This window comes from Triticum aestivum, chromosome 2A (assembly GCF_018294505.1).
Source record: "Triticum aestivum cultivar Chinese Spring chromosome 2A, IWGSC CS RefSeq v2.1, whole genome shotgun sequence".
Classification (NCBI taxonomy): Eukaryota; Viridiplantae; Streptophyta; class Magnoliopsida; order Poales; family Poaceae; genus Triticum; species Triticum aestivum.
This window is the reverse complement of record NC_057797.1, coordinates 137,409,449-137,481,537: the sequence shown is the minus strand read 5'-3', so window position 1 is coordinate 137,481,537 and position 72,089 is coordinate 137,409,449. Positions and strand designations below refer to the sequence as shown.

The 72,089-nt window shown below is 42.4% G+C and overlaps 1 protein-coding gene across 2 annotated transcripts; it reads left to right on the top strand.

Moving 5' to 3' along the window:
- The first annotated feature begins 41,430 nt into the window (after positions 1-41,430).
- Positions 41,431-58,560, top strand: LOC123187999 (MADS-box transcription factor 18). Of its 2 annotated transcripts, none has more exons than XM_044600026.1 (8): positions 41,431-41,815; positions 56,027-56,108; positions 56,286-56,350; positions 56,436-56,535; positions 56,642-56,683; positions 56,947-56,985; positions 57,061-57,236; positions 58,033-58,560. In XM_044600026.1, the coding sequence occupies exons 1-8, from the start codon at positions 41,631-41,633 to the stop codon at positions 58,145-58,147; spliced, it is 804 nt and encodes a 267-aa protein (XP_044455961.1). In that variant the 5' UTR covers positions 41,431-41,630; the 3' UTR covers positions 58,148-58,560. The 2 variants fall into 2 exon arrangements, with proteins under 2 accessions (XP_044455961.1, XP_044455960.1); XM_044600025.1 differs by having other exon boundaries at positions 57,061-57,256.
- Positions 58,561-72,089: the final 13,529 nt, after the last annotated feature.

Sequence of the window (72,089 nt, the reverse complement as noted above, 5' to 3'; positions counted from 1 at the left end):
CTACCCTTTTTCCACACTTGTGCTTCAAAGTAGCACCATGATCTTCATGATAGAGAGTCTCTTATTTTGTCACTTTCATATACTAGTCAGAATTTTTCATTATAGAACTTGGCTTGATATTCCAATGATGGGCTTCCTCAAATTCCCTAGGTCTTCTTGAGCAAGCGAGTTGGATGCACACCCACTTAGTTTCATTGATGAGCTTTCATATATTTATAGCTCTAGTGCATCTGTTGCATGGCAATCCCCACTCCTTGCATTGACATCAATTGGTGGGCATCTCCATAGCCCATTGATTATCCGCGTTAATGTGAGACTTTCTCCCTTTTTTGTCTTCTCACACAACCTCAATCATCATATTCTATTCCACCCAGGGTGCTATGTCCATGGCTCGCGCTCATATATTGTGTGAAAGTTGAAAGAGTTTGAAAAGGCTAAGTACGAAACAATTGCTTGGCTTGTCATCGGGGTTGTGCATGATGAGAGCATTTTGTGTGACGAAAATGAAGCATGGCCAAACTATATGACTTTGTAGGGATAAGTTTTCTTTGGCTATGGTATTTTGATAAGACATAATTGCTTGATTAGCATACTTGGAGTATTACTATTTTTATGTCAACAATAAACTTTTATCTTGAATCTTTCGGATCTGAAAGTTCATGCCAGAATAGAGAAAAATACATTGAAGAATATTCTAGGAAGCATTCCACATCAAAAATTCTATTTTTATCATTTACCTACTCGAGGACGAGTAGGAATTAAGCTTGGGGATGCTGATACTCTCCACCGTATCTATAATTTTTGATTGTTCCATGCTATTATATTATCTGTTTTGGATGTTATTGGGCTTTATTTTACACTTTTATATTATTTTTGGGACTAACTTATTAACCGGAGGCCCATCCCACATTGCTATTTTTTGCCTATTTCAGTGTTTTGTAGAAAAGGAATATCAAACGGAGTCCAAACGGAATGAAACCTTCGGGAACATGATTTTTGGAACAAACGTGATCCAGGAGACTTGGAGTGGACGTCAAGCAGTCAACGAGGCGGCCACAAGACAAGGGGCGCGCCCTCCACCCTTGTGGGCCACTCGTTGCTCCACCGACCTACTTCTTCCTCCTATATATATATCCACATACCCCGCAAACATCCAGGAGCACCACGAAACCCTATTTCCACCGCCGCAACCTTCTGTACCCAAGAGATCCCATCTTGGGGCCTTTCTCGGAGCTCCACCGGAGGGGGCATTGATCACGGAGGGCCTCTACATCAACTCCATGGCCTCTCCGATGATGTGTGAGTAGTTTACCTCAGGCCTACGAGTCCATAGCTAGTAGCTAGATGGCTTCTTCTCTCTCTTTGGATCTCAATACAAAGTTCTCCTTGATTCTCTTGGAGATCTATTCGATGTAATCTTCTTTTGCGGTGTTTTTGTCGAGATTCGATGAATTGTGGGTTTATGATCAAGTCTATCTATGAACAATATTTGAATCTTCTCTGAATTCTTTTATGCATGATTGGTTTATCTTTGCAAGTCTCTTCGAATTATCAGTTTGGTTTGGCCTACTAGATTGATCTTTCTTGCAATGGGAGAAGTGCTTAGCTTTGGGTTCAATCTTGCGGTGCTCGATCCCAGTGACAGAAAGGGAAACAACACGTATTGTATTGTTTGCATCGAGGATAAAAAGATGGGGTTTATATCATATTGCATGAGTTTATCCATCTACATCATGTCATCTTGCTTAAGGTGTTACTCTGTTCTTATGAACTTAATACTCTAGATGCATGCTGGATAGCGTTTAATGTGTGGAGTAATAGTAGTAGATGCAGAATCGTTTCGGTCTACTTGTCTCGGACGTGATGCCTATATACATGATCATGCCTAGATATTCTCATAATTATTCGATTTTCTATCAATTGCTCGACAGTAATTTGTTCACCCACCGTAATACTTATGCTATCTTGAGAGAAGCCACTAGTGAAACCTATGGCCCCCGGGTCTATTTTCCATCATACAAGTTTCCAATCTATTTTATTTTGCAATCTTTACTTTCAATCTAATACCAAAAATATTTATCTTACTATTATCATCTCTATCAGATCTCACTCTTGCAAGTGGCCGCGAAGGGATTGACAACCCCTTTATCGCATTGGTTATGAGGTTCTTATTTGTTTGTGTAGGTACGAGGTGATTTGCGCGTGGTCTCCTACTGGATTGATACCTTGGTTCTCAAAACTGAGGGAAATACTTACGCTGCTTTACTGCATCACACTTTCCTCTTCAAGGGAAAACCAACGCAGTGCTCAAGAGGTAGCAGAGAGCCAGTCCTAGACTAGCTTCATAGTTTCCGGAGCACTCACACGACCATACTGTCCTTTGGTCAGATGACCACATATGATGTTCTTGGCAGTAGAATCCAGTTGAATGAACTTCTTGACATCAGCAGGGGTGACACCTTCACCGGCCTTGGGAACGCCATTCTTGACGACATACCAGAGGTCGACATCAATGGCTTCAAGATGCATGCACATCTTATTCTTCCAGTAGGGGTAATCAGTGCCATCGAAGATAGGGCACGCAACATAGACTTTGATTATCCCTGCAGTCGACATAGCTAAAACTCCAGGTGGTTAAACCGAATCACACAGAACAAGGGAGCTCCTTGCTCTGATACCAATTGAAAGTGCTGGTTATCTACTAGAGGGGGGTGAATAGGTGATTTTTACGAAAGTCTTCAAAACACAGGGGCTTTGAAGACAAATAGTATAAATGAACCTATTGATATGCAGTGGAAGGTAGACTACACTAGACAAGCCATAGTCAAGTAAGCAATGAAGTGAAAGCACGAAGACTATCAGCAGCTAGGTAGTATGGATCGGGATGGAAGATAGTATGAAGCCAAACAACAACAGTCTTCACACAATGAAGTCAATTAGATCATGCAAGCATGTAATGACTTCACGAAGATAAACTGTAAGTAAAGAGAAGTAGAGGATAGAACTAGTTTCTTGGTGAGGACAAGGATTTGTTTGACCAGTTCCAGTTGTTGTGACAACTGTACGTCTGGTTAGGGAGGCTGAGATTCAACTCAGAAGACCGCGTCTTCACCTTATTCCCCTTGAGCTAAGGACACACAGTCCTTGCCCAATCACTCTGGTAAGTCTTCAAGGGAGACTTCCAAACCTTCACAGACTTTGTTCACTGGCAATCCACAATGACTCTTGGATGCTCAGAACGCGGCGCCTAACCGGATGGAGGATTCACAGTCCTCAAGTGTAACAAGTCTTCAGGTCACATAGACAGAAAGACTTTAGTGATGCCTAACATTCTTTGGCTATGGGTGGTTACGGCTTTGTCCTCACAAGGATTTCTCTGTCAAATGCTTCGGAGGTGGGTTGCTCTCAAATGACAAAAGCCGTGCACTAACTCTAAGCAGCCACCAATTTATGGTGTAGGGGGTGGGCTATTTATAGCCAGGAGGCAACCTGACCTAATTTGTCCAAAATGACCTTGGGTCACTAAGGAACTGACAGGTATCCAACGGTCAGATTTCAAACACACGCGACAGCTTGACTTGGGCTACAAGTAAAGCTGACTCATCCAGCTCTGGATAAGATTTGCTCTCATTGTCTTCACTCGAAGACATAGGATTAGGTTGAGCATCACTTCAGTCACTCTGACTTTGTTCACTTGGACCCCACTTAACAGTATGATGGTTCCTATGACTCAACAAAGAAGAAAAGGAAACTACGAAACAGCTATGTCTTCGCACTCCATAGTCTTCATACGATGTCTTCTCATGTCATAGTCTTCAATGTGAATCTCTTCACAGACCACCATTGTCTTTAATGTCTTCACACATTTTTAGGGGTCATCTCTGGTACGTAAACCGAATCAATGAGGGACTACTACCTGTGTTATCCTGCAATTCTCACAAACACATTAGTCCCTCAACCAAGTTTGTCGTCAATACTCCAAAACCAACTAGGGGTGGCACTAGATGCACTTACACTTATGTATGTTATTGTTTGTTCACGATAGAGTTTCTGGAGTGCGAAGCATGCTACTACGAGTCACTAGGGTTTTCAGATCATCAGCAAGGCAAGTAACACTTTGATCATATCCCTTATTACCCAGTTTTTATACATTAGCCTCAGTCCTCAAACATTGCATGAGTAGGATCTGTTTAACATGTGGGTATTGGGAAGTAGTTGTTGAGGTAGTACATATTGCCCTTTTATTTAAACCCTGGGAGTTACTACGTTACACTTATTATACTTTGCTATGCTCGTAGACGTGGTTTGGTTCGAGTGATTCATGACAGTTGTGATTGTTATTATGAACTAAGGGTTTACGTAAGATGGCTACTTTAACACACATCTGGGTGGATTGGTTTGTGGGCACCTGGGGAAATCCAGTGTTGTCCAAAGGATAATCCCGAGGTATCCGCGTGATTTTTCCTATGGTTTGCCACCCAGGCTCAAAGGGATCATTATGTTATTCATGCTGGAAACTTCTGTGTGCAGCCACAAGCCACTATGGGCTTTGGCATAGTTGAGTAAGTTGTGGGAATCCTTTCCATGATGGGCTAGCATATGTAGGGGATTGTAGGTGTACCGGCCTATCTATCGGTTAAGGTGACCTCTTCGGAAAGACTGTGTCTCAGTCATCCGTTTCTGAAACATCATGCAGTGCGAGAAATTTAATGGAGGAGATTGAGTCTTGTGGGGGAAAAGTGCACAAACCTCTGCAGTGTGTATAAACTAATCATGGTTAGCCGTGTGCCCGGTTATGGACATCTTGAGTATCTGGTGCTTGAATTTATATGTTGATCTCATCACTTTACTTAATTAACTTGTTGGGTTAATGATTATTAATTTGGGATTGATATGGGGTTGCCATTCTCAATGTTTTCAACAAACTTTGTAGTTAAATAAAATATATTCCTTTGTTGTAGGGAAAAACTGGCTTTTCGCAAAAATGATAACCATAGAGCCTCCACCAGCCATATTTGCATATAGTTATAGTTGTTACTTGTTCATTGCTCTATAGGGTTATCTTTCCAGCATATTCCATGTGCTGACCTACACAGGTTGCAACGTATTATGTTGCAGAGTTTTCAGACGAAGAGTAAGGTGCGCTAGGTCGTTGTCATGCACTCAGCTATGTCGTTGGAGTTGATGGACTCATTTACCTTCGAAGCTTCCGATGTTATATTATTTAGATGGCCTTCGGCCATATTATTGTAATAAGTACTCTCTTTTGAGACATTCAATGTAATAAGTGTGTGATTGAACTCTGTTATAAATCCTCGAGTACTGTGTGTGTCAGCATTACCGATCCAGGGATGACACTTATACACAAAGATTTGACCGTTTGAGGTCAGATCGCTATAGGTTGAGAAGATGACTTCAATGCTCAAGTGCTTACAAGTTAAACTCCAAAATCCTTAGATACTTTCACCATACCCACTTTCAGAGTCATTGATCGAATAGATGATATAGCCGTTGTCCTAAACCCTAATCGAGTCAGTCTCACCGAGATGCTCATTTGGACTCACCGAAGCACCTGTGCCAACCTCCTGTTGCCTATTGTAATTTGTTCATAATTTCCAAAAGGTTTCAATTGGTGACATCGATGTGTTCAAAAGTGCTAGTGTCGTCATGTCTCACAGCCACCGATCAATTACAGCCAGTGTGACCAAACAATCCAAAACCCCCTTTTATACATATCGGTCTGACCGAGTAATTTAGTTGGTATCACCTATGTGTGCAACAATGTGTGTAACAACTAGATTTTTGGTCATCCTTATATATACCCGCACCCACTCCACTGATATCTATCAAAGCAAACATAACTCTCCTATCCATATTTCTGAGAGAGAGTCACACTCCCTTGTGCTGATTTCAAAGGGATTCCGCTTAAACCTTCAATACATTGAGATCCAATCACCTCACTGATTTCCACCCAAACCACTCCTACCAAAAGCCAAAATCTGTGAGAGTATGAGTGCTGAGGAGATTATTTTTTGAAGCATATGAGCAAGAAGCTCATCATCAGCAACACCATCTATTACATTTTGGAGGGTGGTGCCTCCTAGATTGGCTAGATGTGCTAGGAAGTATCCAACCATTGTGGAGAAGCCAAGAAGCTCGTGAGGGCTTGGAGATCTCCCACTTTGTGAAGATCTACCCAAGTGAGGCTAGTCCTTCATGGGTTTAAGCCATGGTGGAGTAGGTGAGGTTGCTTCTTCGGGGACCCTTCATGGGTCTGAGCCCTTAATGTACTCGCTCCTTTGTGGAATCTTGCAATCGAGATCTTTGTGATCTTAGATCATTTGTAGATCGAAGCTTTCATCAATGTGGATGTATGATAGCAACACCTATCAGAACCACGGTTAAGAAATCTTCACCGTGCCAACTTCTGTTTGCAAATCTCCTAAACTCTACTCCCTAATTTACTGGCACTTGCATGTCTCTACTTTCCGCTACCTATACTCTAGATATGCATCTTTAGGGTGTGCTTGTATTCCTCTGGATCTTGCGAAAACTGCCAAAATGTTAAACTTGCTAAAATTGTCCATTGGCCTTTGCTAGTAGTCTATTCACCCCCTCTCTAGACGTATTTTTGATCCTTAAAATTCACTCAGGACTAACATGTGCCATGAACAACAGTAACACACACATTTCTTCCTCGGCAAACATGTGCGACAAAGCACACATTGTGCATTTCCAAAACGTGTGTGATGTTTGACGTATCACAAACGGTACATGAAAGTTAAATGTTTGTGACAGGATCCTTATCGCACATGCTCTACAATCACAAATCGTTTCCAGTATCGTGTACACCATAAACAATGCGCCACCGAAGAGCATCGTGCGATAGGTATATCATCCCACATGTACAACTAATAAAGTGTTTGTGATATATATGATTTTTTGGAATATATATAATTTTTGGGAAGAAAAATCCACACGAGACGATGCCCGAGGGGGCCACGAGGCAGGGGCAGGCGCGCCCCTGACCCTCGTGGCCACCCCGTAAGGTGGTTGATGCCCTTCTTTCGCCATAAGAAAGCTAATATCCGGATAGAGATCGTGTTAAAATTTCAGCGCAATCGGAGTTACGGATCTCCGGGAATATAAGAAACGGTGAAAGGGTAGAATCTCATAACGCAGAAACAGAGAGAGATAAAGAGACAGATCCAATCTCGGAGGGGCTCTCGCCCCTCCCACGCCATGGAGGCCAAGGACCAGAGGGGAAACCCTTCTCCCATCTAGGGAGGAGGTCAAGGAAGAAGAAGACAAAGGGGGCCCCTCTCCCCTTCTCTTCCGGTGGCGCTGGAACGCTGCCCTGGCCATCATCATCGCAATATTCACCAACAACTTCACCGCCATCATCACCAACTCTTCCCCCTCTATGCAGCAATGTAACCTCTCTCTTACCTGCTGTAATCTCTACTTAAACATGGTGCTCAATGCTATATATTATTTCCCAATGATGTATGGCTATCCTATGATGTTTGAGTAGATCTGTTTTGTCCTAATGGTTATCTGATGATCGTGATTGGTTTGAGTTGCATGTTTTATTATTGGTGTTGTCCTATGGTGCTCTCCGTGTCGCGCAAGCGTGAGGGATCCCCACTGTAGGGTGTTGCAATACGTTCATGATTCGCTTATAGTGGGTTGCGTGAGTGACTGAAACACAAACCCGAGTAAGGGGGTTGTTGCGTATGGGATAAAGAGGACTTGATGCTTTAATGCTATGGTTGGGTTTTACCTTAATGATCTTTAGTAGTTGTGGATGCTTGCTAGAGTTCCAATCATAAGTGCATATGATCCAAGTAGAGAAAGTATGTTAGCTTATGCCTCTCCCTCATACAAAATTGCAATAATGATTACCGGTCTAGTTATCGATTGCCTAGGGACAAATAACTTTCTCGTAACAAAAAGCTCTTTACTAAAACTAACTTAGTTGTGTCCTTATCTAAACAGCCCCTACTTTTTATTTACGTAATCTTTATTATCTTGCAAACCTATCCAACAACACCTACAAAGTACTTCTAGTTTCATACTTGTTCTAGGTAAAGCGAACATCAAGCATGCGTAGAGTTGTATCGGTGGTCAATAGAACTTGAGGGAATATTTGTTCTGCCTTTAGCTCCTCGTTGGGTTCGACACTCTTACTTATCAAAAACTGGTGCGATCCCTTATACTTGTGGGTTATCAAGACCTTTTTCTGGCGCTGTTGCCGGGGAGCAATAGCGTGGGGTGAATATTCTCGTGTGTGCTTGTTTGCTTTATCACTAAGTAATTTTTATTTGATGTTCTTATTTGTTCTCTATCTTTAGTTCTGGATATGGAACACGAAATACCAAAAAAATTAGGTGTACCTGCTACTCATTGAGATGGGGAACCTCCTAAAACCCTCGATGCTCAATATGTGAAAAATATTAAGTACCACTTTGATAATCCTGAGAAAACCTCATTCAATCTGGTAATGGGAGTAACGTTGGATCAACGTGAATACTTTAGGGATTATCGCTTGACACAAAAAGGGAAACTATTATGGGATCAAATTTATATATTGTATTGGTATGCTAGACAACTATGCTTGAGATATGATTATACTTGTTGCTCTAGGATGAAGGCTCCACACCTTCCCTTTTCATGTGAATTTAATGATAATGAAACCTTAGCTTCTTATGCTAATGTTATATATGATTACTATGATGTGGAACAAATAGAAGAATTGTTGCTTTTAAGGGTGCTTATGAAATTGAATCTTTGTTTGAAAAGTATGAAGCTTTTGATGATGATGTTTATAGACCTGAAAATTTAGCTATTCTGAAATATTGCTATGATAATTATGAGTATAATTCCTATATTAATGCGCTTATTAAGAAAATCTCCGCTGTGCAAGAAGAGACTAATATTTTGCAGGAATCTATGGAAGAAGAAATTGATGAAACTGTGAGCCCATTGGATGAAAAAGATGAGGAGGAGAGCGAAGAACAAAAGGAGGAGGAGTGGATTGATCACTCATGCCCACCTTCTAACGATAGTAAGTCTTCAACTCATACATTGTTTAATTCCCCTTCATGCTTACCGAAGGATGAATACTATGATAATTGCTATGATCCCGTTGATTCTTTTGAAATATCCCTTTTTGATGATGCTTGCTATGCTTGTGGCCAAGATGCCAATACGAATTATGCTTATGGAGACGAACTTGCTATAGTTCCTTATGTTAAACATGAAATTGTTGCTATAGCACCCACGCATGATAGTCCTATTATCTTTTTGAATCATCCCGACTACACTATATCGGAGAAGTTTGCACTTATCAAGGATTATATTGATGGGTTACCTTTTACCGTTACACATGATGATTTTGATGAATATAATATGCATGTGCTTGCTGCTCCTACTTGCAATTATTATGAGAGAGGAACTATATCTCCACCTCTCTATGTTTCCAATATGATAGAATTGCAAGAAACTACTTATGCTATGCATTGGCCTTTACTATGTGTGCATGAATTGTTCTTTATGACATGCCGATGCATAGGAAGAGAGTTAGACTTCGTAGTTACATGATATATGTTGCTTTGTGCTCACTACTAAATTACAAATCATTGTTAATTAAAATTGGCTTTGATATACCTTGGGATCCGGGTGGATTCACTACTTGAGCACTATATGCCTAGCTTAATGGCTTTAAAGAAAGCGCTGCCAGGGAGACAACCCAGAAGTTTTAGAGAGTCATTTATTTCTGTTGAGTGCTTTCATATAGTTTAAAAACAACAAAAATAAAGAGGGGAACCCAAAACTTTTTCAAAAAGGAAAGTGAAAGTGAGAAAGACAAGCATTGTTGAAGTGGGAGAGCTCCTTGAACTTTGTTCATGCTCACTGAAACTTTGTGAATCTTGATTACAGAAACTTTTCAAGAAAAATAATTATCCCCTTGTACAATTCCATTGTATTATAAAAATAATGTGCCAAGGTTTGCCTTTAGGATGTTTACATTTGCTTGATGGTTTGTACGATGCAGGACAGAAACTTTGGCTGTAGTGCGTGATTTTACATTTTTAGCTGGAATGTCAAATGGTTCTGGTTATTTTTGCACTGTCTTTCTATACAAATTTTTTATTTTTCCTAATTTTGGTAGAATTTTTCAAGTATCAGAAGTATGGTAAATGTTCAGATTATTATAGACTGTTCTGTTTCAGACATATTCTGTTTTTGATGCATAGTTTGCTCGTTTTGATGAAACTATCAATTCATATCTGTGGATTAAGCCATGAAAAAGTTATATTACAGTAGACACAATGCAAAAAACAAAATATGAATTGGTTTGCAATACTCCCTCCATTCCTAAATATAGGGTGTATAGTTTTTGGCACGGAAATTAAAGAACGCACATGGAGGGAAAATTTTACAAGTTTTGGGCGAGATTTCACCTGACTAATTGATATGAGAAAATAGAGGATCTTGCTTGATATAAGGAAATGTAATCAAATCCCTAAAAAAATTATCCAAATGAGTGGTGCAATGCAATACACCTTATATTTTGGTTTTTTTATCAAAAAACTAAACACCTTATATCAAGGAACGGAGGGAGTAGTACTTAGAGTAGTGATTTGCTTTATTATACTAACAGATCTTACCGAGTTTTCTGTTGAAGTTTTGTGTGGATGAAGTGTTCGATGATCGAGACGGTCTCGATGTGAGAAGAAGGAAGAGAGGCAAGAGCTCAAGCTTGGGAATGCCCGAGGCACCCCAAGTAAATATTCAAGGAGACTCAAGTGTATAAGCTTGGGGATGCCCCGGAAGGCATCCCCTCTTTCTTCAACAAGTATCGGTATGTTTTCGGATTCGTTTCATTCGTGCGATATGTGCAATCTTGGAGCGTCTTTTGCATTTAGTTTTCATTTTCCTCTTATGCACCATGCTGGTATGAGATAGTCCTTGGTTGATTTATAAAATTCTCTTTGCACTTCACTTATATATTTTGATTATGGCTTTATAGAATGCGTCATGTGCTTCACTTATATCATTTGAAGTTTGGATTGCATGTTTCTCTTCACTTAGACAACCGCCATTTGTAGAATGCTCTTTTGCTTCACTTATATTTGTTAGAGCGTGGGCATATATTTTGTAGAAAGAATTAAACTCTCTTGCTTCACTTATATCTATTTAGAGAGATGACAGGAATTGGTCATTCACATGGTTAGTCATAAAATCCTACATAAACTTGTAGATCACTGAATATGATATGTTTGATTCGTTGCAATAGTTTTGCGATATAAAGATGGTGATATTAGAGTCATGCTAGTGGGTAGTTGTGGATTAGTAGGAATACTTGTGTTGAGGTTTGTGATTCCCGTAGCATGCACGTATGGTGAACTGTTATGTAACGAAGTTGGAGCATGAGGTATTTATTGATTGTCTTCCTTATGAGTGGCGGTCGGGGACGAGCGATGGTCTTTTCCTACCAATCTATCCCCCTAGGAGCATGCATGTAGTACTTTGTTTTGATGACTAATAGATTTTTGCAATAAGTATGTGAGTTCTTTATGACTAATGTTGAGTCCATGGATTATACGCACTCTTACCCTTCCATCATTGCTAGCCTCTTCGGTACCATGCATTGCCCTTTCTTACCTCGAGAGTTGGTGCAAACTTCGCCGGTGCATCCAAACCCCGTGAAATGATATGCTCTGTCACACATAAACCTCATTATATCCTCCTCAAAACAGCCACCATACCTACCTATCATGGTATTTCCATAGCCATTCCGAGATATATTGCCATGCAACTTCCATCATCATCATATACATGACTTTAGCATCATTGTCATATTGCTTTGCATGATCGTAAGATAGCTAGCATGATGTTTTCATGGCTTGTCTGTTTTTTGATGTCATTGCTACGCTAGATCGTTGCACATCTCGGTACACCGCCGAAGGCATTCATATAGAGTCATATCTTTGTTCTAGATATTGAGTTGCAATATTGAGTTGTAAGTAAATAGAAGTGTGATGATCATCATTATTAGAGCATTGCCCCAGTAAGGAAAGGATGATGGAGACTATGATTCCCCCACAATTTGGGATGAGACTCCGGACGAAAAAAAAGAAAAAAAAAGAAAAAGGCCAAAAAAAGAGAAGGACAAAAAAAAAGAAAAAAAAGAAAAAATGAGAGAAAAAGAGAGAAGGGGCAATGTTACTATCCTTTTACCACACTTGTGCTTCAGAGTAGCACCATGTTCTTCATATAGAGAGTCTCTTGAGTTATCACTTTCATATACTAGTGGGAATTTTAATTATAGAACTTGGCTTGTATATTCCAATGATGGGCTTCCTCAAATGCCCTAGGTCTTCATGAGCAAGCAAGTTGGATGCACACCCACTTAGTTTTAGTTTGAGCTTTCATATACTTATAGCTCTAGTGCATCCGTTGCATGGAAATCCCTACTCCTCACATTGACATCAATTGATGGGCATCTCCATAGCCCGTTGATTAGCCGTGTCGATGTGAGACTTTCTATTTTTTGTCTTCTTCTACACAACCTCCACCATCATATTCAATTCCACCTATAGTGATATGTCCATGGCTCACGCTCATGTATTGAGTGCCAGTTCCTGTTTGTTGCATGTTTTATGTTTCGCAGAAAATCCATATCAAACGGAGTCCAAACGGGATAAAAATTGACGGAGATTTTTTTGGAATATATATGATTTTTGGGAAGAAAAATCCACGCGAGACGATGCCCAAGGGGGCCACGAGGCAGGGACAGGCGCGCCCCTGACCCTCGTGGCCACCCCATAAGGCGGTTGATGCCCTTCTTTCGCCGCAAGAAAGCTAATATCTAGATAGAGATCGTGTTAAAATTTCAGCCCAATCAGAGTTATCGATCTCCGGGAATATAAGAAACGGTGAAAGGGTAGAATCTCAGAACGCAGAAACAGAGAGAGATAGAGAGACAGATCTAATCTCAGAGCGGCTCTCGCCCCTCCCATGCCATGGAGGCCAAGGACTAGAGGGGAAACCCTTCTCCCATCTAGGGACGAGGTCAAGGAAGAAGAAGACGAAGGGCCCCCCTCTCCCCTTCTCTTCCGGTGGCGCCAGAACGATGTCTTGGCCATCATCATCACCGCAATCTTCACTAACAACTTCACCGCCATCATCACCAACTCTTCCCCCCTCTATACAGTGGTGTAACCTCTCTCTTACCCTCTGTAATCTCTACTTAAACATGGTGCTCAACGCTATATATTATTTCCCAATGATGTATGGCTATCCTATGATGTTTGAGTAGATCTGTTTTGTCCTAATGGTTATTTGATGATCGTGATTGGTTTGAGTTGCATGTTTTATTATTGGTGCTGTCCTATGGTACTCTCCGTGTCGCGCAAGCGTGAGGGATCCCCGCTGTAGGGTGTTGCAATACGTTCATGATTCGCTTATAGTGGGTCGCGTGAGTGACTGAAACACAAACCCGAGTAAGGGGGTTGTGTATGGGATAAAGAGGACTTGATGCTTTAATGCTATGGTTGGGTTTTACCTTAATGATCTTTAGTAGTTGCGGATGCTTGCTAGAGTTCCAATCATAAGTGCATATGATCCAAGTAGAGAAAGTATGTTAGCTTATGCCTCTCCCTCATATAAAATTGCAATAATGATTACCGGTCTAGTTATCGATTGCCTAGGGACAAATAACTTTCTCGTAACAAAAGGCTCTTTACTAAAACTAACTTAGTTGTGTCCTTATCTAAACAGACCCTACTTTTTATTTATGTAATCTTTATTATCTTGGAAACCTATCCAACAACACCTACAAAGTACTTCTAGTTTCATACTTGTTCTAGGTAAAGCGAACATCAAGCGTGCGTAGAGTTGTATCGGTGGTCGATAGAACTTGAGGGAATATTTGTTCTGCCTTTAGCTCCTCGTTGGGTTCGACACTCTTACTTATTGAAAACTGTTGCGATCCCTTATACTTGTGGGTTATCACCCACCTCCGCAAGACGATGGGTCCAAACTGTATCAGCAAAAGGGGGTTTAAACCATTTGCATGGGGTTTGTGTGCACTGGTTACCCTAGCTCTTGCCCCCTATATAAGGCGGGGCTAGTGGTATCGATTCCCATCTATTCCATAGACCATACACTCAGGTAGTCATATCCATCATCATCTTGTACCCCCTACTCACACGAGGTGCTCCCACATACTTACAAAACAAAGAAGGATGTAGGGTGTTACCTTACCACGAGGGCTCAAACTTGGGTATCCCTCTTGTCTAAACTCTTTTCTAATACTTCCAGCCACGTTCACCACCCTATCGAGGGTATTGGTGGTTTCTCGTACCATCACTCGGCAATGACACATCCATCCAAATCCATCTCCGAAGAAGGCCACAACCTCCTCACCAAGATCAAAAGACACCGCGCCGTCGCAAGATGGATATGTTCCACCAAGAACCATAATGAATGCCACCAAAAGATGGCCACATAGAGATGATCAACGCACAATCGACGAGCCGCCGAAGACTCTCCTTGAGCAGAATGATGCCGCTGCTATGTCCAATAAACAGAGGAGAGGAAGCTTCAAGCTAGGACAAAGAAGGGCGCATCTGCCACCACCACCCGTAGCCCAATAGCGCCCACCGACAACAAAGCTCACAAGGAGGCGCCTTCAAGAAGGATACGACGATGGGAGCGCCGTCGTCGCCCAACAAAGTTAGGGATTTCACCCGGGAGAACTAGGGAAGGGGGAGTATGGGGATCAGACCTAACACACACCTCCAAGGAAGGAAATGGTCCCATCGGACATCGAAGCCGTCACGGCCAGCCATGGTCTAGGGATTTCACCTGGTCTGGACTCCCCACCACCCACAACCTGGGAGTCGGTGACCCATGGAAGCACGACCAAAATCAGACGAGAGCACGCATGCCGAACAGGGGACTGGAAGGAGACACCCAATCTGGCGTCGCCGCCCATCGGTGTAGCCACCACACGATACCCACGTCCTCCGAGATCCTGCCACCCACATGGCCATGGACGCTAGAACCAGATGCCCGCACCACTGCTCGCCGCAGAGGTGGTGGTGCCCAACGATAAGAGGCAGTCGCCCCAAATCCAAAGCCCCCCGCAGGAGAAGCAGGGCAGCAGATGCCCCCACCGCCACCTTCCTCGGTGGCACCCTGGGCTTGCGTGATGGCTACCTCATGCGATGGTGAGAGAAGGGAAAGGGGAGGAGGTATACGATGGGGCTAGTATTTCCGCCCCTCGAGTCGCTTGAGCAGTGCGGCACGCAGGGGAGGGGGCTATGGAGGGGCATAAGTACACTCCCAGCATGAAAATCCTTCTCATGGCCGTCTCTAGTGAGACGTGGCAAGGCCATTGATCCTTCTTAAAGGCATAGTTGCGAATGAAGTCAAGTTAGTAATAGGTGTTATATTCATACCCTATAATGGTTACGCGGGCTTGTCGATGTGGGTAGTTCAGGAGTAGTTGTGATACACTCTTAGGTGCCTGTGGATGGAGCATCCGACGTGTGGATGCACCACTATTGTAATTCCGTGGATTTAGGGAATTTTCCCCTCCCCTCTATTAATGAATGATACGAACACTTGTGCGTATTTTAGAAAAAAAATGGCTCTGCCATAGTTGCCTTTATTTTATATTCAACCTGCTGATGACTCTGGCCTCGTTACAGTTGTGTGCATCACAATGATGAAGAGGCTGTGGGTGTCTCACCTCATTTTCGACAAATATTGAACAATGCAATGCATGATTTTGTTTTCTTTTTATGCGGGGAAACATATGAACGGACAAAATTTATGTTCTAACCTTTTGTGCTAACAAAATCAAAAATTGACCTCGTTTGTAAAGAAATTTCAAATCTGACCTTTTTTGGTCACGCCAACATCCTTGGCATTTGGCTTGCATTGGAGACGCCAGACTTTGCGGCGTTTGGCCCTGGCCCACACTAACTTAGCTGGCGCTGAAGTGGCACGGCCAGACGCCATGTATCTTGGCATTTGGGCAAACCCCATAGAACCTGGCGTTTTGAGCCCATCCATTATGAGTAGACAAGAAAATCATGTCAAGCCCGTTTGATTATTCTCCTTTGATGTTGATTAGTGTAGTTGTTTAATCAGTGAGGAGGTAGTAAGACAAAGTATCACGTCAGCAGGCACTTTGCGTTTTCTTAGAAAGACGTGCGGTTTCGATGGATTAATCTCTTGTTAAGTGGCCATGTACATAAACTTATTTAGAGAATCTCCACCACTGATCCGAAAACCTCCTGCTACCGTCCAAACCGTGAAAGCTATCCAACGCCGATCTGTATCGGTCTGCGACATAGTCCAAACATGATTTCTCCCGCAAACCAGAGACAAAAGTGAGGTAGGTTTGCGGGAGTCCGGACTGATCTCAAGCCCGTTGCTGACCGCTCTTGCCCACCAGAAACCCCACCCGCCTCCCGCACGTTTTTGATCAACGCCGCTCCAGAGGGTCAGCGCCCGCATTCATGCCCGGCCAGAATGGACCCAACCGCTCACTCGCACCAGCATTGAAGCAACGCGCCGACCGAGAGAGCGCCGCCCATGCTGCATCTTGTTGCAGGCAATTGTCGCGTGTTCAAATGACACAACGGCCGCCCGTTCATCTGTCTGCCGCCCATTGATGACACGCGGTTGCCGAGGCATCAACTCCGGCGCCACCCGTCCGTCCCTCTAACGCCCACCGGTGCTATATAAATCGATGCCCCGATGCCCCGTGAAGGAAATATGCCCTAGAGGCAATAATAAAGTTGTTATTTATATTTCCTTATATCATGATAAATGTTTATTATTCATGCTAGAATTGTATTAACCGGAAACTTAGTACATGTGTGAATACATAGACAAACAGAGTGTCCCTAGTATGCCTCTACTAGACTAGCTCATTAATCAAAGATGGTTAAGTTTCCTCACCATAGAAATGTGCTATCATTTGATGAATGGGATCACATCATTAGAGAATGATGTGATGGCTAAGACCCATCCATTAGCTTAGCATAATGATCGTTTAGTTTTATTCCTATTGCTTTCTTCATGACTTATACATGTTCCTCTAACTATGAGGTTATGCAACTCCCGAATACCGAAGAAACACCTTGTGTGCTATCAAATGTCACAACGTAACTGGGTGATTATAAAGATGTTCTAGAGGTGTCTCCGATGGTGTTTGTTGAGTTGGCATAGATCGAGATTAGGATTTGTCACTCCATGTATCGAAGAGGTATCTCTGGGCCCTCTCCGTAATACACATCACTATGAGCCTTGCAAGCAATGTGTCTAATGAGTTAGCCATGGGATGATGCATTACAGAACGAGTAAAGTGACTTACCGGTAACGAGATTGAACTAGGTATGAAGATACCGACTATCGAATCTCGGGCAAGTAACATACCGATGACAAAGGGAACAACGTATGTTGTTATGCGGTTTGACCGATAAAGGTCTTCGTAGAATATGTAGGAGCCAATATGAGCATCCAGGTTCCGCTATTGGTTATTGACCGGAGATGTGTCTCGGTCATGTCTACATAGTTTTTGAACCCGTAGGGTTCGCACGCTTAACGTTTGATGACGATTTCTATTATGAGTTATGTGTTTTGATGAACCGAAGTTTGTTTGGAGTCCCGGATGTGATCACGGACATGACGAGAAGTCTCGAAATGGTCGAGACATAAAGATTGATATATTGGAAGGTTATGTTTGGACACTGGAATGGTTTCGGATAAGTTCAGGCATTTTCCGGAGTACCGGGGGGTTACCGGAACCCCCCAGGGGGTTAATGGGCCTTCATGGGCCCTAGTGGAGAGAGGAGGCGGCGGCCAGGTGGTGGCGTGTGCCCCCCCCCCCAAGCCAAATCCGAATTGGACTAGGGTTGGGGGGCCCGGGGGCCCTTTCCTTCTCTTCTCCTCCTCCTTCCCTCCTTCTCCTAGTGGGAATAGGAAAGGGGGGGGGGGCGAATCCTACTTGGACCGGGAGTCCAAGTAGGACCCTCCCATGGCACGCCCCCTTGAGCCGGCCATCTCCCCCCTTTATATACGTGGGAGGGGAGCACCCCAAAGGCACACCAAGTCTTCTCTTAGCTGTGTGCGGTGCCCCTCTCCACAGTTACACACCTCGGTCATATCGTCGTAGTGCTTAGGCGAAGCCCTGCGCCGGTAACCTCACATCATCACTGTCGCCACACCGTTGTGCTGACGGAACTCTCTCTCGTCCTCAACTAGATCAAGAGATCGAGGGACGTCATCGAGTTGAACGTGTGCTGAACGCGGAGGTGTCGTATGTTCGGTGCTTGGATCGGTTGGATAGCAAAGACGTTCGACTACATCAACCGCGTTACTAAATGCTTCTGCTTTCGGTCTACGAGGGTACATGGACACACTCTCCCCTCTCTTTGCTATGCATCTCCTAGATAGATCTAGATAGATCTTGCGTGATCGTAGGTAAATTTTTTAAAATACTGCGTTCCCCAACACCCGATCTTAGTCACAATCATCCCTCTCCGCACCACTCCCCGCCATGGACCCCCCCCCCCCTGTGCAGCCAAAGCTCTCTGGGACAGGCTGACGTCGGAGTAGAAGAAGGCCATGGCCGCCATTACTGCTGACTGGCTGGTCGGTAGGCAGCTGGAGGATGCCTCCTCCGACGAGCCAGCGCCACCCTCTTCTTCCTCCGCGGCACCCTCCTCCTCCACTCCACCCTCACCGGTGCATTGCACCATGACCATCGGCAAGGCCCATGCCCACTATATGGACATGGTGTAGGAGGAGCGGGAGGAGCAGTTTTGAAAGGCGTAGGCCGACGCTGACTACAACCACAACCTTCTCTAGAAGCATCTACGGGCGGAGGATTAGGTCACCGTCGGCAGGGCCACTAGGCCGGACAAAGACCTGGCGGAGCAGGAAGCGCTGCTCCACTAGTAGAAAAAGGGTCAAATGTGAGACACATTAGTCCCGGTTTGTAACAGAACCGGCACTAATGTGTCCATTAGTGCCGGTTCCAACGGCTAGGCGGGAGGAGATCTTTAGTACCGGTTCGTGGCGAACCTTTAGCACCGGTTTGTGCCACTAACCGGTACTAATGAGAGTGGTGGCAGGATGTTGTCAGAGTGGGGCCCCTCCAGCACCTTTAGTACTGGTTCGTGCCATGAACCGGTACTAAAGGTCGTCCTATATAAACCCTTCGTCCACCAACACTCTGTTCTTCCCCCTTTCCCATCTCCCTCTTCTCTGTTCTTCCCTTCTTCCTCTCGAGTTCATCACAAAATTTGCCCCAGATTTGTCAAGATTTGCAGGCCCCCATCCATTCAAATGATCACAAAGGTTAGCAACTTTGTCCTTTCATCTCTCATTGCTAGATTAGCTCTTGCATTAGTTTATATAGTGATTAATTGTGGGTTTTAGTAGTTTGGGAGGAATTATATGTGGTAGTATTAGATTTATATGCAAACTGAGGTCAAAATAACACTTAGTTTGCATATGTAGGTGTGGTTTACTTAGTGCCTTCTAAATCTCCGTCGTAACCACCGTCGATCGCCCGCACCGTCCCATCGCCGGATGATAACCCACAAGTATAGGGGATCGCAACAGCTTTCGAGGGTAGAGTATTCAACCCAAATTTATTGATTCGACACAAGGGGAGCCAAAGAATATTCTCAAGTGTTAGTAGCTGAGTTGTCAATTCAACCACACCTGGAAACTTAGTATCTGCAGCAAAGTGTTTAGTAGCAAAGTAATATGATAGTGGTGGTAGCGGCAACAAAAGTAAAGATAGCAAAAGTAATGTTTTTGGTATTTTGTAGTGATTGTAACAGTAGCAGCGGGAAAGTAAATAAGCGTAAACCAGTATATGGAAAACTTGTAGGCACCGGATCAGTGATGGATAATTATGCCGGATGCGGTTCATCATGTAACAGTCATAACATAGGGTGACACAGAACTAGCTCCAATTCATCAATGTAATGTAGGCATGTATTCCGTATATAGTCATACGTGCTTATGGAAAAGAACTTGCATGACATCTTTTGTCCTACCCTCCCGTGGAAGCGGGGTCCTATTGGAAACTAAGGGATATTAAGGCCTCCTTTTAATAGAGAACCGGAACAAACCATTAGCACATAGTGAATACATGAACTCCTCAAACTATGGTCATCACCGAGAGTGGTCCCGATTATTGTCACTTCGGGGTTGCCGGATCATAACACATAGTAGGTGACTATAGACTTGCAAGATAGGATCAAGAACTCACATATATTCATGAAAACATAATAGGTTCAGATCTGAAATCATGGCACTCGGGCCCTAGTGACAAGCATTAAGCATAGCAAAGTCATAGAAACATCAATCTCAGAACATAATGGATACTAGGGATCAAACCCTAACAAAACTAACTCGATTACATGATAAATCTCATCCAACCCATCACCGTCCAGCAAGCCTACGATGGAATTACTCACGCACGGCGGTGAGCATCATGAAATTGGTGATGGAGGATGGTTGATGATGACGACAGCGGCGAATCCCCCTCTCCGGAGCCCTGAACGAACTCCAGATCAGCCCTCCCGAGAGGTTTTAGGGCTTGGCGGCGGCTCCATATCGTAAAACGCGATGATTTCTTCTCTCTGATTTTTTTCTCATCGAAACTCAATATATGGAGGTGGAGTTGGAGTCGGAGACGCAACAGGGGGCCCATGAGGTAGGGGGCGCGCCCTAGGGGGGTGCGCCCCCCACCCTCGTGAGAAGGGTGTGGGCCCCCTGGTCTTCATATTTGGCGAGGATTTTTTATTGTTTTTTCTAAGGTGTTCCGTGGAGTTTCAGGTCATTCCGAGAATATTTGTTTTCTGCACATAAAACAACATCATGGTAATCTGCTGAAAACAGCGTCAGTCCGAGTTAGTTCCATTCAAATCATACAAATTAGAGTCCAAAACAAGGGCAAAAGTGTTTGGAGAAGTAGATACGACGGAGACGTATCAACTCCCCCAAGCTTAAACCCTTGCTTGTCCTCAAGCAATTCCATTGACAAACTGAAAGAAAGAAAAACTTTTACAAACTCCTTTGCTCTTGTTGTTGTAACTATGTCAAGCCAGCATTCAAGTTTTCAGCATAGATCATAACTAACCACATTTGCAATAATTCTCAGGTCTCATAATTACCCATATCAATAGCATAATCAACTAGCAAGCCATAATAATAAATCTCGGATGACAACACTTTCTCAAAACAATCATAATATGATATAACAAGATGGTATCTCGCTAGCCCTTTCTGAGACCGCAAAACATAAATGCAGAGCACCTTTAAAGATCAAGGACTGACTAGACATTGTAATTCATGGTAAAAGAGATCCAATCATAGTCATACCCAATATAAATTAACAGTGATGAATGCAAATGACGGCTGTGCTCTCCAGCTAGTGCTTTTTAATAAGAGGGTGATGACTCAACATAAAAGTAAATGGATAGGCCCTTCGCAGAGGGAAGTAGGGATTTGTAGAGGTGCCAGAGCTCGGTTTTGAAATAGAGATAAATTGTATTTGAGCGATATACTTTCATTGTCAACGTAACAACTAAGAGATGGCGATATCTTCCATGCTAAACTCATTATAGGCGGTTCCCAAACAGAATGGTAAAGTTTATACTCCCCCTCCACCAACAAGCATCAATCCATGGCTTGCTCGAAACAACGAGTGCCTCCAACATACATCAGGTCCCAGGGGGAGTTTTGTTTGCAATTAATTTTGATTTAGTATGCATAAAGCATGGGACTGGGCATCCCGGTGACCAGCCATTTTCTCGTGAGTGAGGAGCGGAGTCCACTCCTCTTGAGAATAACCCGCCTAACACGAAAGATAAGGACAGCCTTTGTTGATACATGAGCTATTCGATCATACAAAACAGAATGTTTATTTGAAGGTTTAGAGTTTGGCACATACAAATTTAGTTGGAACGGCAGGTAGATACCGCATATAGGAAGGTCTGGTGGACTCATCTGGAATAACTTTGGGGTTTAAGGGATTGGATGCACAAGCAGTATTCCCGCTTAGTACAAGTGAAGGCTAGCAAAAGACTGGGAAGCGACCAACTAGAGAGCGACAACAGCCATGTACATGCATTAAAATTAATAAACATTGGATGCAAGTATGAGTAGGATATAATCCACCATGAACATAAATATCATGAAGGCTATGTTGATTTGTTTCAACTACATGCGTGAACATGTGCCAAGTCAAGTTACTTAAATCATTCAAAAGAGGATACCACCCCATCATACCACATCATAACCATCTCAATAGCATGTTGGCACACAAGGTAAATCATTGTAACTCATAGCTAATCAAGCATGGCACAAGCAACTACGATCTCTAATTGTCATTGCAAACATGTTTATTCATAATAAGCTAAATCAAGAACGAGGGACTCATCATATTTACAAAAACAAAAGAGGTCGAGTTCATGCCAGCTTTTCTCATCTCAGTCAGTCCATCATATATCATCATAATTGCCTTTCACTTGCACGATCGAACGGTGTGGATAATAATAAGAGTGCATGTGCATTGGACTAAGCTGGAATCTGCGAGCATTCAATAAACAGGAGAAGACAAGGCAATATGGGCTCTTGGTTAAATCAACAATAATGCATATAAGAGCCACTTCAACAATTTAATTATGGTCTTCTCCTATTGACCCCCAAAGAAAAGAAATAAAGCTATTTACACGGGAAAGCTCCCAACAAGCAAAAGAAGAACGGGAAATATTTTTGGGTTTTCTTTTTAATTATTACTACTACAGCAGAAAAATAAACTACTACTAATTTTTTTGGTTTTTCTTAAGGTTTAACAAACACACAAGAAGAAAGCAGGAAAAAGAAAATAAACTAGCATGGATATTACAGTGAAAAAGTATGAGCACCGACATCTAGCAATGAGTGTGTGTGAACATAAATGTAATGTCGGTGAGAAATACGTACTCCCTCAAGCTTAGGCTTTTGGCCTAAGTTGGTATATGGCCACGGCTGGCCTGGCGGATATCCATAATAATAGTTGTTGGGGTCGTACTGTGATGAGGAGGAATAGTTGGGATCATACTGATGTGCAGCGGTTATCGCCTGCTGTGCTGCAGCATGGAGTCGAGCTGCCTCCGCTCTCCTCTCGTACTCTTCTGCCTCCTCTCTGGTAATAACATATCTTCCTTTTGCCTGTGAATCAAAGAAGGCAGGAGCAGGGAGAGTAATACGGAAAACACGTCGTTTATCAAAAATTAAACGATATAAGAGAGGTGATTCAGGCCTCTCGACAAACTGGTGCGAAGCCATAGAGTTATAATCTAAATATGCAGGAGGCAACTCCATATCACCCTCACGAATGTCTATTTCAAGAAAATGAGCTAAGCGGGTTGCATAAATTCCTCCAAAGAAATCTCCATTATGTCTATTATGATGCAACCTACGAGCTTAAATGGCTCCCATATGATAAGATTGGTCTACTAACACAGCACTCCTAAGAATGCTGAGATCAGGGACACACATGTGACATGCTTCATCCTTAGCATTTATGCATCTACCGATGAAAAGAGCAAAATAACGTATAGCAGGAAAGTGAATGCTCCCTATGGTAGCCTGCGTTATATCTCTAGATTCCCCCACAGTTATACTAGCAAGAAAGTTTCTAAATTCAGATTTAGGGGGATCCCTAACACTACCCCATGATGGAAGTTTGCATGCAGAAGTGAAATCCTTTAAGTCCATGGCATAAGATTTGTCATAGAGATCAAACATGACTGAAGGAGAATTACGTGAAGATGAATACTCAAACCTCCTCACAAATGAATTTGTGAGATCATGATACTGGGGGCATTTGTTAGCCTCAAAATCCTCAAGACCGGCATTGCGCAAATATGCTTTGAATTCTTCTTTAATTCCCGCATGGTACATAAAATTTTCCGACGACCATTCGCAAGGCCGTACTGGAGCGTCTCTTGGTAGATCCTCGTCAGCATCGTGCATAGCAATCATGGGTCCTTGCTTCTTAGAGGAACCACCTTGGAACATCTTCCTAAACATATTGTTTTTCTCTGAAAAATTCTGAAATTTTTAGTAACTTCAAACAAAAGTAAACCAACTTCAATAAAATTGATAGCAACTACTCCTACAAGTGCCTAGAGCCATATCAAGCATTAGAACTACTTAGAACCATATAAATTTGACATGCAAGCTCAAGAACATGGTCACCTATGCAGCACAAATTTGCAAAGAATAAAGCACTAGAACAAAAACCAATTGGACCAATGGAGGAGTCACATACCAAGGAACAATCTCCCCAAGCAGTTTTGCGAGAGGTGCTTTGAGCAAGGAGATCGAAAATCACACAAAAGTGGCTGGAACTCGTGCTTGAGTTGGGCTTTCGGGTTTGTGTGAGATAGAGGAAGAAGATGGGTGCTGGGATAAGTGGAGGAGGGCCACCGTGGGCCCACGAGGCAGGGGGCGCGCCCTATAGGGGGGCGCCCACCACCCTGGTGGCCAGGTGGCAGCTCCTCCCGCAGTAATTTTTGCACAGTAAATCCTCAAATATTCCCGAAAAAATCATATTAAATTGGCATGTCATTCTGAGGACTTTTATTTTCGGGAAATTTTTATATTGCACGAATAAGTCAGGAAACAGACAGAAAAATACTATTTTTACTTTATTTCTACTAATTAACAGAAAGTAAAAGTGGGGTACAGAAGTTTGTGCTTCTAGTTTCATCCATCTCATGCTCATCAAAAAGAATCCACTAACAAGGTTGATCAAGTCTTGTTAACAAACTCATTCCGATAATCATGAAACCGGAGAAATTTCAAATAACACTAGGTTACCTCAACGGGGATATGCACATCCCCAATAATAAGTATATCATATTTCTTTTTGATAGTAGGAAGAGGAAATTCAAAACCTCCAAATATAATCGATGGGATTTTCCCAATAGAGTTGATACTATGAACTTGAGGTTGTTTCCTCAAAAAGTGTATCGTATGCTCATTACCATTAACATGAAAAGTGATATTGCCTTTGTTGCAATCAATAACAGCCCCTGCAGTATTAAGAAAAGGTCTTCCAAGAATAATAGACATACTATCATCCTCGGGAATACCAAGAATAACAAAGTCCGTTAAAATAGTAACGTTTGCAACCACAACAGGCACATCCTCACAGATGCCGACAGGTATAGCAGTTGATTTATCAGCCATTTGCAAAGATATTTCAGTAGGTGTCAGCTTATTCAAGTCAAGCCTACGATATAAAGAGAGAGGCATAACACTAACACCGGCTCCAAGATCACATAAAGCAGTTTTAATATAATTTCTTTTAATGGAGCAAGGTATAGTAGGTACTCCGGGGTCTCCAAGTTTCTTTGGTATTCCACCCTTAAAAGTATAATTAGCAAGCATGGTGGAAATTTCAGCTTCCGGTATCTTTCTTTTATTAGTAATGATATCCTTCATATATTTAGCATAAGGATTTATTTTAAGCACATCAGTTAATCTCATACGCAAAAAGATAGGCCTAATCGTTCCAACAAAGCGCTCAAAATCCTCATCATCCTTTTTCTTGGATGGTTTCGGAGGAAAAGGCATGGGTTTCTGAACCCAAGGTTCCCTTTCTTTACCATGTTTCCTAGCAACAAAGTCTCTTTTATCATAACGTTGATTCTTTGATTGTGGGTTATCAAGATCAACATCAGGTTCAATTTCTACATCATTATCATTACTAGGTTGAGAATCATCACGAACATCATCATTAATATTTTTACTAGGTTCATGTTCATTACCAGATTGTGTTTCAGCATCAGACATAGAAATATCATTTGGATTATCAGGTGGTTCAGCAATAGGTTCACTAGAAGTTTGCATAGTTCTATCATTTTTCTTCTTCTTCTTTTTAGAAGAACTAGGAACATCAATATTACTTCTTTGAGAATCTTGCTCGATTCTCTTAGGGTGGCCTTCAGGATACAAACGTTCCTGAGTCATTCTACCAGTTCTAGTAGCCACTCTAACAGCATAATCATTTTTCTTACTATTCATTTCATTAAGCACTTCCTTTTGAGCCTTAAGTACTTGTTCTACTTGAGTGGTAACCATAGAAGCATGTTTGCTAACAAGTTTAAGTTCACCTTTAATATTAGCCATATAATCACCCAAGCGTCTAATCGTATAAGCATTTTCTTTTAATTGACTACCAAAATAAGCATTGAAGTCGTCTTGATTAAACATAAAGTTATCAAACTCATCCAAGCACTGACTAGCAATTTTAGTAGGAGGGACTTCAGCTTTATCATATATAGAGAGAGAATTTACCTTTACTACCTGTGTCGGGATATCGGGATCAGGAGGTTCTTCAGTAAATAAATAATTAAGATCATATGTTTCTTAAATAGGCGGTATATTAAGACCATGTATTTCTTCAATATGAGGTAAATTCTGAACATCTTCAGCTTTAATACCTTTTTCTTTCATAGATTTCTTTGCCTCTTGCATATCCTCGGGACTGAGAATTAAAACACCTCTCTTCTTCGGAGTTGGTTTAGGAATAGGCTCAGTAATTGGCTCAGGAGCTGGCTCAGGAGGTGCCCAATTATTTTCATTTGTTAACATATTATTCAATAGAATTTCAGCTTCATCCGGTGTTCTTTCCCTGAAAAGAGAACCAGCACAACTATCCAGGTAATCTTTGGAAGCATTGGTTAGTCCATTATAAAAGATATCAAGTATTCCAGGTTTCTTAAGAGGATGATCAGGCAAAGCATTAAGTAACTTGAGAAGCCCCCCCCCCAAGCTTGTGGGAGACTCTCTTCTTTAATTTGCACGAAGTTGTATATTTCCCTCAAAGCAGCTTGTTTCTTATGAGCGGGAAACTATTTAGCAGAGAAGTAATAAATCATATCCTGGGGACTACGCACACAACCGGGATCAAGAGAATTAAACCATATCTTAGCATCACCCTTTAATGAGAACGAAAATATTTTGAGTATATAAAAGTAACGCGATCTCTCATCATTAGTAAACAGGGCAGCTATATCATTTAACTTAGTAAGATGTGCCACAACAGTTTCAGATTCATAGCCATAAAATGGATCAGATTCAACCAAAGTAATTATATTAGGATCAACAGAGAATTCATAATCCTTATCAGGAACACATATAGGTGAAGTAGCAAAAGCAGGGTCGGGTCTCATTTTTCTCTAGGTGATTCTTTGTTCCATTTAATTAATAACCTCTTAAGCTCATATCTATCTTTGCAAGCAAAAATAGCGGCAGAAGATTCCGTATCAAAAAGATAGCCCTTAGGAATAACAGGCATATTTTCATCATCACTATCATCATCATATTCAGATTCAATAATTCCTTTTTCTCTAGCCCTAGCAATTTGTTCATCAAGAAATTCACTAAGGGGCACAGTAGTATCAGGCATAGAAGCAGTTTCATCATAAGTATCATGCATAGCAGAAGTGGCATCATCAATAACATGCGACATATTAGAACGAATAGCAGAAGCAGATGTAGGTGTCGCAAACTTACTCATAACAGAAGGCGAATCAAGTGCAGAGCTAGATGGCAGTTCCTTACCTCCCCTCGTAGTTGAGGGATAGATCTTGGTTTTTGGATCTCTCAAGTTCTTCATAGTGTCCAGCAGATATAAATCCCAAGTGACTCAAAGAATAGAGCTATGCTCCCCGGCAACGGCGCTAGAAATTGATCTTGATAACCCATAAGTATAGGCGATCGCAACAGCTTTCGAGGGTAGACTATTCAACCCAAATTTATTGATTCGACACAAGGGGAGCCAAAGAATATTCTCAAGTATTAGCAGCTGAGTTGTCAATTCAACCACACCTGGAAACTTATTATCTGCAGCAAAGTGTTTAGTAGCAAAGTAATATGATAGTGGTGGTAGTGGCAACAAAAGTAAAGACATCAAAAGTAATGTTTTTGGTATTTTGTAGTGATTGTAACAGTAGCAGCGGGAAAGTAAATAAGCGTAAACCAGTATATGGAAAACTCGTAGGCACCGGATCAGTGATGGATAATTATGCCGGATGCGGTTCATCATGTAATAGTCATAACATAGGGTGACACAGAACTAGCTCCAATTCATCAATGTAATGTAGGCATGTATTCCGTATATAGTCATACGTGCTTATGGAAAAGAACTTGCATGACATCTTTTGTCCTACCCTCCCGTGGCAGTGGGGTCCTATTGGAAACTAAGGGATATTAAGGCCTCCTTTTAATAGAGAACCGGAACAAACCATTAGCACATAGTGAATACATGAACTCCTCAAACTATGGTCATCACCGAGAGTGGTCCCGATTATTGTCACTTCGGGGTTGCTGGATCATAACACATAGTAGGTGACTATAGACTTGCAAGATAGGATCAAGAACTCACATATATTCATGAAAACATAATAGGTTCAGATCTAAAATCATGGCACTCGGGCCCTAGTGACAAGCATTAAGCATAGCAAAGTCATAGCAACATCAATCTCAGAACATAATGGATACTTGGGATCAAACCCTAACAAAACTAACTCGATTACATGATAAATCTCATCCAACCCATCACCGTCCAGCAAGCCTATGATGGAATTACTCACGCACGGCGGTGAGCATCATGAAATTGGTGATGGAGGATGGTTGATGATGATGACGGCGACGAATCCCCCTCTTTAGAGCCCCGAACGGACTCCAGATCAGCCCTCCCGAGAGGTTTTAGGGCTTGGCGGCGGCTCCGTATCGTAAAACGCAATGATTTCTTCTCTTTGATTTTTTTTCTCATCGAAACTCAATATATGGAGGTGGAGTTGGAGTCAGAGACGCAATAGGGGGCCCACAAGGTAGGGGGGCGCGCCCTAGGGGGGTGCCCCCCACCCTCGTGAGAAGGGTGTGGGCCCCTTGGTCTTCATCTTTGGCGAGGATTTTTTATTGTTTTTTCTAAGATGTTTCGTGGAGTTTCAGGCCATTCCGGGAATATTTGTTTTCTGCACATAAAACAACATCATGATAATTCTGCTGAAAACAGCGTCAGTCCGGGTTAGTTCCATTCAAATCATACAAGTTAGAGTCCAAAACAAGGGCAAAAGTGTTTGCAAAAGTAGATACGACGGAGACGTATCACCGGCACCACCTTGTGGTGAGCCTCTTGTTCATGAAATTTTACATAAAAAATTGATGTTTGTGTGATTTGGATATATAGTTACTCGTATAATTATCTTACCTGTACGTTGTTTGTTATACATAGTGCCATGGTTTTGATATCCGTCCCCGTCGGCCCTCGTCCTTGTTATGATCCAGATGTGGTATATTCTCTTTTAAAACTATTTGTTGCATTTTGTGTTTATGACAAATTATGTCCATCAAGCTGACATAGATATTTGTATGTAGGAGGTAGTTGAACCGGAAATTCCAACCGACCCTATTATAGAGGGGTTAAATTTAGTTGAAAGAGAAAACGAGGATTTGAAAGAAAAATTGAAAAGAATTGAGGGGGAGAAGATGGAATTGGAGTTGCATGTTGCCGATGTCGTTGATGATCACAAGGTTAAGATGGAGAAAATGCGCTTGAAGATTAGAAAGATTAGAAAATATGCCATTCGTAGTGAGGCTTGGTATCATTATGTTGTTGGATCAATTGTTACCTTAGTTGCAATCTTGATCGCATTTATTGTTGCATTTAAATTCTTTAGCTAGAGAGTTATTTGTTTGTTGCATTTAAGTGTTGTATGAACTTTATGTATTGTATTAATTTGGTGTTTTCGGTGCTGTGTATTAAAGATGAGCCGGCAATGGATGTACGATGACCGATGCTCTCCCGAGTTCATTAATGGCGTGCATACTTTTCTGCTTGCGGCTGAGGCAAACAAGTGGGCGGATGGTTTTATGCCTTGTCCATGTGCTGGCTGTAAGAATTGTCACAATTACTCTATGTCAAGAACCATTCACGTCCACCTATTTGAGTCCGGTTTCTTGCCCCACTATAATGTTTGGACCAAGCACGGAGAAAGAGGGGTTATGATGGAAGACAACGAAGAAGAAGAGGACGACGATAGATATCCTGGCCGTGGGTTCCCTGAATACGATGATACAACAATAAGGGAAGAAGCTGAGCCGGTAATGCGGGAAGAAGTTGAGCCGGCAATGCGGGAAGAAGCTGAAGAAGAGGCATCGGATGAGCCCTTTGATGATCTAGGTCGGGCCATTGCCGATGCAAAGAGAAACTGCGCAAGTGATTTGGAGAAGAAGAAGTTGCAGCGCATGTTAGAGGATCACAAAAAATTGTTGTACCCGAATTGCGTAGGTGTCAAGAAAAAGATGGGCACCACACTAGAATTGCTGCAATGGAAGGCAGAGAATGGTGTATCCGACAAGGGATTTGGAAAGTTGTTGGTAATGATAAAGAATATGCTTCCAAAGAACAACGAATTGCCTGAGAGTATGTACGAAGCAAAGAAGGATGTCTGCCCTCTAGGGTTAGAGGTGCAGAAGATACATGCATGCCCTAATGATTGCATCCTCTACCACGGTGAGTACGAGGATTTGAACGCTTGCCCAGTATGCGGTGCATTGCGCTTAAGATCAGCCACGATGACCCTGGTGATGTCGAGGGCGAGCGCCCCAGGAAGAAAATTCCTGCCAAGGTGATGTGGTATGCTCCTATAATACCACGGTTGAAACGTTTGTTCCAAAACAAAGAGCATGCCAAGGCGATGCGATGGCACAGAGAAGACCGTAAGAAAGATGGAAAGTTGAGAGTACCTGCTAACGGGTCGCAGTGGAGAAAAATCGAAAGAAAGTACGGGAAGGAGTTTGCAGACAACGCAAGGAACGTATGGTTTGGTCTAAGCACAGATGGCATTAATCCTTTTGGGAAGCAGAGCAGCAACCATAGCACCTGGCCTATGACTCTATGTTTGTATAACCTTCCTCCTTGGTTGTGCATGAAGCGGAAGTTCATTATGATGCCAGTGCTCATCCAAGGCCCCAAGCAACCCGGCAACGACATTGATGTGTACCTAAGGCCATTAGTTCAAGAACTCTTACAACTGTGGAATGGAATAGGTGTACATGCGTGGGATGAGCACATGGGGGAAGAATTTGACCTAAAGGCGTTGCTGTTCATGACCATCAATGATTGGCCTGCTCTCAGTAACCTTTCAGGACAGACAAACAAGGGATACCGCGCATGCATGCACTGTTTGGACGATACCGACAGTATATATTTGGCTAATTGTAAGAAGAATGTGTACCTGGGACATCGTCGATTTCTTCCGAGCAGGCATCCTGTAAGAAAGAAAGGCAAGCATTTCAAAGGTGAGGCGGATCACCGGACGAAGCCTCACCACCATACTGGTGCTGATGTACATGATATGGTCAAGGATTTGAAGGTGGTCTTTGGAAAGGGTCCTGGTGGACAACCTGTTCCGAATGACGCTGACGGACGCGCACCCATGTGGAAGAAGAAATCTATATTTTGGGGCCTGCCCTATTGGAAAGAACTAGAGGTCCGCTCCGCAATCGACGTGATGCACATGACGAAGAATCTTTATGTGACCCTGCTTGGCTTCTTGGGCGTGTATGGGAAGACAAAAGATACACCTGAGGCACGGGAGGACCAGCAACGTATGCACGGAAAAGACGGCATACATCGGGGTCATGCAAGCTACGCTCTTAGCAAAGAAGAGAAGGAAATCTTCTTTGAATGCGTGCTCAGTATTAAGGTACCGTCTGGCTTCTCGTCGAATATAAAGGGAATAATAAACATGGCAAAGAAAAAGTTCCAGAACCTAAAGTCTCATGACTGCCACGTGATTATGATGCAACTACTCCCAGTTGCATTGAGGGGGCTTCTACCGGAAAATGCTCGATTAGCCATTGTGAAGCTATGTGCATTCCTCAATGCAATCTCTCATAAGGTAATCGATCCAGAAATCATACCAAGGTTAGAGAATGATTTGGTGCAATGTCTTGTCAGTTTCGAGTTGGTGTTCCCACCATCCTTCTTCAACATCATGACGCACGTCCTAGTTCACCTATGCAAAGAGATTAACGTTTTGGGTCTTGTATTTCTGCACAATATGTTCCCCTTTGAGAGGTTCATGAGAGTCTTAAAGAAATATGTTCATAACCGTGCTAGGCCAGAAGGAAGCATCTCCAAGGGCCATGAAAATGAGGAGGTCATTGAGTTTTTTATTGACTTTATTCCTGACCTTAAGCCGATTGGTGTTCCTGAATCGCGACATAAGGGCAGACTGGATGGAAAAGGCATGCTAGGAGGGGATCAAATAATATGTATGGACGGACATTCTCTCACTGAAGCACACTACACAGTTCTACAGAATTCCGCCTTGGTGGCTCCGTATATGGAAGAACACAAGAATTTGCTACGCTCCAAACACCCGGAGCGGTCTGATGACTGGATTACACGTGAACAAACCAGGAGTTTCGTCAGCTGATTGCAGACATGTACCATCCATGACGCCTCTATTGAAGATGACCTGTACTTGTTGTCCCAGTTACCATCTTCGAATATAATGACTTTCAAAGGGTACGAGATAAATGGTAATACATTTTGCACGATCGCCCAAGATAAGAAGAGCACCAATCAAAACAGTGGTGTCCACTTTGATGCAGAAACCAAGACGGGAAAGGAAACATATTATGGTTATATACAGGACATATGGGAACTTGACTATAGACGTGGTTTGAAGGTCCCTTTGTTTTGGTGCAAATGGGTCAATATGACACGAGGCGGGGTAAAGGAAGACCCGCAGTACGGAATGACAACAGTGGATCTCAACAATCTTGCGTATGCAGACGAACCATTCGTCCTAGCCAATGATGTGGCACAGGTTTTCTATGTGAAGGACATGTCTACCAATCCGAGAAAAAGAAAAGATAAGGAAGCGAATGCATCATACGATGAGCCAAAGCGGCACATAGTTCTTTCTGGGAAGAGAAACATCGTGGGAGTGGATGACAAGACAGACATGTCAGGAGATTATGAAAAGTTTGATGAAATTGCTCCATTCACAGTGAATATTGACCCGAGCATCCCGTTTAAATGATGAAGATTTTCCATGGTTACGGCGCAAAGGGACACACGCGAAGAAAAAGTTTCACACCCAAAGATATGGGATGTGATCGGCTTCACTATATATCATCACTTTCTTCTGTGTTTCACACCCAGAAGGGAATCTCTGTAATAGTTAGGGGTAGTTATGTGTTTTGGCATTTGAAACACGAAGAAATTTTATGTGCAAACAAATCCTTTCATGCATTTACTGATTTTTTCAGCTAAATTGAAAAAACACTTCAAATGAACTCCAAAAAGGTTGAAAGTTGGCATGGTATCATAATTTCACCCACATAGCATGTGCAAAAAAGTAGAGAGGGTTACGGCAAAAACTGGATGCACTTTGTGTATAAAATGGACAATCTCTTTTGAACTATCAGGGTTTCGGACAAAAACTCATCTGTTACAAAGGCATTTCATTTTTTAAATAACCTAAGCATTACCAAATTGAATATAATGATAAAACACACTAATATTAAACATAATAAAAAAAGAATCACTGTAAAATGTATTTTAAAGTTAAGTTATTCACAAACTAGTGATTCTCACAAATTTCAAATAATTCAAAATTTAAACTATTCAAATTTGAAAACTACCGGCACTAATAGAAAGTTTCTAATTTTTTGTACCTAAAGCAAAAATATTCACAAAGAAACTCTAAATACAACAAAAAACAACTAAAAATAAATAAAACAAAATAAATAAAGCAGAAAAGAAAAACCTAAATAAAAAAAGCCCACCTACTGGGCCACAGCGGCCTGCATACGACTAGAAGGCCAAATTATAATTGGGCTAGGATGCAGGCCCGCTAGCCCAATAGGCCCATCAGGGCATAGCAGCAGACGTAGGCCCGGAAGGCCTGCTTATGAGAGGAGCTCAAGAGAGCTACCGCACTGGGGCTTATAAACCAGTGTGGGCGCCCCTCGGCTAGCGAGGTGGGACTAAACTTGCCGCACCGCACCTGCGCCAGCGCACCACCTTTAGTACCGGTTGGTGGCTCGAACCGGTACTAAAGGGTGGGTCTTTAGTACCGGTTCCAGCCACCACCCGGTACTAAAGGTGTGCTCTTCCCGCCGCTTGGCCTGGCCAAAACAAGCCTTTAGTACCAGCTGGTGCCACCAACCGGTACTAAAGGTGTCCCCTATATAACAAACACTTCGAAAAATTTCAGTTTCTCATCTCCCACTTCTCTCTGCCACCACGTCGTCCTGCGCCGTCGCCGCCCCTGTCACGCCGTCCCCGTTGACTCCGCGACGCCCCCGTCGCCGGCCCATCCTCGTCGCTGCACCGGCACGTCGCCTCGCCGTCGCCGTCGCCAATTGGATCGACCTCGCCTCGCCGTCACCGTCGCCTTGACCTCGCCCGCGCGTGCTGTGAGCCCCTCCCCCGGCCCCTCTCCTCCCTCCAATCGATCAAAGCCACCGCGCCGCCGGCGCCGGCCGTAGCTACTGCACATGCATGCGCACGCGCACACACACACTGCACGCGCGCGCACACACACACACAATTTTTCTGTTTTTAGTTTTTAATTTTTTCTGTTTTTCTGTTTTTCATACAAAGTTTTAGATGAATTAATTAATTAGATTAGATTAATGTCAAATAGTATATATAAATGTTATTTATAATATATATATATAATGTCAAAGGTTTTTTCTGTTTTTTATACAAATGTTATAGAAATGTTAGTTATATAGAAATGTTAGAAATTTTGGAAATGTTAGTTTTGGCTAGATGAATTAGATTAATTTCAAATTGTTACACGATGATCGATGTTTTTTTAGTTTCTTATATTTTTTAGTTATAAAATTTAGAATTTGCATATATGAAATCACAATCCATCATTTAAAAAATGTTACTTTACTTTTGCGGCATATAGTATTTGTTGTCGACGATGCCCGGCCCGCATCCTCGCCGTCGACCCGTTTGCGACGACGTCCTGCTTCAGAGGACCCATGTCCGGGACTGGGCTCTGCTGGGCTGGCAATGGGAGGTGCTACCTTCAGGGGCGCGACGCTTCGTGAGGAACCCGGCCCCGGGTCCTGTCGTCGACCCTAGTCTCCTTTGGTGGCGCTCACGTGGGCCACTTTCGGTGCGGAGGGAGCCGGCCCCGTCGGAGGTGGTACGTCGCCGTGTCAGGGAGGAGGACGAGCACGTCCATCGCTACATGGCTGCTATGGACGTCAGGTTCTCCAATACCTGGCAGGTTCTTTGGGGAGATCACCCGAGCTATGATCCAGTGATGGTTCCTTCACTTTGGTTGTCCACCGCCCGCGCCTCAGGAACCGCGAGTGGCCTAGATTACTCTTTAGTATTCGATCTTTACTAGCTAGCTAGCTAGCTAGTGATGTATTCGATATATATTATTCAAGACGATGTATTCGAGATTATATCTATTATTCGAGACGATGTATTCGAGATTATATTCGATGATGCTTATTATATACTATGATTGATTCCGTTTTTCCTTATTAATTGATTGCATCCATGCATTGTAATTTGAATACTAAATTGTTTTATATTTCTTTTGGATTAGTTAAATAAAAGCTATGGCGGACAATACTGGCAGAGAGGGAGAAGAGACCCTGTTCGATATCATACGCCATCCTCACGGGCCAGATGATGATCAGAATGAAGAAGATTATGATGGCTCCGGATATCTAAACAACACCGGGGAGGGTGATATGATACTCGATCGCGACGACCGAATTGATGAAGTCATGAACTATGATTATGATATTGATGACGAAGAAAATATTGATCTTGAAACAACAAAGACCGACGAGGTATATTTATATAAGCAGGCATCTGGTGATCATCACATGTTTTAAATGACTTGAAGATATATTAACGAATCGATCTTTCTTCTTTCAGCCATCCGGATCGAGCAAATCTTCAGGCAGCAGGAAACGAGGCCCGAACAAAAAGTTGAAGGAGGGCGTAAAGTATAATATTGAGGCCATCAAACCTAATGGCGAACCATTAGCGCCTAAGAAGATTGCGGACAAGTTCATTCGTCAGTGCGGAGTTCTTGTGAAGGACCAACTCCCGATCTCCCTTCAAGAATGGAGAGAGCCAGCAAAGCCACGTCCAGATCTTACTTTTGTCGATGACAGATAAAAAGTTCTGCTTTGGGAAACTCTCATGGAACATTTCACCCTACCAGATCATTTCACAGATGCAGATGTGGAGAAAGTCAAGGACGCTGCTCTTAGGAAGATGGCGGTTGCATTCAACAACCACAAGAATCATGTATGGGACAAGTACGTCAAGGGAGGAAGGAAGACTCCAGTATTCGAGGGAACACTAGAGAAGCAAAGTGCTCATTGGGACGATTTCGTGAAATTCAAGGATTCAGAATTATCCAAGGAACGGTCGAGAATAAACAAGGCCAATGCCGAAAAAAGGATAAGTTCCATAAGCTGGGGCCAGGTGGCTACGCAGTGGCAATGCCTAAGTGGGCTAAGTCTGAGAAAGAGATGGAGGATACATGTGTCACTCCAGAAACAATGAGCTGGCCCCCCAGGTGCAGGACTTGGTTCTATGCGCATGAGGGGGAGTTGGACCCGAAGACAGGCAAAGTTTTGAAGAAGGCATGTCTGAATGGAGCCGAATATAAGCTACTTGTTGCAATAGAAGAGGCTCGATCGGGGGTGTTCCAGCCCAACAGAGAGAACGACGAGCTTACGCGTGCCCTGGGAAATCCTGAACACCCGGGAAGAACACGAGGCAAGGGCGCTATTCCGTGGTATGATGGTTTTTCGGACTGGAACGCCGACTAAAGAACCCATGCGAGAAAGAAGATTGCGGAGGAGAAGAAGAGGAAGATGGAGGAGGAGCAGAGGAAGCTGGACTATGAACTCCTTCAAGGCCTAGAATCAGCGCACGCGGACTTGGCATTCAAATTCCAGCGGCAGCAGGAGCAGATCGACTCACTTAGCCAGCAAAGGGGGTCTCAGCAGCTGCAGCAGCTAGCGGATGATCCAACATTGGATAACACCGTCCCATCCATGCCGAGAAGCAGCGTGGGTTTCGCCCCGGGCGACGCAATGCTGGATAGATACCCCATGGATGACATCATGGAGAACACTAACTGCGAGCTACACTTCAAAATGAAGAACATATTCATGAAGATGGCGGACGCCGTTGCTTTTACAAATCCCCCCGAGGCAACCTTCCATTGCAACCCGATTCCAGCGGGCTATGTTCGTGTCTTGGTTGATGAGGTGGTGGACCAATATTCTGGGCTAGAGCTTGACATTCCTGGAGGTGACGAGGAGCACACACTGGGAGAGACCAAACATCGTATCATCCTATGGAGAAAGGATTGCATCATCTTTCGAAGGCCACCGACACCGCATCAGCCGACTCCTCGTCGAAATCCGCCACCGAGTCAGCAGACTCCCACTCCACCAAGTTCACCAATGCGTCAGGCCACTCCTCCTCCTTCAAGTCCGGCAAAGCGTCAGACCACTCCTCCTCCAAGTCCGACACAGCGTTAGACCACTCCTCCTCCAAGTCCGGCACAACTTCAGGCCACTCCTCCTCCAAGTCCGGCACAGCTTCAGGCCACTCCTCCTCGTCCAACTCAGCCACGTCAGTCGTCTCCGCCGCCTCAGCAATCATGGAAGAGAGCCACCGCAGCTATGGTGCATAGCGGTACAAGTCGAGGTAGGACGGGAGGTACAGGCGGAGGCAAGCGATTTCAATATGGTCCAAGCAGCCTCGCGCCTCTTCCGCAGAGGCCTTACAACAAGTCCGAGGAGGAAAACGCAGCCATATCAAAGGCCGAGGTGGAAGCCCATTTTGCACCGAAACCGCCACCGCCGCCAAGGGAGAAAGTGTCTGAGGAAAAGATTGACCACTTCATTCGTATGGCTAGACCACCATCTCCCAAGCCTGTTAACACAGACTATGAGCGCCACCTCAGGAATTTAAATCGAGCACGTCTATAGAAAGAGGCGAGCTCGAGCTCGAGCAAATCAGCTGGCAAAAGGAGCGGTAAAACCGTTCCCCGGTTGGGAGAACAGGTGGCGCAATCAACCCCCCCCCCCCCCGCTTGTTGTGCCAACAACACATGAGAGTACGCGCGCCCAATATTATTGTGGGCAAACCGTTAATGTTCCCGGGCTGGGCGATGTGGTAATAACCGAGGAGCATATTGAGCAGGCTGAAAGGCTCATGATCACTGTTGGACAACTCCTTGATATCGAGCCCATGTCTCTGCTTAGAGAGGAGGAAATAAAACGGAAATATGTCCGGGGCCAACCTTTGGTCGAGCCAGACGAGGTCAAAAAGCTCCCAACGAGAATGTATGAATTGCATCAATGGTACATGGACATTACCAAGATTTCCAATCGAGAGTCCCTCATGGTGAATGTCAAGAAGGATCATTACTTCCATGAGAAAGCTGTGTCCGTTGAGTATTCAGAAGTATTTCAGTTATACAATCGAGACGCACTCGACAAATCTATCGTCAGTTGCTATTGTCTGTAAGTGATTTCTTTCTGTAATTTAAGTCTCAAACTAGCTGTAGTGATCATTTTGATCAATCATTACCTGTAATTATCCTCACTATATTCTTTTCTGTGGTATTATGCAGGATGAAGATGTATGAAATGAAAAAAGGTGGACGCTATGGCATTGGGTTCATTGACCCAAATACCATTAATGAATACACATGGAAATTAGATGCATATTATGAAAAAAGTGTAGAGGAAAGCATGCTAGAGTTCTTCAAGTGCCTTAATACCAATGAAGATATACTATTTCCTTACAACTTCGAGTGAGTCACACTGTCTTGTACTACAAATTCTGTTTTTGCCTACTAGCTAGCTACATGTTTTGCTTACATATGCCCGCTTAATTAAGACATGCAAACGTGTATGCATGTAGATTTCACTGGATCTTGTTAATCATTAAAGTTGGTGAAGGAACAGTTAAAATACTGGACTAACTACTTAAAAAAGCAAGTGACTACACTATCTTGTTTGGGATAGTCAATAGGTAATTTCAATCATTATTAACTATATCTCGGCCTATTTAGTTCGTCATTTCCTGATATGAACTATTTAATAGCCCCTTTATTCATTTTCTTTGTCGGCGGGCAGGGCTTGGGCAAAGTTCATCAGCGTCACTCCAGGCCAATGGAAACGAAAGCTGAAATGGTATCGACCCAAGGTAAGTAATTAAGTAGTACTAGCTAGCTAGCTGTCATCTCTTTAATTATCATGCTTGATTAATTATTATCTGATCAAATTCCATTCTCGTAAATGCCCTGAAGCAGGCGCCGGGGAATAATCTGTGTGCATACTACGTTTGCGAGAACATTCGCATGATGGCGTTCGAAAGGAGCAGATCTCAAAGACAGGACTGGGTATGTTTGTCAAAATACTATTCACAATTTTTACACCATTATCGATATTTAGTCACACAACTAATACACATGCATATTGATCTCCTTCTTAACAGTTCAGAGAGGTGCAGGAGCAGCTCCTAGCAGAGGAGCGCATAGAAGCAATTCAAGAGGAAATAGCGGGGTTTTTGCTCGACCAGGTCATAGATCCCAAAGGAGAATACTATTACGCGCTACCGCCCCCATGAACCAATTCCAATTGTCATCGTGCTCCGAAGGCACCAATTAGGAGAAATTGTATATAGCTAGCTAATTGTATATATATATAGTGTTACTATTCATCATCCAGGGTGCAAAATAAGTTATTCTTCACCCGAGTTAATCTTACAATCATTTCATAATTAAATTACGTTTCAAATTCAAATAGTTACATTCCTATTTATCAATTACGTAAAATTTGACATAAAAAATAAAAATATAGGTCATAAGACAAGAAAATTTGGAGTTTATGTGTATTTTAGACTATATTTTTATGTTTGTAATTTTACATAACATAAAATATTTTTTACGGCGATTATATATTTTCTTACGGTCCCTTTTTGCGTCGGAAATAAGACAAAACTTGCGGAACGTAAAATTACGGTGCATTAATAGTAAAATAGAGGAGGATGAAGAATAATTATTCCTCACCCAGGGTGACGAATAACACGACCCTATAGTGTTACTATATATACATGTGCGTATATATGTGTGAATAAGCCAACACATCCGCGGGCGCCGCCCGTGACACCATATAATACGTTTGGATGGTTTCATAAGTTCTAGAATACTACTTTTTTTTTGCTAAATAAAAGCCTACTACTAATTCTTTATAGTTTCCTGATAAAATTAATTAACCTACTACAATTATTGATGGAAGCAAGTCCATTATTGATGCATGCATGCAGCGCAGTTTATACGTGAAGTGTAGCTCCCAATTGCCAATATATGTGCTTTTCTTGCCTACTCATAATGGATGGGCTCAAAACGCCATGGCATTTGCCCAAACTCCAAGATGCATGGCGTCTGGCCGTGCCACTTTAGCGCCAGCTAGGATAGTTTGGGCCAGGGTTAAACGTCGCAAAGTCTGCGTCTCCAATGCAAGCCAAATGTCAAGGATGTTGGCGTGACCAAAAAAGGTCAGATCTGAAATTTCTTTGCAAACAAGGTCAATTTCTGATTTTGTTAGCATAAAAGGATAGAACAGAGATTTTGTCCCATATGAACCAGCTCACAAGCCCATCTCACTGGGTAGAGATGGTAATTTCATTTTCTTATAGTGCCGACAAGACATTAACTAAAGAGCCCACTGATTTTCTCCCAATATGACAAGGGCTGGAGTATTTATGGGTCTGCAATATATTGATATATTTGGCACGCTGATAACTGAAGATTGAACACATCAACGGCAATGAATGGCCGTCCTACTCCATCAACGGAGTGAAAAGAGATTCTCTTCCGAACACTACTACAATCATGCAGGATCCCTTTTCTTTTGAAAGTATGCATTCCTTTTTGAGCAGTGTAGACTTTCTTGAGTCTTCACCGAGCAGACCCCACTGGCAGGACGGGGTCACCTCGTCCATGCCAAATGTCGCTTGCCGTCTCGCTCCCTTGTACCCGACAACCGCGGACCACACACGAGGCCTGGAAAAACCTTTTCGCACCGCCAACCCGACCACGCTCGCTCCGGCGACCAATCCCCAGTGGTGCACCAGCGCCACGGGCCCGCGGGCCCACCAGCACCAGGGCTGCAATAACGACCCCCGCCCGATTCAACGGCCGGGATCCTTCCCCGTCTCCTCGAGATGCCCCCGGCCAACCATAACTCGACAGCGCGCCACTCCGAACCAGCCCGGTTTCGCAATACCACCCCTCGCCCCCCATCTAAACCGCCCCCTCCCCCCCCCTCGCCCTCCCATTCCCTGCGAGCTCCACACAGCATCACACCGCATTTCTCATTCTTCCTCCCCACGTCGCCGTAGCAGCTAGCTAGCCGGGGAGGGAGGGGCCGCCGCCGCCGAGTGAGGGAGCCGGGGGAGGCGGGTTGGAGGCAGGCCGGAGATGGGGCGCGGGCCGGTGCAGCTGCGGCGGATCGAGAACAAGATAAACCGGCAGGTGACCTTCTCCAAGCGCCGCAGCGGGTTGCTGAAGAAGGCGCACGAGATCTCCGTGCTCTGCGACGCCGAGGTCGCGCTCATCGTCTTCTCCACCAAGGGCAAGCTATACGAGTACTCCAGCCAGGACAGGTTATATCACGCGCGCCCAGCTACCCCTCCTTCCTCACCCATTCCGCTCCTTCCTACGAGCTCTATTTGAAGATTTTGGAAACCAGACGATTGATTGGGGCTGCTTTGTATTCACTCCACGAGTAGCTGCCTCGTTCGATAGTTCCGGTGGGGAAATTTGGTTGCGGGAGAGAGTTGCTCGGTGCGTGCGTGCTTATTATTTCGTGCTATTTTTTGTGGGTTCTGCTCGGATGGGTGATCTAGTTCTCCTTGTTTGGATCGTAGAATCGATTGTTGTTCAATTGACCAGTATCTCAGAGTTACTCGTACTCGATTGCCAGTATTAATTAACGTACGTACTGTCTACAGGTTCTACCATGTGATTATGCGTACTCTACTGTACTTAATCGATTACTCTATAAATTGTAGCATCTATTGCGCGAATGGTACTTCAGTAATCCTTTATTCATTTTTAGGACCAATAAAGGTGATTTTTCTGATGAAATCTGTTCCAAAAACTAAGTCCACTTTAAGTGGCATGAAATAGCGGCGAGGAGGACTTGCACATCAGACGTATAAGTTTTCCTAAATGGACTAAAGTTTGCTATTCAATGATGCTGATGCTAATGTTTCACTATCATGTTAATTGCATATATACTAGTAGTAGATATATATGAAACTAGCTGCTTGGTTACTGTAGAAGCAAATTAATAGGAAAGCAAAGCCTACACATATCGGTTCTCATCCCCTCAGCATCTGTCCGTCAGATATTAGCCAGCTATTTTATTACCCAATGGTTTTTGTCAGTTCTAGCTGGCGTGCATGGCCATCAGCTTATTTGACAGATGTTTCGGTTTTTTACAGTATTCTTTATCCATAGCAACACTGAGATTATGTCGTTGAAAATTTGATCGTAGTGTTGGATTGTTTTAACAGATTGTGGTCTTCTATCTTAAGGAGTTTCAAGGAGAACAATCGTTACACAAAACCTGAAACTGGCCAATTGAACGTACATGCTTTGTTTGAGATTTTTGGACTTAAACAGTCTAGACATCTTTATATTTTATGAGTTAGGTAAATGTTTGCCCCTCGAAAATGTCCACGGTCGCCCTCCGTTATTTGCCTAAAAAAGATATACATGGCAGGGTAACCCAAATATATAGTTTTCAACGTTTTTACTCAAGGTTGAAAATACCCGCATATACTATTCTAAGGCCTAAACATATAACATTTGTGGTATATCATTTCATAGTTAGACAGACCACAAAATCACTTGTGTGTATAGTGTATACTACCTTTTTTATTTACTGATTACTTGTTCCGCGGGAGTATATGCCGCTTACTTACGAATATCCATTTCGGCTCCCGAGCTCATTTGATCCTGATGAACAGTAAAATCAAAACAAATACTAAAAATTTCAAAAAATATCTGATTTTTTGCGTGGAGGATATTTAGTGTGTGAGGTCCGTGCCAAATTTCAGCGCATTTGGACATCCGAGCAGCTCTCAGAAAAAAAATTGGTCCCGAATAGTAAACTTTTTCATGGACCCCAACTTTGTTTTTTTTTTCTGAGAGCTGCTCAGATGCCCAAATGAGCTGAAATTTGACAAGGACCTCACGCACTAAAACATCTTCCATGCAAAAAAAATTCCAGAATTTTTTGAATATTTATTTTGATTTTATTGTTCATGTGCGGGAGCAGGTGAACTCGGGAGCCATTTAGTAGCTCTCACTTATTTAAGGTTATAGTTTTGAAGCTAGGGTAGTGCAACCTTCTGGCACGAATGTTAGGCTATACTCGTATGGAGCACTTCATAACTTCTATTCACTTGTTTTTGCATTTCTGAACCGTGCTTTGCACAAATTTTTGCTTAACAATCATTTCAAACTACATTGCTGTTTATTTGTACTAGGGATGCAAAGTGGTGAGCTTGAGGTACCCTCCAACACTCCTTAGTTCATTCATGAACTAATTTTTTCCATTTGAATGAACTAAGGAATAGGAGTGTACCCTAGCTAAAGGCTAACCATTTGCACTCCTTGTACAAAATGGTTGGTCTTAGCTAGCTAGTTGTATGAACAAAGCAATGCCCCACTTTATGTTAATCAAATTTACTAGTGCATAAACAGTCATTCCTAATTGTGCATAGAAAGAGACCCGTGGGCTAGTTTTAATCCACACATTACGTTTAGATTTTTTTTACACAATTGATTACCAGGCTAAATTACTGCTATTGTCATGTTAGCAGCAAACAGTTACCATAATAAAAGTGTATGGCTGCTAGTTAATAATTTATATGTTTTTAGATTAGATATTACGATGTTATGCAGAATTAGAGAGTAATATTCAAGTGCCACCGACAAAAAACAATAGCATATCGTCATAGAAGTATTATCACTGAAGTCTTACATGTATGGAGATGGATGGAGAATAGTGTTCAATAACCTGTAACAAAGTGGCCATAACCTACCAATAACTTAACTAGCAAGTGAGTATTAACCTGGCAACTACTTGTGTGGAAAGAAGTTGTCAAAATATATCAACATGAGATCTACTTGGGAGGTGAATATTTTTTTCCAACATGCGTGTCACCATGACTTCACCAACTGCACAGCTCCACCATAATCATCGTCGTATCCTTGTCAAGGAGTAATTGAGGCCAGCAAGAGCAGGTTGTCCATCAAGTCGTCGTTGCAAGGTTGTCACAATAGCATAGGAGTTCCTGTCTTGGGTGTACTACATGTAGAATCTAACATCTGGTGGAAGATGGCTTCTCTCTGCTTGCTCATCTCCTTCCCTTTAGTGGAATCGTGCGTGGTGGCAGCCAATGCATGTATGTGTTATATCTAGGAGAGCGTGGCGCCACCGCATCCGTGCAAGGTGACCCATGCCGCTAGTTGGTGACGAACGATGCCTCGCTACAATAACACCAGATTCCACGTACGTTGCAAAACTCTTCATCACATGTCGAACTTTGGCCAATCACTACTGGCTTGTTGTATATGTGAAATGGATATCGCACAACGTTAGCGTGTGCGATGTGCCACCATACCGCAAACATGTGGTGTCGAAGAGCCGATTGAGATGTGTTATCTCATAGCAAACGAGCATCGTTATATCACCATGTGCATTGTGGACCTTAGTGCACACACAACTCTACTTAATCGTGTGTTGTGTAGAGCAGATTGAACACACCCTAATTTGCACCGCTTTCAGTATAAAAAGACACATGATTTTCATACATCACATAGCTCACATCAGTTCATCACAACGAACATATAATATAGCTATCATATTTTTAATATCCATATATATCTCTACTATTAATGGGGATTCCGTAATATTTCTGTTTATTTCGTCTTCTCCTCCTTCCAAAACCACGTCTTGCATTAAATCAACCAAAACAAATCAAATCTTACCAAAACCTTAACTAATCAAAAAAAATCTTGTCTTCCCCTACCCATACCCATACCCATATCCAAATCAAACCAAATCAAATCTTACTAAACCCCAATTAAATCAAAACTTTCTTGCCTTCCTCTACCCATACTCGAATCAAATGAAATCTTACCAAAATCTAGAACATGATTGGTGTAAGATATATGTCGGACATGATTGGCGTTGAACCACTTGCATATGTATGCCCCATTGGAACGCATGGGCAATTAGCTAGTTCTAGATACCATCTATCATAATAGAGAGTATGTATGCATATTATGTATTGGGTAGTATATATTCGACCCTTTACATGATATGTACCATACTTTTAGCATACTCATTTTACATACCAATATTAATGTATTTTAAAAATATACTAAACACATAGGCTTAGTTGCAATCTTTCGTGTATTTCCTGTTATAGTATCTTAGAAATAGTATATGAAGTTGTGAACATACTCAAGATGATATATATATACACACACACACACTACCAGATGGTAGTATATGAGATGATGGTGTAACTACACTCGGTTGTAGGACGTACTTAGGTTTACATCCTGCATAATATATCTGTATCATGAAGTGTAGATTACAACGTAGTAAGGGGAAAATATTAAGTCGCTTCTTTTTGCTTACGCCGTTGTCTTTGCACTTTGGAAGGATGAGGTGCAGACATAGAGTGAGGAATATGTTGGCCCTCCGTAAGCTCCACTACCCTTATCTCTATGCTTCTTTGTCTCTCGCTATAGAGGAAGATACTACAGCTGTGTGTGCACAAAAGCCTAATCAAAATATACACAATAATGAGAACATATAGGTTGACATAAATACAATTTATCGGAATATAAGTGTATAACAAGTTTTAGAGGATTAGATAGTGTCTGAACTAAACAAATAGGTGGGGGAAACGAAACAAAGTCTTACTTGGTCACGTCAATGCTCAGTATGTTGCAAAAGCCATTGCATGAAACATCATATTGTAACCAAATCTCGTTGTATAGTGTAAGTGAAATAAGTGACAACGACAACAACAACAACAACAACAACAACAACAATAACAACAACAACAACAACAACAACAACAACAACAACAAAGCCTTTAGTCCCAAACAAGTTGGGGTAGACTAGAGATGAAACCCATAAGATCTCGCGACCAACTCATGGCTCTGGCACATGGATAGCAAGCTTCCACGCACCCCTGTCCATAGCTAGTTCTTTGGTGATACTCCAATCCTTAGGTCTCTCTTAACGGACTCCTCCCATGTCAAATTCGGTCTACCCCGCCTTCTCTTGACATTCTCCGTACGTTTTAGCTGTCCGCTATGCACCGGAGGTTCTGGAGGCCTGCGCTGAATATGCCCAAACCATCTTAGAGATGTTGGACAAGCTTCTCCTCAATTGGTGCTACCCCAATTCTATCCTGTATTTCATCATTCCTGACTCGATCCTTCCTCGTGTGGTCACACATCAATCTCAACATACGCATCTCCACCACACCTAACTGTTGAACATTGCCACCTTTTAGTCAGCCAACACTCAGCGCCATACAACATTGCGGGTCGAACCACCGTCTTGTAGAACTTGTCTTTTAGCTTTTGTGGTGCTCTCTTGTTATAGATAATGCTAGAAGCTTGGCGCCACTTCATCCATCCGGCTTTGATTCGATGGTTCACATCTTCATCAATACCCTCATCCTCCTACAGCATTGACCCCAAACATCGAAAGGTGTCCTTCTGAGATACCACCTGCCCATCAAGGCTAACCTCCTCCTCACACCTGGTAGTACTGAAACAACACATCATGTACTCGGTTTTAGTTCTACTAAGTCTAAACCCTTTCGAGTCCAAGGTTTGTCTCCATAACAACTTCTTATTTACCCCCGTCCGACTATCGTCAACTAGCACCACATCATCCGCAAAGAGCATACACCATGGGATATCTCCTTGTATATCCCTTGTGACCTCATCCATCACCAAGGCAAAACGATAAGGGCTCAAACCTGACCCCTGATGCAGTCCTATCTTAATCGGGAAGTCATCAGTGTCGACATCACTTGTTTGAACGCTTGTCACAACATTATCGTACATGTCCTTGATGAGGGTAATGTACTTTGCTGGGACTTTGTATTTCTCCAAGGCCCACCACATGACATTCCACGGTATCTTATCATAGGCCTTCTCCAAGTCAATGAACACCATATGCAAGTCCTTCTTTTGCTCCTTGTATCTCTCCATAAGTTGTACCTAGAAAATGGCTTCCATGGTCGACCTCCCAGGCATGAAACCAAACTGATTTTTTGTCACGCTTGTCATTCTTCTTAAGCGGTGCTCAATGACTCTCTTCCATAGCTTCATTGTATGGCTCATCAGCTTAATTCCATGGTAATTAGTACAACTCTGAACATCCCCCTTGTTCTTGAAGATTGGTACTAATATACTCCGTCTATATTCTTCTGGCATCTTGTTTGCCCGAAAACCGAGGTTGGAAAGCTTGGTTAGCCATACTATCGCTATGTCCCCGAGGCCTTTGCACACCCCAATGGGGATACAATTAGGGCCCATCACCTTGCCTGATTTCATCCTTTTTTAAAGCTTCCTTGACCTCAGACTCCTGGATTCGCCGCACAAAACGCATGCTGGTCTCATCAAAGGAGTCGTCCAGTTTAATGGTAGAACTCTCATTCTCCCCATTGAACAACTTGTCGAAGTACTCCCGCCATCTATGCTTAATCTCCGTGTCCTTCACCAGGAGTTGGTCTGCTCCGTCCTTGATGCATTTGACTTGGCCAATATCCCTTGTCTTCCTCTCTCGGATCTTGGCCATCTTATAGATATCCCTTTTGCCTTCCTTCGTGGCTAACCATTGGTAGAGGTCCTCATATGCCCGACCCCTTGCTTCACTGACAGCTCACCTTGCTGCCTTCTTCACCATCTTGTACTTCTCTATGTTGTCTGCACTCCTATCCAGGTATAGGCGTCTGAAGCAATCTTTCTTCTCTTTAATCGCCTTCTGGACATCATCATTCCACCACTAGGTATCCTTATCTTCGCTTCTCCTTCCCCTAGACACTCCAAACTCCTCCGAGGCCACCTTACGAATGCAAGTCGCCATCTTCATCCACAAATTGTCTGCATCCCCTCCTTCCTCCCAAGGGCCCTCCTTAATGACCCTCTCCTTGAATGCCTGAGCTACCTCCCCCTGAGCTTCCACCACTTCGTTCTAGCGACTTTGGCACGCTTATCCCGTGGACACGAATCCGAAAGTGGAAGTCAGCAACTACCAGCTTATGCTGGGGTACAACACTCTCTCCAGGTATCACCTTATAGTCTAGGCATGCACACCTATCTTCTCTTCTCGAGAGGATGAAATCGATCTGGTTAGAGTGTTGGCCACTACTAAAAGTCACCAGATGTGATTCTCTCTTTCTAAAGAGGGTGTTAGCTACAATCATGTCGTAGGCTAGAGCAAAGCTTAAGACATCTTCTCCTTCTTGATTCCTGATGCCATAGCCAAAGCCCCCATGCGCCCCTTCAAAACCTGTGTTAGATGTACCCATGTGGCCATGAGGTCTCCTCCTATGAAGAGCTTCTCGCCAATCGGTGCACTCCTAACCATGTCTTCCAGGACTTCCCAGAACTCTCTCTTGGTGTTCTATTGTGGCCTACTTGCGGGGCATAAGCGCTGATAACATTGAGAACTAAGTCCCCAACTACCAGCTTGACCAGGATAATTCGGTCCCCACGTCTCTTGACGTCTACCACTCCATACTTGAGGCTCTAGTTGATCAAGATGCCTACGCCCTTTCTGTTTGCAGCCGTCCCCGTGTACCACAGCTTGAAGCTGGTATCCTCCACCTCCTTCGCCTTCTGTCCCCTCCATTTGGTTTCTTGGACACAAAGGATATCAACAGCTCTCCTCACCACTGCATCAACTAGCCCCCAAAGCTTCCCTGTTAGAGACCCTACGTTCCAGCTACCTAAGCGAATCCTCCTAGGCTCGGCTAGCTTCCTTACCCTTCGCACTCGTCGAGTGAAATGCGAAGACCCTTGCTCATTTTCCACTACATTCGGGCGCCGATGTAGTGCGCCACTAAGGATGTGATGACCCGATCCTCGCTCACTTGCCACCATATCCGGATCAAGATACGGCATGCCACCAGGGGGGTGACGGCCCGGCCCTTGCCCATTTGCCACCACATCCGGGTTCCGATGTTGCGCGTCGCTGAGAGGGTTACACCCCAACGAAAATATTTTGGGTTTCATCTCCATAAGAGTGGCTGAGTTTTTGCGTTGGCTCGGCAAGCCTATCACAACCCACCTTCTTTACCCGGGCTTGGGACCGGCTATATTGAGACAACATAGGTGGAGTTAAATGAAATAAGTGACATGTCTTAAAAACAATTCAGGTTAGCAATGTGAGAAGGGAAGTGACAAGAGAACAAAACTCAGACTTCTGGCTAGTGATTTGTTCGGGAAATGGGTGCTGGAAGAAGGGAGAGATAAATATTTAGTTAGCAGATGAGATGATAGGAAATAAGTGACGATAAGACGATAAAAAAGTAGTAGGATATATACTTAACAATTTAACGTAAACAAAGAAGACCGGGGAATACCCTCTCGTGTCTACTACACTAATGCAGACAAAACAACATAACATCTTATCTCAATTAGTTGAATTCAACTACTAACCGTAACAAATAAAATTATGACATTAGTTGAATTAACAATAATAAAACAATATCATCTTATATTAATTAGTTGTTTAACAGTAGAAAAACAATGGATCATTATCTTAATTAGTTGAAAATAACATGTAGTATCGTCTTACTACTTATAGCATAATATCTATGTTATAAATTAAAGTACTAGTGATGACATCTTATCTTATAGAAATTATGTACCATCTTATGTTATAAAATTAAATTACAATTTAGCATGTATTGGTCGAATTTACCTACTAACAAAATTAAATTACTAATAGTAACATCTTTTCTTATAGTAAAATTATAATAGCAAAATCATTGCGCAATTAACAATATAAAAAAGTAGCATATAGTGATTAAACTTCCTTTTAAAAACACTGAGTACAACATAGACACACCTAGACATGCATAACACTTTGAGAAGAGCAACTTATCTGTAAACATAGTCCAAGGGACAACGCAAATATATAGTAGAGTAGACTAGGGCTACAAGGAAGGGCATCTAGACTATATATTGACACCTACATCAATACTAATACTCTTTAACAACCACCACCACCCTCACACCATCACACAGTGCCTACAGAAGATCAAAGTCCGAAGCTTCCAGATTGACGAAGTCAACACAGGCGGCTCGCTATTGACGGGAACACAATGGCATATAGTGATCTAAATTTTAAGTACCGAGAAAACTAAGTTGCTGATCACAACCAGCGGCCTGAAGGCCAGTTCACATTCAAGATCCATGACACGATGGCCAGAACCATACAAGGTCATCCCTCGGTAGACTCCGAGAGGTTGCTCGGGATCTGGGTCATCGTGGTGGCTATATGTTAGAAATGACCATCATCAGCTTTTGCTTCAAGATTAATGAAGTGGCTATAGACGGGAACACAACGGCATGTAGTGATGGAATTTAACTAGTAACAAAACTAAGTTACCGACGGTCAATGGCTCGGGTTCAGGTTCACATTCAAGATCATTCCCATGATGGCTAGAACCATACAAGGTCATAGATTGGGGATCTCTGTTGGGATCAGGGTCTTCATGGTGGCTCTGGTAGAAATGGCCAACTTCACGCTCCACTCCATCTAACAGTTGAAAGCCCATGTGCTTCGACATTGCAAACGGGTTTGCCGCCCCACTCTTGAATCAACCCATGATTGGACGGGAGCTCCCGTTGCTAATGCCAGCCTTGTCTCGTCCTTTCCCCATAAGCGACCTCTTCCACTCTAATAACAGTGGCGAGACTACCTTCCCACCCGTGAATCATCTTGCAATAAAAGCGTAGCTACTCCCACGTCGGTGCTAGCATCACCACCTTCCTATCGTCTTGAGCAGACACCGGCACCGCCCTCCTCTATCACTCGTGCCCGCGTCGGCACCATGCCCTTCTTGCCCCCCTTGGACAGGATCCGACGATGCCCAAAAGGGAGATGGAGGAGGCGATGATGGGCACCACAATTGGATTAGTGCATTTGGTCCTATCGTCTTGAGCTGACACCGGCCCCGCCCTCCTCTATCCCTCGTGCCCGCGTCGGCCCCATGCCCTTCTTGCCCCCCTTGGACAGGATCCGAAGCTTCCAGATTGACGAAGTCAACATAGGCAGCTCGCTATTGACGGGAACACAATGGCATATAGTGATCTAATTTTTAAGTACCGAGAAAACTAAGTTGTTGATCACAATCAGCAGCCTGAAGGCCAGTTCACATTCAAGATCCATAACACGATGGCCAGAACCATACAAGGTCATCCCTCAGTAGACTCCGAGAGGTTGCTCGGGATCTGGGTCATCGTGGTGGCTATATGTTAGAAATGACCATCATCATCTTTTGCTTCAAGATTAATGAAGTGGCTATAGACGGGAACACAACGGCATGTAGTGATGGAATTTAACTAGTAACAAAACTAAGTTACCGACGGTCAATGGCTCGGGTTCAGGTTCACATTCAAGATCATTCCCATGATGGCCAGAACCATACAAGGTCATAGATTGGGGATCTCTGTTGGGATCAAGGTCTTCATGGTGGCTCTGGTAGAAATGGCCAACTCCACGCTCCACTCCATCTAACAGTTGAAAGCCCATGTGCTTCGACATTGCAAACGGGTTTGCCGCCCCACTCTTGAATCAACCCATGATTGGACGGGGGCTCCCGTTGCTAATGCCAGCCTTGTCTCATCCTCTCCCCATAAGCGACCTCTTCCACTCTAATAACAGTGGCGAGACTACTTTCCCACCCGTGAATCATCTTGCAATAAAAGCGTAGCTACTCCCACGTTGGTGCTAGCATCACCATCTTCCTATCGTCTTGAGCAGACACCGGCCCCGCCCTCCTCTATCCCTCGTGCCCGCGTCGGCCCCTTGCCCTTCTTGCCCCCCTTGGACAGGATCCGACGATGCCCAAAAGGGAGATGGAGGAGGCGATGATGGGCACCACAATTGGATTAGTGCATTTGGTCCACCCCCCCCCCACCGAGATCTGCTGACGCACGGGTGGGAGGTGGCCACCACCACCATCTTGTTCAGATAAGGAGAGGATGTGACAGGGCTAAGGTCACTAAACAATGCTTGGCTTATATAATGCACAAGCACATCGCACGTGACTGTAGTATCTCTTGGATCTTGGTGACAAAAGGAAGGTGCCACCGCATTGTTGTTGTCACATGTACTGGAGCTTGGATAGGCTAAGAGAGGGAAGGGAGAGGAAGACGAAGAGACCACCGTGGGAGAAAAAATAAAGTGCATAGTTTGTTGCGATGAAAATCATACTGCAATATACTCAGTACTCGGGAAATCCTACATATTCCAGATGGTGGGATGCCACCTTAAAAACCGTTTTGGATGAACAGTTGGACATGTTCTATTTTGTTGAAATATATCACCCAACCTTCTCCACTAGTTTGGACTTTGGATGAACTGGTTGGTGCATGAACTCAATATTGTATTAGAGCCAAGAGGTCTCCAGTTCAAGACCCGAAGAATGTACTATTAAATGAAATAGTTGTAACCTACTTAGATCCCACGTCTAAGGCCTGGAGTAGCTCAAATGTGAGGGGGGGGGGGTGTTGAAATATATTGCCCAACATTCTTCATCAATTCAGACTTTAGAATGAACTCGTTGGTGCATGAGTTCAATATATCTATTTACTAGTGAATGTAAGACTTTGAAATAACATACACTTAATGATAGACTTTTAGGACACCTCATGGAGTTTACTATGTACTAAGAGCATCTCTACCCCTTCTCCTAAAACATAATTCACTAAACCACCTGCCCAAACTTAACTACTGCAACTTTGAGGGCTTAAACTCGGTTGCACCAAGTCCTTTCCATAAACTTAACTCTCTATACTTTTTCTTTGCTATTTCTTCTATGCCTTTGCATGCATATATCCTGTTTGAATTACATTTTCACAACATATTAATTCGTACCTTGATGTTTCTAATGCACAGAATTCAATAAGAACTCAAATTCATTGTCATCGTATTTAAACATTCAAATTCAAACACAATATAGGGTCTAAATGAAGAAATAATCCAAATAAAACATGATGAAAGCATAATAATAAGAACTATGAAGTTCCCACAAGTGCTCCACAAGATCATCTCTGAGATGGTCATGAGCTTCTCGCCTCTCCATCATGTGATGCTCTATGAGGAATCTCTAGATCATGTTGGCTTGATATTCTGGATGGACTGGTAGCCCATTGTAATCGTAGTCAAAGTTTCTTGGTTGACCTCATCTGTATTTATCATGTTGTCATGATCTTCCACATTATCTTTAGGTCTCAATACTCAACAGGGTCACAGACAATAGCAAAGCAAGCTTGCAACACACCAAAAGCTCTCTCAACATCCTTTCTCATGGCTTATTTGGCACATTGCAATGTGAGATATCATGTTGCCTTTATGGCTTTGAATTATCCTCACAAGTGTGATCCCTTGAGGGTAGATGCCATCTGCAAGGTTGTAATGGTGGCCATTGACAACATAGTTACAAGGTGGAGGTTGGCCGGCAAGAAGCCACGTATAGAGATCTCTTTAGGACACTGAGGTCATTATGTGAGCTAGGCACTCCAAAGTATGAATGCCAAATCCATAGATCCTCTAATACAACTGCTTTGAGCATGACGGTTGAATCATGGCAATACCCTCTGAACTGCCCATGCCATGTAGCGGGACAATTCTTCCATGTCCAATCATGCAACCAAAGGACTCAAGCATCTCTGTCCACCCTCTTGCTTGACCCATAGCCAGAAGCCTCACATTGTCTTCATCAGTGGGTGCCCTCCTAAGATCTCGTCACAACTTTTGATATCCCTTCATTTTCTCGAGGATGGTATATTCTCCAATGTGAATCTACTCATCAACGAGGTCAATTGCCACTCCATATGCAAGCACTCGAGTTATTGACATACATTTCCATCAGAGGACTTGCACTGGTTAATCCAACTGCATCCCTTCTCAGTGTGAACCAGTGATCCTCCTCCTCCACAGCTCTTGCAATGTGCACGAAGATCTTTGTGCATTTGTAATTGTTTCCCTAAATGATTTGTTCGGATACACGGGGGATTGTTCGCAAATTAATCCTGAAAACTTTGGGCATCTACCGTATTGCGATAGATGCGATGGTGGCCGAGAAGCACATTTCTTGTTCCTCTCTTCCACTCAAATGATCACGGGCAATGCAATCTCAAAATCATTACCCTCTTCTTCTTCTTCCTCGGACGACGGGATGCCGAAAAAACCCTTCTAATAGCCCCTTCATCTACAAAGTTTTCCAATGATCAGATTTAGTGCACAAACCAAGAAAAAACGGAAAAAGGAAGAGTTTACCATTGGGACAATTGGTCAAACACTTCGTGAGCGAGGAGAATGCCACGGCGGCTAGCGGGGTGCGCAAGTGAGGAGCAAGATGAACTTTCAACCTCTCCATCGATCTACATGGAGGTGCCAGAGCCCACGATGGCAGGTGTAGGCGACGCGGGGAAGGAGACGTGGAAGCCTCTGATGGGTGCATGGTGGCCGCAGGAAGGATGGAGCTCGGGTCGGGGTGAGGCGGGTGGCGGGACCTAGGGCCGCAGTGGGGCTTCCGGCGAGTAGGGAGAAGGCACAAGGCGAGTCGTCGGGGAGGTCAGAGGTGCCGCCTCGGGGGAGCTGCGTGGCGGTGGTTGGGGTTGATTTTTTTAGCCTGCCAAAAAGGTTTTGTTTAGAGAGGGTTTGAGGAGCTCGTGCTTCCTGGTCAAATTTGAGCAGTAAAGGGCTAGGTCGAGGAGTTAGGATGCTCCCAATACTTATCTTTTAGCACGAGTTCATACGTAAAATGCTGATGTGGCACATCAATTAAAGAAGAAAGAGAAGGGGCTCTTAACACGTTTCATTACATAGTGTAATTAATGCTTTCATTCGGTGTGGCTTCTTTTCCTATGTTTCTCTCATTATTTCTACGACTAGGCCACAATATTAAAATGCACATATGATCCATAAACCAATTAAATACAACATCACTTAGAAACAATATTAAGTGACGATGCATTGAGGTGATTGTCTCTAAAGATTTATTACCACCTAGGATGACTAAATCTTTTGGGAGTAAAAGTTTTTGTATTAATGACTAGATAGTGTTAGCTCCCAAGAAAGCAGTTTTTTCTGGGCGTTATAGAAATTTGGAGGAAGCAGGGCTAGAGATGCACTAAGTTGTCCGATTCTAAACAAACCTTTCGAATTTTCTCCTGTGCTATCCTTGGCTTTCTGCGCACACAGTGCATGTGATGACGATATGCATCAGGATGTGACACACAAGTTGCTTTGCAACTATATTTAACGACAAGGTTTGCTCGAAAAACAAATACTATTGCATTTTGCTATACTTAAAAAATATGAGAAAATGGCCCTGATCAGTTTGTTTTTCACTCTCAAATAAGGAGCACATTAGGCCTGGTCATTTCAATAGTTTCAAGCACAGGACAGGATTATTACACTGTTGTAATTTTGAAAATAATGTATGAGTATTAGTTTGGTTCTAATATAAGACCTCAATTTCCTTTTTGTGCATGTACGGCCTTATTTGGGGACATTTATTCAGTAGCATGGATGTGATTCTTGAACGTTACCAACGTTACTCATTTGAAGAAAGAGCTGTACTGGATCCAAGTATTGGAAACCAGGTAAATAACATTCTTACTTTTTTTTGTCGATTGTTTTTGAGATAGCTAACCACTCTTTCCAAGTGGTAACATTCTTACTTGTTGTGGAACTATTTATGCTCATGCAGTGAAGAGATTAGTTCATTTAGCTAATTAAATTTACTTATTATATGTACTTCATATTCTTTTTCTTTGTAGGCAAACTGGGGAGATGAATATGGAAGTTTGAAGATAAAACTCGATGCACTCCAGAAGAGTCAAAGGTATTGTATTTCTGGGAACATTCTCATTCTGGTTATATGATGGGTGCTAAGTGCTAACTGGCGTTTGGTCTATTTCAAACTCAAGGCAACTCTTGGGTGAACAATTGGACCCACTCACCACAAAAGAACTCCAACAGTTGGAACAACAGCTTGATAGTTCTTTGAAGCACATAAGGTCAAGAAAGGTGAACCAATTGTGTTGATGTTTTGCCATTGGTGTGCAGAGCTACTTTTCATCTGCCAATTTTTAACTGAAATCTTATGAAATAGCATGCCTTTTTCATTTTACAGAATCAACTTCTCTTTGAGTCTATATCTGAGCTTCAAAAGAAGGTATGTTACACTCATTAAGTTCCCTATGTGGTTTACCTACGTGTGTACAGTGACCACCAAGGAGTATTGTTGATATGACGCATTGGCCTCCCGCCTTTATAAACACACCGTCATCTGAAACATTTGAAGAAAGAACCACTCGAATTCGAACATTTGTTTTCCCATGCTTTAATCATAGTTAAACATCTATTTCTTCATCATTTGTAGATATTAAGTAGACCTAGGTTAGCAAATATTTATAATCACTGTCTTATACTTTGCAGGAGAAGTCATTAAAAGATCAGAATGGTGTCCTGCAGAAGGTAAATTTTCTTGTTTACTGTAAGGTGACTAGCCGTGTAGGCCGGAGGCTAAAATCTTCTTTTTATTTTTCATAGCACCTCGTAGAGACAGAAAAGGAGAAAAATAACGTTTTGTCAAATATTCATCACCAAGAGCAGTTGAATGGAGCAACAAATATTCATCACCAGGAGCAGCTGAATGGAGCAACAACAAGCTCACCGTCACCTACACCAGCGACAGCCCAAGATTCCATGGCACCTCCAAATATTGGGTACTTATGCTTCCACTTAGGTATGCAGATTTGAAATCTTTAAGGTAGCCTCTGACCCTCCTTGGTTCAACTAAATGAACTAAAATTTCAGAATTTACAACACTTCTGAAATTTTAGTTCATTTGGTTGAATTGGGGAGGGCCACAGGAGACCTTAAAGGATCCAAATTTGCATCCCTAGTTCCACTGTATTTACGTTTTTTCCTCGTTTACGTATCACTAAATAAAATAAGAATGTGCATTGTTCTTCAGGCAAAGTATTTGGATGTCTTTCTTTTGAAACACCGATTACAACGTAGATGTACACACGCTCACATTCACACAACCACAGGCGCCTTGCTATTGATGGAAACGTTGCCTCCAACTGAAAGAATAATCTGCATTAATGAGACACAAAAGCATCAAATCTTAGATTTGATCCATGGTGAGTTAATGGTACCACTGTCTTCGTAGAGGACTTGAGCAAAACATGAACTATGCATAAGCTATCTCCAATTTTAATTCATTTTGGTGAAATGGTTAAATCAAGGGCTGTTAGTTCATTGAGTTCAGTTCACGTGATACATAAGCGCATGCTGAAATCAAAAGCTAGATGCTAAACGTTTCTGGAAATAGCTCTCCGTAAGAAACAGTAAAACGCATGAGCTAGCTTTGTTCCATTTTGCTAGATACTATTAAACCTGTCAGGAAACCAAGGCTGGACAATGTATTTAACATAAGCGATTATTTACTAGCACTGTTCCTAGATGAAAAGTCACTGTCTGTTTAAGTACGCTGCCATTCCTTACAAAATGCAGGCCATATCAATCTAGAGAATCAGGAGGGGGGAATCCAGAACCTCAGCCGTCTCCAGCACAAGCAAACAACAGCAATCTACCAGCGTGGATGCTCCGCACCGTCAGCAACAGATGAAGGCTGGCGACAGCCTCATATGACTCCACCTGAAGGCGAGAATGGCGCCTGACATGCGCCCACTATGGAAGCTAGACGCCGGTGTGCAGTCCATCTCCGGCAATGGCTTCCGGTGTAGCCACTAATAAGACCACGCGTCTTTGCTGCTGGGTGAATGGGGTCTTCCTGTCTTAAGCTTTTCCTGCACTATAAGATACTTGTTTCCACGTTTCGGTTCCATTTTTTCTCCTATCGATGAGCACGATCTTGTGGTTGGAGTTTCGTGTGTAACCTTTAATGGAGTTGCGGTATGTTTTTACGTGTTGTGACGGTTTTTGTATTCCATCCGTTGTAAAAAAAGCAAAAGGGCGCTGCCTTCTCTTTACATTGTTATTAAAAAAAAAGAGCAGGGCACTGAACTTTTGGCAAATGCATGACCACGACTGAGTACTGACACTTCATTAAGTTTTAGCTTCTGTTGGAGATAAAATTTGCGCTGTATCTCTTGTGTTCAGCAATTTAACTGAACTCAGGAAGTTTCACCCTGGCTTCAAGGCACCATTTTTTGGGGGTTGTTTGTTCCCCGTCATTTTGATTCGGTAGTATAGATAAGAAACGCAATTGCTATACTTCGCCCGTAGCGACGTTTATGTGTCAATCGCCCATACGTACTCTGGCATGGGCTGGCCCAGCACTAATCCCTACAGGTGTTTTATACTGGCACCTTGGATTTTATCTTTCAGCCAGTTTTTTTTTCTGCTGAGAAACCACTTTCTTCCGTCTATTTCCTTTCAGCCTTGTACAATCATTTTTTATACATGATCTTTTTTGAGAAAAACTGGCGTTAAACATTTTTCAAAACATGCTTAACATTGTTTAAATACATGTTGAACTATTTTCAAATGCATCTTGATCTGTTTAACACATGTTGAACATTTTTTATTACTTGTGTAATTTTTAAGAGTTCATGATTTAAAAAAAAATTCCAAAGCCACTTTTGATATTTGGAAAAAATTTTAGTTTTGTTAAAATTTTCAAAAGTCTTGAACATGTTTTAAAAGTCAAAAAAAATTTAGAATTCAATTTTTTTGGGTTTGTGAACTTTTTAGATTCACTAAGCATTTAAAAAATAGCAAGCATTTTATATTTTTTAGTCCAGGAACATTTTCTAAACATTATTTGGTTTTAAAAGAGCATGGTTTGGAAGTCTCGTTTGAAAACTATGAAATTTTGAATTTTTATCATACATTAGTACAACAGATATAGATGCTTACTGCGGAGCGACCTAACCAGCTCTAGGCCGAATAACGTCTGTTTTGTGCTCTGCTTGTTAGTGAGCGATCCAATGGTACGGAGCTTAGTAACTTTATTGATTTAACCCGAGAACAAAATATACACATGCACATACACTTGTACAGAAACATCACCCTAGCCGCCACGAGGACCTGCAGATGGACCAAGAGTCAAAAACAACAACCGAACACATACATATGGCCTGCCTACGCAATACACATCCCCGATTCACTAGGACGCTCGCTTTTGAGGGAGCTTAGTGTTTTATAAGTTTTTGCAAGTTTTGGAACCATCAGATTGTAAAAGGTTGTGAAGCATATGTATCTTGCAGGGACGCATACGTGTTATGATATTCACATAGCATGGTTTGGCTTGTACATCAAGAAGGTACAAGTTGGGAATCAAGAAAAAACATATATGGATCCTTATATAGTTGGATCACGATTTGTTACAATAACATCCCTATCTCTATCACTAACAGCTCCCTGAATCACAACACTCAAGTTGAGATTGTCCCCGAAGTTCGGAGTGTCTTGGTGAATCCAATGCTAACTAATCTCGGGATAGAATAAATGAGAAACCTCTAATTTCCTTTGAGCAAATCTTTCATGGACAAAGTGAAAATCTTTCTTAGTGTGTTTTGATCGGCATTTCGTATGGTAGGTTGTTATCATATCAATGGATGTGGATTTTCACCCATAATTAGGTGTTTCGAAATTAATGTTTCAAATATCCTCCCCCTAACGTCCCTTGTGAAATCGGGTAGAAAAAAGGTGCACAAACACCTTAAAACTCTGAAAATCTTATAGTTATGATGTAAACAGAAAATAAAAGTGATACAAAAATGGACTCATCACGTCTTTCAGATCGAATGACTGAGAACACCTCACCCCCAAAAGGGAGATTTCAGCGATGACAAAGTTGAGAATATGGAATCAGGGTGGCTCAGGTTGGAACTTGGCGAGGCTTCCAGCAGTCCCCGGTCCAGTGTCCTCAGCGGTGATGTTGCGTACCCTGTCGGTGTGGCAGTGCGATTGTAGTGACAATGGTGATGGAAAAGCTTTAGCGTAAATGATGCAGGCGATTCGAGTCATCTGCAAGGGGACAACCGGTCAGGGAGATGCGATGAAACACGAGGTTGTGAAGGAAATAACGACAAGGCCAATCGGTTCCTCACCTCGTTGGAATGGCTAAAGCGATGGTACTGGAGTCCAGTTCTGAGTGAGCCCATGCTCCAAAAGGTTCCTAGGCATGCAGAGGGTGTCCAATGGGTTCACCTAGGCACACGCAAACGAGAGAGAGAGAGAGACTCACTGATTTCGCCGTATTTCACCGGCAACTGGGATGACAGAGGCGACGACAATGAGCTCCTAGTGAAGAAGCCTGATGGTTGTTCGAAAATGTACTAGAAAACAAAAAATGGCCTATGGATCAAGATCCAAGGATCACTATGAAGATGCATACAAGGTTAGATCCGATCGTGAGCAACTTTGAGGTCCAGCGGAAGAAGAGTTGGTGTAGATCGTTTTGAAGTCCCTCGAACCGTCCCACAAATGACCCCTTGAACAAAGATCGAAAACACGATCTCTCTACGGATTGCACCTGGATGGGCTTGACGATCTGGTTGCACTTTGCCACCCAAAGCTATGCATCATTGGAGAACTAGAGGAGAGAGGAGAGAATCTCACGGGGCTTCTCTATCATTTGGAAGTAGAGAAAACTAGAGAACTACAAAGGGGGCGGGCACCTCAATCAAGAGAACGCATGTGTTCTAGGCCCCCCTCATGTATATATAGGTGTGGGGGGAGGGGAGGCTGACTTGGGGGGGGGGGGGTGTCTCCCTCCCTTGGTGCGATGGCCAAGGAGGGGGAGTCTTCTTCCAATTCCCCTTCCCCCCTTAGATTGTTGTCCAATCATCCAAAGGGGGGCGCCTCCCCTAATGGGCTTTCTAGACCCATTAGTTGTCCTCTAATAGGCCTTTAGCCTATTAAGGCAGCCCATGGCGCTTAGATAAATTGCAGGGGGCTCCTAGTAATTCCCGGAGCCCTCTTATATTTATTTTAGGTCCTAGTATATTTTCCACCTATTTGTTGTTACACGGTTTTATCTGAGACCCTCCCGGTAACCATAAAACACTTTCAATTTTGAAACAATTCCTATTATTCCTGAAATTTTGGTAAAATTTTCTCATATTCCTAACTCCAATAGAACTCAACAAATCATAAACCCTTAAAGCGTGTGAGCCTTCATGTTCGATGAATTATAGAAATGAATGAAAACACCTTTCATTCAATGATCAATAGCGGAACCATGGAGATCCATATTGTTGGAAATATGACCTAGAGGCAATAATATTTTATTATTATATTTCCGTATTCATAATTAAGTGTTTATATTTCATGCTATAACTGCCATGACCCTCGAAATGTGATTCACTGGAAAACTCATATGCATGTGTGAAATGATAAACAAGTAAAATAAAGGTACATAGTCTTGCCTCTAAGACTAGCTCAAGTGTTGTTGGTGATCATATTTTTTGGATCTTAGAAATATCATTAAGTGCAACAATAGTCCTAAAACAGCATTGAGATTATGACGTTGGAAGAACAATCATATTGAATCGACCCAAACTTGTTTGTTGTGATTTGGACTAATATTGTTTGTATTCAATTGTAATAACATGGAGTGTGAACATGTGATCTTGCTCCTTAGACCATGAGAGTATCGTGGTCACTTCTTACCGTACGGTGGGCTTTGGGGTTGCTCAACGTCACTGTAACACATTGATCGTAAGGACAACTTACAGGTTCATAGAAAAGTTTAACAAGTGGCTCGATAACTCGAGAGTGGGATTGCTCCTCCGACGATGGAGAGATATTCTTAGGGCCCTCTCGGTGTGACAACAACGATCATCGTCTAGCCAGACACATGTGACTTTGATACGTTTCCAACGTATATATATTTTCTGATTGTTCCATGCTATTATATTATCAATCTTGGATGTTTTATATGCATTATTATGCTATTTTATATCATTTTTGGGAATAACTTATTAACCTAGTGCCAAGTGCCGGTTGCTATTTTTTCCTTATTTTTGCCTTTACAGAAAATCAATACCAAATGGAGTCCTAATGGAACGAAACTTTTTGACAATTTTTGTTAGACCACAAGGCACCCAGGAAGGTTCGGGGGGAGGCGAGAAGAGCCACGAGATGGCCACAAGCTCGAAGGGCGCGCCATAGGGAGGGGGGTGCCCCCCGAAGCTTGTGCCCCCCGTGGCACTTTCAACACTAATGTTTCTTCTATAAATACCCAAATATTCCCTGTAGACTAGAGGGCACACCAAAAATACTTTTCCGCCGCCGCAAGTTCCAGAACCACAAGATCCCATCTAGAGGCCTTTTACGGTACTCTGTCGGAGGGGGATTCAATCACGGAGGGCTTCTACATCAACCTTGCCGCCCTTCTAATGATGTGCGAGTAGTTTACCACAGACCTATGGGTCCATAGTTAGTAGCTAGATTACTTCTTCTCTCTCTCTCTCTCTTTGATCTTCAGTACAATGGTCTCCTCAATGTTCTTGGAGATCTATTCGATGCAATCTTCTTTTGCGATGTGTTTGTTGAGATCCAATGAATTGTAGGTTTCTGATCATATTATCTATGAATATTATTTGAGTCTTCTTTGAACTCTTTTATTCATGATTAAGATAACTTTGTATTTCTCTTTGACCAATTGATTTGGTTTGGCTAACTAGATTGATTTTTCTTGCAATGTGAGAGGTGCTTTGTAATGGGTTCAATCTTGCGGTGCTCAATCCCAGTGACAGAAAGGGACATGACATGTATTTTTATTGTTGCCATTAAGGATAAAAAGATGGGGTTTATTCATATTGATTGGATCTATCCCTCTACATCATGTCATCTTGCTTAAGGTGTTACTCTGTTTTGTTAACTTAATACACTAGATGCATACTGGATAGCAGTTGATGTGTGGAGTAATAGTAGTAGATCATTGCCTTGGATATCTTCATAACTATGCGCTTTTCTACAATTGCTCAACAGTAATTTGTTTACCCATCATATGCTTTCTTTCAAGAGAGAAGCCTCTAGTGAAAACTATGGCCCCCGGGTATACTTTTATCATATTATTCAAAAATACAAAAATATCTTGCTGCAATGTATTTACTTTTATCTTATTTAGCACTTTTACTTATCTTTTATATCCATCACTATCAAATCTCATCCTTGCAAGTAACCGTGAAGGGATTGACAACCCCTTTTATCGCGTTGGGTGCAATGCAAGTATTTGTTTGTTTTTGTAGGTGCAATTATTGGATACTTGTGTGTTCCTCCTACTAGATTGATACCTTGGTTCTCAACCGAGGGAAATACTTATTTCTACTTTGCTGCATCACCCTTTCCTCTTTAAAGGAAAACCAACGCAAGCTCAAGAAGTAGCAGGAAGAATTTCTAGCGCCGTTGCTAAGGAGGTTCTACATCAAGACTACCAAGTACCCATCATAAACTCTCATCTCTTGCATTTACATTATTTGCCATTTGCTTCTCGTTTTCCTCTCCCCCACTTCTAAAACATTTTTAGAAAAATACAAAAATATTTCCCTTCTTTGCGTTTGCCTTTATGTCTTACTTGGTTTGTTTGCTTGTTCGCTTGGCATTATTGTATGTTTATTCCAAATCAGAAGCAAAAAATTTATGGATCCTCATCCACTGGCTAATCTTTTTTAAATATCCAATTATGATGAACCAATTGCTAGTGAGTTGAGTGCACTAGATTATCTTTATGAAGTTTTGCTTGAAATTCGTGAATTTGAAAATTGTGATGAAGTGCTAAAAGAGGAAATTTATGAAGTGATTCACGATAGCTCCTTGAATGAAAAGCATGATTGAAATGGTGTTATTATAAATATTATTAATATCAATTGTGCTAATAATATGCAAAACCCCAAGCTTGGGGATGCTAATTTTGATATGTCCACTACTTACTGAATGATCATAATTGGGGTGATTCTTCTTATGATCTTGAACATTTATTTAAGCCTCGTGATGAATATGTTTGTGATAATATTGAAAGTGGGTTTGGAAGAGTTCCAGCTTTAGGTAATAATGACCCCACTACTTTGGAGAGTGATCAAACTTTTTTTTATAAAAGTGGACTCTGAGAGGTCATGACTTTATTTTATGATAATCCTACTATTTTGGAAGAGTTTCAACTTTGCATGCATGTGGATCATATAGAGAGTATGTTATGTGATAGCTATACTGTTGAATTTAAATACGATCCCACATGTAATTTGTTGACACCAGATTTTGGCATGGTCAAGAACTTATTTAAGATGGCCTCAAATGGAGAAGTGATCTACATGGAAGAGTTCCGTATTATTGACATGAACATCATTGAAGTTTGGGTCATCACCGTCCGATTTCATCTCGAAGGCCGAAACTATGCTCAAAGTACTAAGAGTACAGTTTGGCCGATAAGGCCCCCAATACGACCTTAAATAGAAAAATGATCTACACGGGTTGTCTTCGTCTCATCGAAACGATCGATTTTGATATAAAAATCGTCCAAATCCGAGTTCGTATGCAAAAGTTAGAGCAATCGAAGTGCAGCCCTGTCACGAGGCGAGATGTGGCGCCCCCCACCACACACATGTTTGATGGGTAGCGCGAGGGAATAACCAGTTTTGCGCGACCGATTTAACCCTCAAGATGACCTCTGATCAAAAAACCTTCAACATGAACGTTGTTCGTCTTGTCGAAACGGTCAAGATTGCTTTTGGGCTCGTTTTCATCTGAGATCGTTTACCACCACAAAAAAGACCCGCAAGGTGCAGCCAGTTTAAACCGAATAGTTTTGGAAAGTTCGGATAAAACCAATCCGAATTTGACTAGGGTTTTGGACGTGAATCCAAGTATCTTCCTTGCACGGGAAGTCCAGCCGCCTCTTATATATCTAAGGGGTGACGGCCGATTGAACAACACACAATCGAACAAATCTATCTACATCTTTTACCTTTACTTTTCCTTATCCCTTGTTCTTCTTCTTCCTCGTTCTTCGTTCGTTCTTCTTCATTGCAGGGCGGCGAACCTCGAGGCTCTAGGGGCGGTCAGGCCAACCTAGGGCAGCCCATAGCCGCCGCGCGTCTAGACGGGGTCCCTCCTGGGCGCGTGGGGTTTCGGGTCTACAAAAGCGCCCACCGGATTGCTTGTGTACCGTGCTTCCGGCGGGTCTCCTTCGACGTGAGCTGCGGTGCATCACCCCCGGCGTTGGAGGTACACGGTAACGTGTTCATGTGCGAACACACTTTTTGGCGACTCCGCTGGGGACGAAACTTTGAACGGTCTCCGGCCCATTCTTGCTACGAAGAGATCGTCATCTAGGGTTTGCAATCTACAAAGGTAATATGAATACCCAATTCCCTACTGTAGATGCAAATAATGCATATGATGTTACTAGATCGTTCAATGATTATACTCTATCGGCCATCCCTAGTTTTTTTCAATAAGGCATCTAATTACGTGCATAGGCCGATTCAAATTAATTTACATGTTTCAACTTATTATGATACTAGTAACATACAACATATGTATCCTAACTCTCATGCATCGGCAACCCCACAAATCCATATGCCGATGAACAACATGATGGGTTCGATTAATCAATTTGAAACACCTCATGTTAAAATTTCCAATAGCATAGAAGAAAGTGTTTCACCTTTTTATTCATCGGCAACTAATTTGCAGTATGTGAATCCAACCTTGCCGATGGATGGGAGAATTGGCCATGCTACTACTAGCTATTCGGCCAGTTACTCTCAACCATCATATGCTACACCTCATTTTAGTAATTTTTCAGCACCGTATGCAACTGTAGATGTTCATAATTCGGCCCCGCATCTTCATGGTCATAGCCGAATAAGTGAAAATTTTACAGGAACACATGTGCCGTCATCAAATACTGTAGCATATAATGCATACTCTACGCAATTCGAGAATTTCGGCAATATTCATGAATCATTGCCGAAAGAATCTGAAAGTGTTGTGGAGCAATCCCTTCCAAAAGCACTTGTGGCTGCGTTAAAAAAGAGCTTGGCACAAAACAAGAAAATTAGTGCTCTTTGCCTTGAACAATATGAAAAGGGGTTGTTTCCTGATTATGCTGCAATAAAGGCTAGAGTTTTGCAAGAAGATGAAACTACATGCATTGATAGAATTGGCGAAAGAGCATATGGTTATACAGCAGTGCATACACCTCCACCTAGTACCGCAGCATATTATACATCCCCTACACAATTACAAAATTTTGGCAACACTAACACTTCATTGCCGAAAGATTCTAAAAGCATTAGGAGGCAAACTAATCTAGAGCAGGCTGGAATTGAGAGGGGAGTTAAAGCTTTGCGCGATAGGGTGCAAGTACTTCGCCAAGAGAGAATTGATAGGGAATTGGCTCAAAGAAAAGAAGCCTTGCCAATTGATATAACCGGCAAAAATAATGATGATTCGGAAACTAAAAGTGCTTCGGTTGAAAAAGCCGAATCAAGTAGTATATATTCCGAATCCATCAAATCCAAAGAGGCAAGCATTATTGAGAAAGGGCATGGCAAGCATAGCAAAACAACCATGTTTGATTTTTCTGAAGTTAATGGAACCTACTTCCTGCCCTATGAGTTTCGTGCCATAGAAATTGACAAGCTTCAAGGACAAGAGCACGTAGCCGAACAAAGTTTGGTTGACGAAGATCTTCAAATTTATGATGCACGAAATCAAGAAGAAAATTGTGACATGGTGTTGGGAAGTCATCCAGAAGCAAAGCATAATATTATTCATCATATGCAATCATCATGCTCTCCCAACATATTCGAAGAGAAATTGAAAGCCAAGGTTAAAATCCTCTGAGCAAACGGATGCCAATATAGTTTCTTATCCAAAGACATCGGAGATAGAGTGCAAAACACAATGCATAGCCGAATGGGGCGATGCAAAATCTAAACCATTCGTTTGCTTAACTCCAAAGCCGTTCTCACAACAAGATCAGATAAAGAATAAAAATTTTACCTTCAATTCAAGCATGTGTGATCAAATATTTAATTTGTTGTTGAGAAATAATTATATTAGAATTCTTGATCACCATGTTGAGCCATCTGTCCAGGGACGAATGTATTGTAAGTTGCATGATTCGTCCAAGAATAATTTTGAGGATTGCAACATGTTTCGTCAAATAGTTAAATCGATAAAGGACGATTGAAATTTGTTGAGACACCAAGAGATCACCAGTCTATTCCGATTGGTCCCGATGGCAGAAAGTTTTTGCATCGGCTACTTCAAGCCGATCCATTTAAAGAGAAGGTAAAAACTGCAGGTGATGGGATTAAGATTTCAAGTAAAGAAGTTGTTGAAGAGCACAATGAACATAATCTTGAGGGTGAACATTCCATCGAAGCTACAATGGGGACACCAAGGACTGGGGGCAGCAAGCAAATTCAGAGAACGATGCAAGCACAACCAAAGGAAACAAAGGCCGCAATAAGCACAAGTGCAAGAAATCCAAGGTCACTTTTGCACAATTATTAGATAAATATCAAAATAAGAGTGAAGAGAAAAGTGCTTACGGCCAACTAATGCAAAAGCATCAAGATCACCCCAAGGCGCAAATATGAGGATCGGTATTGGAAAAGTGAAAATTTTCATGCAACATATTCATATCCTTATTTTGGGCCGCCAATGCCAATGTCCTGGATTTCTCCCTATGCTCGTGTAGATTCATATCCATCATGGGATAGGTAAGATACAAGGGCACATTCTCCATCTTATTTTAGACCATCTCACTAATATTATGCAGCTCCAAGAAGATCAACATTTGAACAATCACATGTTAAAGACCTTTCAATCATAAGGAATCGATGCAGAGCTCAAGGAAGAAGAAAGAGGTGGTAAAGCAAGTTTACCGTGTTAAAAGAGATGGTCGTAAGAGTGCAACTTCAGATTTGATCTCAAATGAAAAAGAGCCCATTAATGTGTTGACATTAGCTACTAAATACAATGAGACAAAGCAACCAATTATTGAGAGTCGAAGTGCCAAATCTGAAGAAAAGAAGTTGAGAGTGCACAAGGCCAAAAAGGAATTGCCATTGGTCAAAATAGAATCACAGCCGAGATGCCTGCTCAGCTTATCGTATTGGCAAAAGAAGAAATTACAAAAACTTAGTGCACAAGAACTTGAAGAAAGGAACATGGCATGGGTTCCCAAAGGAAGTGCTCAAAATAAGAATTATGTGCAAGCTTCCATTACAAGAAGTGCGGCAAAGGTGAAGAAGGAAAAGAGTGAAAACTATGAAGGACCAAGCCGAAGGTTTCAACATCTTTGGTCTACACATTATCCATATTCTTCAACTATGCCATTAACGCCTATGCCATGGAATTCGTCATCAGGTATGATTGGTAACCCTCAATGGGCTTATTTTAATACATGGATGCAATATAATTTCTTACGTCATGAAAGGGTATTACCAAGTCACTATACATTTGATTAGCTACAAGTTTGTTGCTGATCCAAAGGGCCGAAATACTTGATTTGTCATTTCATTTGTTTATTTCGACTGTATGTGTTTTGAATGAAGTTTACATGGTAATGGCCTATATTTATCTATCGTCCTAAGAGTATGTCAATACATGGCCAGTGTAGTATTCTAACATCATCCTTAGTTCGATTGGAGAGCGAGACAAGGTACGTGCTCATGGAAATTTATATGTATGCCTATATTATGATTGAATGGAGTTGGGACATAGTGACCGATGTCATTGAATATATGCTGCATAGGCCAATTCATAGTTGCAGAATTGGCTAGTGGGCTTATACTTTGTTTGGATATGATTTGGCTTATGCATCTTTGAGATCTATAAGAGGCCAAATCATAGCTGATTTTATTACTGAACATCGGACTAATGTCATGCATAATATTAATATTAGCCTTGTCTCTCTAATACTATGGAGATTATGTTTTGATGGTTCAATTCATAGCAATGGCCAAGTGTTGGTGTTGTTTATATATCTCTTTATGGTACTATTTTTGAAGCCTCATGCCGCTTAGAATAATTTTATGCACGATTAATCAAGGCCGAATATGCATTATTATTCGGATTGACTCTTTTACTTGCTATAGGTGCTATACATATTGAGGCTTTCGGTGATTCGTTATGAGTAGTGCAACAAATATCCAAGGGTTATCAATGTTTTGATGAATCACTTATAGTTTATCTTGGGGTATGTCTAGATGCAAAATTTACCTTGGGTTGTATTAAAATTGTTCATATATTTAGACATGTCAATTGAAGAGAGTTGGCATAGCAAGCATCCGGCTACCATGTCCGTCATGGTGTATTGCATATCTATCAATAGCCGATGCTTATTCTTGCCAACATAGGTAAGGCCGAATTGGAGCTCACTACCTCGGCCACTAATGAAACTTTTATGCAGACAAAGTAAGGATTCGAGAAAGTTCATTGTTGATTATCTGCAAGATCCTAGTAGAAGGGTGTACAATATGGTTGATGGATGGTCTTGACATGCATACCTATGAAACTTTATAGTCGGATTAATGAAGTTGGGAAAGTCACCCAAGCTTGCATCAAAATATTCACACAAACAATGGCTGATATAAACTTATCGTCCTAAGCATATGCAAAATGGCCGATTTAGTGTTGACATCGTCCTTAGAGCAAGCTATGTGCAAGTTATTTTTTGGCACACAAGCTTTGCCGAAAAACAAGGGGGCATGTGTTGACACCAGATTTTGGCACGGTCAAGAACTTATTTAAGATGGCCTCAAATGGAGAAGTGATCTACATGGAAGAGTTCCGTATTATTGATATGAACATCATTGAAGTTTGGGTCATCACCGTCCGATTTCATCTCGAAGGCCGAAAATATGCTCAAAGTATTAAGATCTTATGTTCAGAGTACAGTTTGGCCGATTAGGCCCCCAAGACGACCTTAAATGGAAAAATGATCTACATGGGTTGTCTTCGTCTCATCGAAAAGATCGATTTTGATATAAAAATCGTCCAAATACGAGTTCGTATGCAAAAGTTAGAGCAATCGGAGTGCAGCCCTGTCACGAGGAGAGATGTGGCGCGCCCCACCAGACACATGTCTCATGGGTAGCGCGAGTGAATAACCGGTTTTGCGTGACCAATTTAACCCTCAAGATGACCTCCGATCAAAAAACCTTCAACATGAAAGTTGTTCATCTTGTCAAAACGGTCAAGATTGCTTTTGGGCTCGTTTTCATCCGAGATCGTTTACCACCACAAAAAAGACCCGCAAGGTGCAGCCAGTTCAAACCGAACAGTTTTGGAAAGTTCAGATAAAACCAATCCGAATTTGACTAGGGTTTTGGACGTGAATCCAAGCCTTTTCCTTGCACGGGAAGTCCAGCCGCCTCTTATATATCTAAGGGGTGACGGCCGATTGAACAACACACAATCGAACAAATCTATCTACATCTTTTACCTTTACTTTTCCTTCTCCCTTGTTCTTCTTCTTCCTCGTTCTTCGCTCGTTCTTCTTCATTGCAGGGCGGCGAACCTTGAGGCTCTAGGGGCGGTCAGGCCGAGCTAGGGCAGCCCATAGCCGCCGCACGTCCAGACGGGGTCCCTCCTAGGCGCGTGGGGTTTTGGGTCTACAAAAGCGCCCGCCGGATTGCTTGTGTATCGCGCTTCCGGCGGGTCTCCTTCGACGTGAGCTGCGGTGCATCACCCCTGGCGTTGGAGGTACACGGTGACGTGTTCGTGTGCGAACATAATTATTATGAGAGAGGAAAATGTGGTTGTAGAAATTTTCATGTTACTAAATTACCTCTCGTTATGTTGAGGTTGTCAATGTTTTATTCTTCTCACTTGCATATGCTAATTTTTGCTTGCCTTGATAATTTGTTTACTTATATAATCCCTATGCACAATAAGCATGTTAGACTTAATTTTTTTCCACATGTTTTATGATGCTCTCTTTGTGTTTCAATTATTATCTTTCATGTGAGCATCATCGAAATCTCAAAGCCTAGCTTAATGGCTATAAAGAAAAGTGCTTATTGGGAGACAACCAATATTTTTATTTTCTATTTTTCAATAAATAAACCATTATACTTCTTTTATGATGGAGTTCTAGTGTTTTAATTAGGGTGTGTGCCAAGTAAGACCTTTGGGATGATTTGGAAGATTGTTGATTTGATTCTGTAAAAAACAGAAACTTTTGCATCCAGTAGCAGAATTGATGTGCTCTGCTGGAACATGATAAAACTATAATTTTTTTACACTTTATTGATATAAAAATTTCCCACGTTGTCCTATTGTTTCATAATTTTTGGAGTTACAAAAGTTTGACTAAAGTCCAGATTACTATAGACTATTTTGTTTTTGACAGATTCTGTTTTCATTGTGTTGTTCGCTTGTTTCGATGAATCTATGAGTTGCATCGGGGGGTATGAATGATGGTGAAGTTAGAATAAAGTAGATATAATGGAAATATAAAATTGGAATGAGTTTACAACAGTACCTAAAAGTGGTTATTTTCTTTATTTCACTAACGGATCTCATGAGTTTTCTGTTGAGTTTTGTGTTGTGAAGTTTTCAAGTTTTGGGTGAAGTTT

What these genes read in the sequence shown, in the direction of transcription:
- LOC123187999 (XM_044600025.1), top strand. Translation starts at nt 41,631, where the DNA reads ATGGGGCGCGGGCCGGTGCAGCTGCGGCGGATCGAGAACAAGATAAAC. An exon ending in AGAATGGTGTCCTGCAGAAG is followed by an intron (nt 56,986 to 57,060) that starts GTAAATTTTCTT and finishes TATTTTTCATAG; the next exon opens with CACCTCGTAGAGACAGAAAA. An exon ending in GTACTTATGCTTCCACTTAG is followed by an intron (nt 57,257 to 58,032) that starts GTATGCAGATTT and finishes TACAAAATGCAG; the next exon opens with GCCATATCAATCTAGAGAAT.